Below are 72,089 nucleotides of genomic sequence, written 5' to 3'. Positions count from 1 at the left end.
ACCACAAGCTCATATTGCTCAACCAATGCCCGTAGACCAAGTACAAGATGATGATCAAGTTCCTCTTCATGGTAATCATCAAGAACAAGATCATCCTCAAGGGCAAGAACAAGAAAGTGCAATCATTGACGATGAACCTCAACAAATGGAAGATGAAGAACAAGATCTTCCACCACACATTAATGATCCATATGTTGAGGACGTGGATGATGGACATGAAGTTGAACCTCGTGAAACTCTTACCTCCATCATGCCTCGAGTGGCCGGTCGTGTTGATATTGACAAAAATCTCACCGGCATATCGGAAGGTAGAGTCACTCGTAAACATTTGACAAACTTTTGTGCTCACTTCTCATTTGTGTCTAGTGTTGAGCCTCTCAAGGTACAAGATGCATTGATGGACAACGATTGGCTCGTTGCTATGCAAGAAGAGTTGAACAGTTTTGAACGCAACCAAGTGTGGTCATTAGTCAAGAGGCCAACTACCGAGCACAACGTCGTCATTGGAACAAAATGGATTTTCAAAAACAAGCAAGATGAGAATGGTGTAATCATCCGTAACAAGGCAAGGTTAGTGGCACAAGGGTACTCACAAGTTGAAGGTTTGGACTTTGGTGAGACCTTTGCCCCCGTTGCCCATCTTGAATCCATTCGCATCTTACTTGCTTATGCTGCTTTCAATGGTTTTACATTATATCAAATGGATGTGAAGAGTGCTCTCCTTAACGGTCCTCTATAAGAAGAAGTATATGTATCACAACCACCTGGGTTCGTTGATCCCGATCACAAAGACTATGTGCATAAACTTCATAAGGCTTTGTATGGCCTCAAACAAGCACCCCGTGCTTGGTATGATCATCTTAAGAAGTTTTTACTCGATGATGGTTTTGTGAGAGGGTGATCGATCCCACTATTTTTACTAAGAGGGACAAGGGTTGTTTATCTTATGCCAAATCTATGTAGATGATATCATTTTTTGTTCTCCTAACATTCATTTGTGCAAGAAGTTTGCGGCTTCCATGACCAAGAATTTTGAAATGTCACTCAATGCGGATTTGAAGTTCTTCCTCGGATTTCAAATTCAACAATTTCAAGAAGGAATTTTCTTGTCTCAAGAAAAATACCTCAAGGATATCCTAGATAAGTTTGGCATGTCTGATGCTAGTCCATGTAAGACACCCATGCCAACCAAAATGGTACTCACTGAAGACACAAATGGTATTCCTTTCGACCCATCTATTTACCGCTCTATGATTGGTTCATTGCTTTATCTTTGTGCATCTAGACCAGACATCATGTTTAGTGTATGCATGTGTGCTAGATTTCAAGCTTCCCCTAGGGAAAGTCATCATAAGGCGGTTAAGCATATTCTTAGATACCTTGTTCACACCCCAAAGTTGGGTCTATGGTACCCCAAGGATGCTAAGTTTAATCTCATTGGGTGCACGGATGCGGATTGGGCTGGAGACAAAGTGGATCGTAAGTCCACCTCCGGCGCATGTCAGTTTCTTGGACGCTCCTTGGTAAGTTGGTCCTCGAAGAAACAAAATTGTGTTGCCCTCTCTACCGCAGAAGCTGAATACATTGCAACCGCCAGTTGTGCAACTCAATTACTATGGATGAGGCAAACTTTGAAGGATTACGGTACCACCTATAGGCATGTGCCTCTTCTATGTGATAATCGAAGTGCCATCAATATTGCTGAGAACCCGAAAGATCATACCCGCACCAAGCACATTGATATTAGGTATCACTTCTTGAGAGATCATGTGGAGAAGGGTGATATTGGCATTGCTCATGTTGGCACAGATATGCAACTTGCAGATATTTTCACTAAGCCATTAGATGAGGCAAGGTTTTGTCAACTTAGGCATGAACTTGGTATCTTGGAGCTTGACAATATTATGTGAAATCTAGTCCCCATTCATGCATGAACTTAATGTCTTGTCTTGATGTAGGCATATATTTAGGGGGAGACATTCAATTCATGAGTATTCTCACCCTACATAATGCATAAATAGAAAAAACACTCTCAAAGTTATCATGGTTCTCGAAATATGGTGCTTTAACATGATGGAGTCGTGACTATGTGCCCAAAGTCTACATCTTTGCGGTAATATGTTCCATATGCTCAAACATGGTGACCTCGGTCACCGCTTGTAAATTTCTTATATGGACCTTTCTTTACTCAACATTGTTGGGTTGTTATTAGATCTTAGTATGGCCTTAGATTACTCAGGTTTTCACCCCTATAAATCTCTGAAAACTCCTTGGCGGAGTCTATATCAAATTATATTTGTTGGCCCCTTACCAATCTTCCCCCTTGACTGGTCTTTATGTCCAGTGGCCGGACATCCGGCTCCTCAGCCGGACATCCGGGCCCTGGGGCAAATTCTTCTGCTGCTCAAAACATCCATCAAACACTCCAGTGGCCGGACATCCGGGCCCTAAACCTGTTGCTCCCTGATTTCCACACGCCGGATATCCGGGCTTGTCCCTGGATGTCCGGCCCGTTGGCCCTGGTTTTTACTGCTCTCTAACCTTCGCACGCTGGATATCCGGGCCAGGACCCCGGATGTCCGGCCCGTCGCCCGTAGCCACACATAACAGGGGAGGGGCTCGGGATTTGGGGGCAGTTCCCCATTCTCTCCCGTTGCTCTCCCCATCTCTTCAAGCCGCCACGGCCCTCTCCTCCGTCCTTCGGCCCCGATCTCCTGCCCACGGTGTCTTCTCGTCCCGATCTATGTTTCCATCCAATCCTTTCATTGGGTGGTGGTGTGAATCACTCGGAAGGGACTGGTGTATTGTGGGATTCACCGCCGGAGTTCCTCATGGCGCGTACCAAGAACTGTGGCCCCGAGCTCCCCGAGCCTTCTTCCCGGGGTATGGATGCTATCTCTCTAGCATTCTTCTCTTGCTGTGACCAAATCATCTTAGGGCTTCATTATCTCTCATGTATATCTTGGAGTATATCTCTCTCTAGAGTTTTGGTGTCTCTTGCCTAAGCCTAAAAATCTCTCTATGTACTCGGCTAATCAACTTAATCATGGGAGTAAAAATTTTGATCTACCACTTGGACTTGTCCTATGGTCATGATCGAAAATTTGCATCCCACTGTTTAATTTGCTTTATCCTTGTTCATACTTTTTGGCTCCTTCTCATCGGGACCTATCATTATCCGTTTCAGTCGCTCGCCGGCAAGGCTCAACCGACTCTGATGAACATGCTCGGCGTAAGAAGAAGAAGACCACCACCAAGAAGAAGAAGCGGGAACCATCCACAAGTCTGTCGGCCTCGGAGCCGGATGATGAGGACTATGTTGGGGAGGAAGAGGATGACAGTGCGCCAAGACATTCCGTTGGGTAGTCCAAGCCTGGCACTAGGAGGGCATCGGTGCCTCAAGTCCATGGTACTGCTTTGCCCGTGGTCCATGGTCGTCGCATCTCAATGGAGCCTCCCGATAGCGGGGACCGCCTCACACATGACTTCACCATCGTGGGGGCTGGTTCATACCTTGAGTTCCGATGGGATACCAACCAATATGAGATGGTGGCTGATGCCGAGGATCCTCGGTTCTGTACTCGCATGCAGCAAGATCTTTACTCGATTTTCGTCCATGGTCATGGGCTTGCCCCTCATAAATACCTGGATCTTCAGTTCATGCGTGATCATCCTGCCATGTTCCCTGACAACACCGTCAAGATCATTGATGATATGACTCTTGGTCAAGCCATGACTTTCAAGTGTCATTGGAATGAAGCTGCCATCCTTCAGTTCTATGCCACCTACTTCTTTGGGCCAGACAACACTGTCGCATGGATGACTGATGACACTGTGCTAAGCATCACCTATGACCGCTTTGTTCAGACTTTGGGCTTCTCCGGCGTTGGCCATCACATTCACAGTCTGGATCCTCGCTATAGGCCTAAAGGGATTGATGCTTGCATGGCCCTTCTTAAGCCCATCCTCACTGATGAGGAACGTGCATATCCACCCAATGAGTCATCTATTTTCTGGTCTCCCTACTACATTCTCTATCAGTGTGTGCTTCGCACTCCCTATCCGAAGAAGGGAGATCGCTCAAGGGCTCGCAACTACTGTATTGATCTGATGGTACGTATGCATGATGCACCTACTGAGCCTCTTGACACCACTCACTATATTTGGCATGAGATTCGTCTCTCCAGCTTCATTCAGACGCGTTAATTCCCACATGCTCCATTCATTCAGGCCATCATTGATCACATTGCTCCGTTTGAGGTTGCTAAGACCGTTGGGCATTCCATTTGGAAGCCTCCCGTCCACATGCGCATGGCTGCTCCTGAACCGGCTGCTGCACCTCGACCACCTAGGAAGCCTACTGGTGGGTCTTAGCCCACTGCTTCCTCCATGCCCTCTTCCTCGTATGCTCCTCATGGACGTCTTGCCTCGTTCTTAGGCAAGGCTCAGTCTGCTATCATGAAGGCAATCACTTTCAGCTGTCAACAGAATCATGATGTTCAGAAGCGCCTCATCATCTCCAAGAATCAGCTCAAGCAGCGCCTCCATGACCGTGGGAGTCCCTTGAGTGATGATGATCCTATTCCCGCGGCTCCATCCACTTCCACCTTCGGATTCCCGTCTCATGAAGAGTACCCCGAGTTCTTTGTTGATGATGATGACATCCGCCAGGAGTGACCGCGTCCGTCTAGTTCTTCGCCCCTTTTTACTTGTTGCTGTCAAAGGGGGAGAAGTAGTATCTTAGTATGGTCATGCTATGTTGTGTTGGCTATTTGTGTTAGCTACTATTCAAACTTGTTATGTTGCTACCTATGGTACTTGATCGTGTGAGACTATGTTATTATGTTGCTACCTATGGTACTTGATCCGTTTGAGACTATGATATTATCTTGTGGCTATGAAATGTTTTTAGTCTATGTGTTATGGTGGTCTCATATGTGCATGTCTCTCACATTTACATCTCTTTGAGATACATATTCTACCATACAAAGATTGTGTTGTATATCCTAACATATTCATCTCATGCACGCAATGAGGGCCGGGGGAGCTAAAAGCAAATAGAAACATAAACATATTTTGTACTTTTGCCCTCATATTTGTCAATGCTAAGATTATTTATTGCATCTATGATACTATATGTATGATTGTCATCAACAAACAAAAAGGGGGAGATTGAAAGAGCAATCATGCCCTTACATCATGTTTTGATGTTGATGACAATATACATGTAGGGGACTAACAATGGTTGTCAAGTAAATCTCAGGTGTTCGTCCCCGGTTCATCAAAGTGTGTGGATCAAGAGCATACAAAGTGATTTTACTCAAGGATGAAGTATCAAAATTGATTACATATTTGTTTTCTTGAGTATAGGATCCCGCACTATTAAGAGGGGATCGATAGGGTTAGTTAAAGGCTTGCTCTTGCCACAAACCTCTTTGCCATATATGCACATGCTCCATCTTCATGTTTTTGTCTCTGGGCTGTCGGATGTCCGGGCTTCAAGCCGTATGTCCGGGCCTCACACCGGATATCCGGCCTGCTCGCCGGATATCCGGGTCTAGCTATCCAGAGACCAACTTGTGATGTGATGCTTGCCGGATGTTCGTCCCTCTATGCCGGATGTCCGGGCTCCCAGTGCACCCCGGATTTCCGGGCTTCCTTGCCGGACGTCCGGCCTGTGCTATCCAGAGGCCGTTTTGATTTGGTAAACTTGCCGGATGTCCGACCATGTGCAGGATGTCCGGGGCTTCCTGACATGCCGGATGTCCGGGCTTGGCCCCCGGATGTCCGGCCCCTCTGCTTTCTGCTTTGCTTCCGTCTTGTTCCTCGAGTGGCTTGCCAGGTCGGATGTCCGGCCTGCCCGTTCACTTACACTACAACGGGCATATTTGTGCTCACACTATATATAGCCCTTCTCCCCGACGGGAGAGGGTTGACCATTCACTTTGAACAAACCCTAGAACACATTTCACTCTCTCTCTCTCACTTCTCACACCAAATCTTAGATACCCAAGGGATTTGAGAGCATTTGAAGAAGTTGTCCGATCAAGTGATAGATCCACTCCTTCCCCTTCTTTGCACCAAAGGAATTCATGATTGAGCAAGTCTTGAGCTCTTCCCCATCGTTCTTGTTACTCTTGGTGGTTGGAGACTCCTAGGCGGTAGGAGTCTTTCGGAGAGGAATCGACCATTGTGATTACCCCCTGAAAAGTTTATGAGGGTTTGGAGACCACCCCATGGTCTACCACTAGTGGTTAAGAAATGCCTCCGTGGTGTTGTCTCAAAGGGAGCATAGGGTGAGCCTTCGTGGCGTTGGTGTGCCTTCGTGGTAACATCCACCTCTCTAACGGTGATGTAGCTTCCCTCCAAGGAAGTGAACATCGGCATACATCCTCGTCTCCCGGAGATGCGATTATCCCTAACCCTAACTCTCTACTTGTGGTTACTTGTCTCTTAGCACTTACTTATATCATATTGTGCTTGCTTACTTACATACTTGTGTTACTTGTTTATCTTGCTTAGCTCTTAGCATCACACTTGCAATTGTTAGGCTCACTTTCATATTCCGCATTATTACCTAAAATTGCTAAGTAATAATTAAAATTTGTAATTGTACCTATTCACCCCCCCCTCTAGGTCCATCTTGATCCTTTCACTAACCCAAACCGACGTTGTTTTCAGCAGAACTACTATGGTGTTGTTTTTGTGCAGAAATAAAAGTTCTTGGAATGGAACAAAACTTTTTGGAGGATATTTATACAATAAAAGAAAAATACTGGAGCCAAGAACCATCGGAGGGGGGGCTGGGTGAGCACAACCCACCAGGGCATCCCCCTCCAGGCGCGCCCAGGTGGGTTGTGCCCACCTGGTGGCCCCGCAACCCTATCTCGGATGCTATAAAATCCTATTTTCAGAGAAAAATCAAGGAGAAAGAATTATCGTGTTTCACGAGACGAAGTCACCGCCGCTTCCTGTTCTTCATAGGGAGGCCAGATCTGGAGCCCGTTTGGGGCTCCGGAGAGGGAAATCTTCGGTCTTCATCATCACCAACCCTTCTCCATCGCCAATTCCATGATGCTCCCCACCGGGAGTGAGTAATTCCTTCGTAGGCTCGCTGGTCGGTGAGGAGTTGGATGAGATTCATCATGTAATCGAGTTAGTTTTGACAGGGCTTGATCCCTAGTATCCACTATGTTCTGCGATTGATGTTGTTATGACTTTGCCATGCTTAATGCTTGTCACTTCGGACCCGGGTGCCATGATTTCAGATCTGAACCATTTGTGTTTTCACCATTATATCTATGTTCTAGATCGGATCTTGCAAGTCATATTCACCTATTACGTGTTATGATCCTTAAACCCCCGTGTGACAGTAATTGGGATACTTTCTGGTGATGACCGTAGTTTGAGGAGTTCATGTATTCACTATGTGCTAATGCTTTGTTCAGGTTCTCTATTAAAAGGAGACCTTAATATCCCTTAGTTTACTTATGGACCCCGCTGCCACGGGAGGGTAGGACAAAACATGACATGCAAGTTCTTTCCATAAGCACGTATGACTATTTACGGAATACATGCCTACATTATATTTATGAACTAGAGCTAGTTTTGCATCGCCCTAGGTTATGACTGTTATATGATGAATATCATCCAATGAATTCACCAATCCAATGCCTACAAATTTTCCATATATTGTTCTTGCTAAGTTACTACTGTTGTTGCTATTGTTACACTTGCTACAAAATCATTGCTATCACTATTACCGTTACTGCTACTGTTACCACTACTATCAAAACTATCATATTACTGTGCTACTGATCACCTTGCTGCAGATAATTAATCTCCAGGTGTGGTTGAATTGACAACTAAGCTGCTAATACCTACAAATATTCTTTGGCTCCCCTTATGTCGAATCTATAAATTTGGGTTGAATATTCTACCCTCGACAACTGTTTCGATCCCTTATACTTGTGGGTTATCAATGATGAAAGCCTATGACAGGGTGGAGTGGCAATATCTCCAAGCTATCATGTTGAATCTGGGATTTTCTGGAAGATGGGCAAGTATTGTTATGAATCTGGTAACAACAATAAAATTTTCAGTTTAGTTCAATGGAAAGAAGCTTCAGGAGTTTACACCTTCGAGAGGGATCAGACAAAGGGACCCGATATCTCCAGACTTGTTCTTGCTAGCAGTAGAGGGCCTATCATGCCTGTTAAAATCTAGAAATGAGTCATCCAACGTGAGTGGTCTACATGTGGCACCTCTAGCGCCGCCGGTTAATCACTTATTATTTGCTGATGACAGCCTATAGTTTTTGAAGGCAAATAGTATGAGTGCTACCGAGGTGAACTTGGTACTAAATTCATATTGTCAAGCATCGGGACAGAGGATCAATAACAGTAAGTCCTTAGTTTTCTTCAGTAAGGGTGTTCCTGTAAGCACACACATAGAGATCAAAACCCTTCTTCAAGTTCCCAATGAAACCCTAAACGAAAAATATTTAGGAATGTCGTATGATATTTGTAGCTCAAAAAATGGTACCTTCAAGTATCTTAAGGACCGTTTATGGAGTAAGGTGCAGGGTTAGATAGAGAATACCATGTCGTCGGAAGGAAAGGAGATCCTTGTAAAGGCAGTGGCACAAGCAGTCCCAGTTTTCTCTATGTCCTGCTTTAAATTACCTCGCGGTTTATGTGAACATCTTAATAAGCTTATCAGGAAATTTTGGTGGGGAAGCAAGGAGGGTAAGCGCAAACCACATTGGGTCTCCTGGAAGGAGATGACGCAACCGAAAGGTATGGGAGGTTTGGGTTTCAAAGATTTCGAGTTGTTTAATATGACAATGCTAGCCAAGCAGACCTGGCAATTATTACAGGCTCCGGACTCACTAAGTGCTCGCATCTTTAAGAGTATATATTATCCCAACATCTCCATCTTGGAAGCAACTCTAGGCAGATATCCCAGTAAGGTTTGGAGATCTATTATTGAAGGTCGGGACACACTGAAACTGGGCCTCATAAAACGGATCGGTAATGGATCTTCTACAAGAATCTGGGATGAAAACTCGATACCGCATGAGGAGATGATGAGACCATACAGATGCATTGCTCAAAACTCTCCAGAACTTGTTTCCGAACTGATTCAGGCTCCGATGGCACAACAGGATACACATAAAGTTGCTTTGGTTTTCATGCCCATGGATGCTCAAGTTATTCTAGGCATTCTTTTATGCACAAGGAATCTACAGGCTTTTGGAGTTCGCATTACAAGCGGAATGGCATTTTCTCGGTCAAATCTGCCTACAGAATGTTGGTGGCAATGAGGGCAAGAAGAGAGGCATGGCTCAATAATAGAGCGGGCACGTCTAGTTCTGCAGCAGAGGAGATCTCCTGGAATAAGTTATGGAAGACTCAAGTTCCAGGGAAGGTGAGAACGTTTTTATGGCGCCTATCATAACCGTCAATCCTGACGAACGACGTTCAAGCTCATAGACATATGACAGACTCTAGTGAGTGTGACATGTGCGGGTCGCCTGATTCATGGAGACACTCGTTGTTGGAGTGCACAATGTCGGGGTGTACCTGGTCTCTAGTTATGAAGATCTTGTGCAATCTCTGGTGGCTACAAACGAACCAAAAGCGAAGCAATGGCTTTTTTCGTTGATGGAGTTATTATCACATGAACAATTTGTCAAGTTGTCAGTCACGCTTTGTGTTGGAAATTTTCCCTAGAGGCAGTTATTATATTTCCATTATTCATAATTAAGATTTTATATTTCATGCTATAACTGCTATGATCCTGGAATATGCGATTCAGTGGAAAACTCATATGCACGTGTGAAATGATAAAATGTAAGCAATAGGTTCCTGGTCTCGCCTCTAAGACCGGCTCAAGTGTTGTTGGTGATCACTTTTTCCAGATCTTAGGATATCGTTAAGTGTAACGATATTCCTAGAACAATATTGAGGGTATGACATTAGAAGAACGATCATATTGAATCGACCCAATACTTGTCCGTTATACTATGTGGTCATATCGTCTGAAATCATCTGTTATAACACGGAGTGTTAGCATGTGTTTTAGTTCCTCAGACCATGAGAGTGTCTCGGTCACTTCCTACTGGACGGTGGGCTTTGGGGTTGCTCAAACTTCATCTGTAACAAGGTGATCGTAACGACAACTTTCAAGCTCACTAGAGAGTTTGACAAGTGACCAAATAGCTCGAGAGTGGGATTTTCTCCTCCGGTGATGGAGAGATATTCTTAGGGCCCTCTCAGTGTGACGGCATCCATCATCTTCTGTCCAAACACTGGTGAGTACGTCACGGGGATGCCGGAACACATCAACAAGAAAGAAGAACAAAGCCGGTAACGGGAGCAACGGTATAGTGAGCATGGTGATGGCTTTCTAGGATACTAATGCACACGGGTTTTTTTAAAGTATCGTGAAGCAAAGGGAACATCACATGATAACCAAAGGTCCACTCGAATATCATTCGTGTAATCATAGGGACCGATATGGATGTCTACGGTTCCGCTATAGGTCATTCAACGAAGAGGATTCGTTCATGTCTATGATTTACCAAACCTACGGGGTCACAAGCTTAAGGTAATCACGATCTACTGAGTGTTAGTAGGACGGGATGGATGAGAATATATTTGTGGAATTGTTTCATTAATATCCAGAATAGTTCCGAGAGGTTCCGGAAGCGTTTCGGGGTCACCGGAAGGGTTTTGGCGAATATCTGGTAATACCGGGTATTACCGATTAATATATATATATATATATATATGTGAAAAATGTTTTCAGGAATGTTAAACTATATAATATAATGCTCTAAAAATATTTAGAACACATATATATTTAATTTAATATCAATGGGCCTGAAAAGGCCCAGAGGTGGAAGGCAACTTGGGCCACAAGGGCCCAAGTGGGAAGGCGCCCCCCTTTCCTTGTGGGGGGGGGGGGGCGAATTGGACAAGGGGAGGAGTCCTACTCCTCCTCCCCTTGGTTGGACGCCCCAAGAGGGTTTCCCTCCTTGGTGGCAGCCCTCCTTCTCCCATGTAACCTATATATAGTGGAGGTTTGGTGCCCAATAGTTAACACAAGTTTTGGAGCCTCCTCTAGTTGATCTAGTGTACACTCTAGTTGGTCCTAGTTGACTAATTAGAGCGAGCCCTAGCCACCTCTAATCCTCATAATTAGAAGCTCTATGTGGTTCTAATCTCCTCCCTATGATTCTCCAGCGAGGATTAGCTCTGGACGGTGAAGCGCTGCCGGATCGTGAAGACCGTATGCTTGCAACCAAATAGGGAGGCCGTGCTTTCGGTCTTCCGTTCGAGGGATCGTTCCTGGTTGTTTCGCGGGATCATCATCGATGTTTGAGGGACTCCAAGTATGATCTACACTGACTCATCTACTTCCGGTGCACTCCCGGAGTCGGTAACGATCGTTGATCACAACCCGTTATGCATCTTCATATAGTTCCTGGGTGATCATTGGGCGAAAGATTTTTGTTTTCTACTATGTTTCCCAACAGTGGCATCATGATCAGTTCTATGAGTAGATGGAGGTTGCGAACTAGATCATGTGGATGTGAGAGTGATGTTCTTTCTATGCTTCCCTTGAGTGTTGCTTCGGTTTAGTTCATTGACGGCATGGTGTCGCTTTCTACAAGGTTCTCACAATCGCTCGGCTCTAGCTGTCGACTATCTCCTAACAGTTCCTTGGGTTTCCCCATAGTCAAGAATAGTGAACTGTCGCGTAGACAAGTGGGCGATGAAGATGGATGATCTTCTAGGGGGTCACGCGTATGAGACAAAGTTTAGTGTGGGGGAACGATATTTTTAATTAAGTCTCTTCTTCCACACACACCCCTAAAGTTAATCTAGCAACAAGGATTATCACTTTATGGTGTGCATGTAGGTAGCTAGGTTTATCTGGAAACCCTAGAATCCACGTAATTAAAAATTGCCAAACTGATTAGAGGATGTCTAACTTGGTTTTACAGGGTTTGCATATGGTGCGGTATAGCCTTCGTCATGATAATGAGTTTACATATGAGATGTCTATATGTTGTAATGTTAAGTGGCCTGCGCATCATGGCATGATGGCTGGAGCCACGAGATTGCCACCTTAATGTAAATATCATAGAGATAGGTTACTGGTGACGGTGGCAAGACGTACATAGAGGACTCCGGCGAGGAGAAGGTGTACCAAGGCGCGGGACGAGGAGCTATAATTTCGTGCCATGGCGGAATTTCAGATTTTGGTGCCACGACAACATTTTTTCAAACGGCCGCCACGGCAACATTTTCTGAGATTGCCTCCACGACAACATTTTTGAAATGGTTGCCACGGCAATAAAATATTGGCTGTCACGTTGCTTCAACTGGAGGTTGAAGACGATCATGGAGAACTCCCGACGCCCAGGGCAGTACCATCTCATGCTATTATGAATTGCCTGAGATGTTTATCCCTTTGTTATTTGCACCCTTTGATTGCGTAGTAATCAATTATTAAGGTGATCTCTCATCGTAAATATCGAGTTAGAAGGTGATCTTCCTAGTGTTGCAACCGTCTATAACACGTAGCATTTTGGAGTGCATTGATACGTCTCCAACGTATCTATAATTTTTGATTTTTTTCATGCTATTATATTATCATTCTTGGATGTTTTATAATCATTTTATAGTCATTTTGTATCATTTTTTGGGACTAACCTATTGACATAGTGCCAAGTGCCAGTTGCTGTTTATTGCATGTTTTTTACATCGCATGAAATCAATATCAAACGGAGTCCAAACACCGTGAAACTTTTTGGGGATTTTTTATGGACCAGAAGACCACCAATGGGCCAGAGCAGCACCTGGGGGTGCCCCAAGGGGGGCACAACCCACCAGGGCGCGCATGGGGGCCCAGGCGCGCCTAGGTGGGTTGTGCCCACCTTGGTGGCCTCCCGCACCCCTTCTTTGCTCTATAAATTCACAAATATTCCAAAACCCTTCGTGGTTACCCTAGATGAGAAGTTCCGCCGCTACAGGCCTCTGTAGCCACCGAAAACCAATCTAGACCCTTTCCGGCACCCTGCCGGAGGGGGGAATCATCTCCAGTGGCCATCTTCATCATCCTGTCGGCCACCACGATGAGGAGGGAGTAGTCCACCCTCGGGGCTGAGGGTTTGTACCAATAGCTATGTGTTTAACCTCTCTCTCTCTCTTGTGATCTTGAGATGTTATGATCTTGATATATCATGGGCTTTGTTAACATAGATGGATCATATGATGTTTCTCCCCTCTCTACTCTTATTGTGATGAATTGAATCTTTACCCTTTGAAGTTTTGTCTTGTCGGATTGAATGTTCAGATCTGAGAACACATGATGTATGTCTTGCGGTATGAATACTCGAGGTGAAAATGGGGTATCATATTGATTCACTTGATGTATGTTATGGCACTCAACTTGCGGATTCCTGAGGTGACATTGGGGTAATCTATGCATAGGGGTTGATGAACGTTTTTATTATCTTTTCTCCGATAGAAACTTTGGGGTCTCCTTGTAGTTCTTTGAGTGGACTGAATATTATGATCATGAAGTTGTTTGATGCATATCGTATAATTAACTCACGGATACTTGTGTCGTGGTGACATTGGAGTATCTAGGTGACATTAGAGTTGGTTGATGTGTGTCATATGGTGTTATTTTAGTACGAACTCTTGATTAGATCGATCGGAAAGAATAGCTTGTGTTATTTTAGTACGAACTCTAGGATAGATCGAACGGAAAGAATAGCTTTGAGGTGGTTTCGTACCCTACAAACAATTTCTATCTTTTGTTCTCCACTAATAGGAACTCGGGAGTGATTCTTTATTGCACTTTGAGGGATAATCATATGATCCAACTATGTTAGCATTGTTGAGAGATTGCACTAGTGAAAGTATGGACCCTAGGCCTTATTTTCAAGCATTGCAATACCATTTTTGTGCCTGTTTACTATTTGCTACCTTGCTGTTTTTATTTATTCAGATTATAAAAATATATTTCTACCATCCATATTACACTTTTATCACCATCAGCGAACTAGTGCACCTATACTTGCCATTGTATTAGGTGTGTTGGGGACACAAGAGATTTCTTGTATTTGGTTGCAGGGTCGTTTGAGAGAGACTATCTTCATCCTACGCCCCCCATGGATTGATAAACCTTAGGTCATCCACTTGAGGGAAAATTGCTACTATCCTACAAAACTCTGCGCTTGGAGGCCCAACACGTGTCTACAAGAATAAAGTTGCGTAGTAGACACAAGCTCTTTTCTGGCGCCATTGCCGGGGAGGTGAGTGCATGAAGGTATATCTTTAGATCTTGCAACTGAATCTTTTAGTTTCTTGTTTTATCACTAGTTCGGTTTATAAAAGAAAACTAAATAAAAAATGGAATTGAGGTTGCATCATATTATTGATCATGTTTATAATATCTTTCTTGAAAATGATGGATCAGAAAATTGTGCTCAACTGATAGAAGAAGAATTCATTAGAATGTTTGGTATAAATGATGAGCATGATTGCAACGTTGTTAGTATGAATTCTTTGAATATCCATGATGCCAATGATATGCAAGGACATAAGCTTGGGGATGCTATGTTTGATGAAGATGGTATTTTAGTCCCCCAAGATTTGATGTGCAAATTTGTTATAATGATTGCATGCCTCCTATTTATGATGATTATAATGATGAAAGTGGATTCGGAGAGGTCATGACTTTATTTAATGATGAATCCACCATTTTGGATGAGGCTTCAATTGACTATGAGAATAAGGTTGCTATCTATGATGATTATGGTGATGACATGTACGCTATATTGAATAATGATAACCATGAAACTTGTCATCATGATTTTAATTTTCAATCACATGATAGTTATTTTGTTGAGGTTGCTCCCACCATCATTGATGAGAATAAATTTGCTTACGTGGAGAGCAATAAAATTTCTCTGCTTGTGGGTCATGAAAAGAATGCTTTATGTGATGGTTATATTGTTGAATTTCTTCATGATGCTACTGAAAATTATTATGAGGGCGGAACTTATGCTTGTAGGAATAGCAATAATATCAAGTTTCCTCTCTATGTGTTGAAAACCTTGAAGTTGCACTTGTCTTGCCTTCCTATGCTAGTTGATTCTTGCTCCCAAAAGTTATTTGCTCACAAAATCCCTATGCATAGGAAGTGGGTTAGACTTAAATGTGCAAGTCATATGCTTCATGATGCTCTCTTCATGTTTCAATTCTTATCCTTTATGCGAGCATCATTGAACTCACCATGCCTAGCTAAAAGGCATTAAAGAAAAGCGCTTGTTAGGAGACAACCCAACACTTTTACCTACTGTTTTTGTGTGTTCACATGATTAAGCTACTGTAGTAATCATGTTTTATTGCTTTTGTTTCAATAAAATGCCAAGTAAAGCCTTTAGGATCATGTTGGGTGATAGTTGCTTTGATCTTGCTATAAACAAAAACTTCTGCGCTCACGAAAAAGCGGCTAGCGGCTGTGCCAGATGGTCCACGACACCGGCCTGCGGCATGGCACCGTGGATCATCTCCAGATGGTGTTGGCGACTAGCTGGTGGATGGTCGTTGGCGACGCCAGCTACGACTCTCAGTTGGACCAAATGATCGTTCGCACCACCGACAGGTTCACCGTCGTCAAGAAGCTCGCGGACGACATCGCCGTACTCCTCCAGCCCGCGCGCCTGGGCTCCTCATTGCCTGACACCCTAATCGGCCTCCATGGTCGGAACCTCTTTCAAGCACTGGTGGCCCTGCGACTGCCCGCCGACGCCACGAAGAATGTCCACCTGGAGGTCGCGCTCTCCGCGAGGCACCTCGCCCTGCAAGAATCTGTCGACCTACACATCCATGTGTATGAGCAAATCGTGTACATAGGTATCTACAAGGCCAGTGAGGACGCTATGATGTTGGCTTTCTTCAGCCGGCTAGAAGCCTTGGATGCCTTTGCTGAGAAGCACCTTGACCTCGCGACAAAATCCGCCGCTCCTTAGCCGCCGGTCAGTGACCTGCCGCACTGAGTTGAGGAGGAGAAGGTCGTACGTTGATGGATGCATCTTTCTTCTTGCCTCCTGTAACCACCACTGTGATTGCATCATCGTGGCCTTAATGATATTGCATTCTCGTTCCAGTCAATACACACATGTGCGATCCCTTTGCTTCATTATATGCATCACCGTAACTAGTACTCCATCCGTCAATTTATAAGTTGTGCTGCCAGTGTCTATCTCGTTACTTTTTAATAATTTTTGTTTCTTGAACACATGTTGATTGGCTTGAATGAAGGTCTATCCCGCCGTTAGGTGCCGCAGCACAATGTGCTCGCCATTAGGCGCCGCGGTGCGCCCTGCTCATGTTCGTTGGCGCGCTCTGCTATATGGTTCCTCTCCGTTAAGGCGACCGCGGAGCGCTCCGCTCGCGTCCCTCCGCGCGCGCTCTGCCAGCGATTGGGCGTGCGCACGATCACGTCAAGGGCCCCATATGCATGCGGTTGCGCCGCGCGCGTTGCCACGCGATGTAGTTACGTGCGGCACGATGGAGTTACGCGCTGCAAATTAGAACTGCCATCAGGGCCCGCCGATATTCTTGGTCGTCCGGCTTCCCCCTTAATTCCCGCGGCCATTATAACCTTAGTATCTTGAACCTTTCAATCGCGCCCCACAACACAACAAGCACACCCACGACGACACATAGAGAGGGGATGTCTAGCGACGCTCCAATGGAGTTTGGCGAGCATAGAGTGGAGACCCGCGCGAGGGAGACGGGTCTCTTGGTGGTGTACACCATCGACCCGGCCATGGTGGACGACTACATCAACAGCATTGAGCAGTTGCTTGCTCGAGACAAGTACAAGGTGGTCGGCATCGACCTCCAGTACACCATCGGTCGTCCCGGCATAGATCAGAAGGTTGTCGTCGCCCAGTTGTGCGTGCGACATCATGTCCTCATCTACCACTACTGCATGGCCACAGAGCCTTGCGACCATTTCAACAGGTTTGTCAACAAAACTGACTACAAGTTCGCCACGGTGGAAACCACCGACGATGTAAAAGCGCTCAGTGTTACGGGCTTGGCCTGCAAGAACCTTGTCGAAATCCGTGACCACTACAGGGTCTGGGGCAGCACGAAGAAGGACTCCTTGGTCGAACTTGCCTCGGCCATCATCGACCCCTACTACGAAAAGATGAAGCAGGATACCCAGAGAACAAGTCCCCTATCCTGGCACAGGGCCTGGAAGCGGCAACTGGATGAACCTCACCTCAGTTTCGCGGCCAAGAGCGTGTACACATGCTACGAGATGCACAGGCGGATCGTTGACATGAGGAAGTGCCTCGTTACCCAAATCGACGAGCCCGGATCGAGCCACAAGCAGAGCAAGCGTCACAAGAAGTAGATGATGATCAGATGATCGTTTATGCTAGTTAATCATGCATGTAATATATAGTTTACTTTATTGGTGTGTGGAAATGTCATGTGTGTAGTAGCCACCTATGTAATTATGCATGTAATAGTTTACTTTGGTGTGTGCAAATCCCATGGTTGTAGAAGCCACCTATGTAAGTGGATGTTTAATTTGGTTATGCAATCATGTCCTTATAAGTGTGTATATATATGTTGTTGTTTTGTATGCAATCCCATCGCACAACACACACATCTTATTAGCAGCAACCATCTGTGTTATTATCGGTCTTCGCACACATTTCTGATTACAGACCTGTTTGCCGCGTATCACACACATCTTGTTATATTGAACCGTTTTTGTTCTCTTGTCTCAACACAAACAGTTCATCCGAGTGAACCTCATGCCATATATCGCACACACCTTGATCTGGCTGACCATTTCTTTTGTGTTGCCTAATCACAAACAGTTCATCCGAGTGAACCGTATGTTGTATATCGCACACACCTCCATCAGGCTGCCCGTTTCTTTTGTTCCTCCTCATTGCAAATAGTTAATTGAACTGAACCGTATGCCCTGCATCGCACACGCAACTAAAATCTGAACCGTGTTTGATGCATCCTCCATCGCAAATGTTTTGCACCTTTTTTGACGGGTTTTTTACACCACTGTTTGCGATTATTGCATCACACACAGTTTCGTCGAAGGGTCTCTGATCATAGTGTCGCGTTAGCAGCATCCTGCAGTAGTACATCATCTTGTAGACCCGGAGATTATCGAAGGTCTCTTTCAAATCATCTATCAATGTCTCCTTTCTGGATTTCACAACAATATCATCCACATAAGCATGAACGTTGCATCCAATCTAGTCATGGAGGCAATTCTGAACAAACCGCTGATAAGTCGCCTGGGCACTCTTGAGCCTAAAAGGCATAGACACATAACAGAAGGTTCCAAAGGGAGTGATGAAAGATGTCTTCTCCTGGTCCTTAACTGCCATCTTGATCTGATGATAACCAGAGTAAGCATCCAAAAAACTCAAACGTTCACAACCCGCTGTAGCATCGATGATCTGATCAATACGGGGGAGAGCAAAAGGATCAGCCGGACAGGCCTTGTTAAGGTCCGTGTAATCCACACACATACGCCAAGTGCCATTCTTCTTAAGTACCAGCACCGGGTTAGCCAACCACTCAGGATGAAAAACTTCCACGATAAACCCAGCCGCCAAGAGCCGGGCCACTTCTTCACCAATGGCCTTACGCCTCCCTGCATTAAAACGACGAAGGAATTGCTTGACCGGTTTAAACTATGGCTCAACATTGAGAGTGTGCTCAGCGAGTTCCCTCGGTACACCTGGCATGTCTGAAGGTTTCCATGCAAAGATGTCCCAGTTCTCACGGATGAACTCGATGAGCGCGCTTTCCTATTTTGGATCCATAGTAGCACTGATACTGAACTGCTTGGATGGGTCGCCAGGAACAAAGTCAACCAGCTTAGTGTCATCTGCTGACTTAAACTTCAATAGAGGGTCATGCTCTGTGGTTGGCTTCTTCAAAGGTGTCATATCTGCCGGGTCAACATTATCTTTGTAAAACTTCAACTCCTCTGTTGCACAAACAGACTCAGCATAAGCAGCATCGCCCTCTTCAGACTCCTAGGCTATCTTCCTCTTCCCATGCACTATGATGGTACCCTTACGACCCGGCATCTTAAGCTGCAGATAAACATAACAAGGTCTTGCCATAATCTTAGCACAAGCCGGACACCCAAACAAGGCGTGATAAGGGCTCTTGATCTTGACCACCTCAAAAGTCAATGTCTCAGCTCTATAATCATGATCATCACCGAAAGCCACTTCCAAAGCTATCTTGCCCACTGGGTACGCCGACTTACCAGGCACCACGGCATGAAAAATAGTAGAAGACAGCTTAAGATCTTTGTCAGTCAAATTCATACGACGGAAAGTATCATAGTAAAGGATATTGATGCTGCTGCCTCCATCCATGAGCACCTTAGTAAACTTGTACCCTCCAACCTGGGGTGCGACCACCAAAGCCAACTGACCCGGATTGTCAACCCGGGTCGGGTGATCCTTATGGCTCTAGACAATAGGATGTTCAGACCATCGCAAGTAACAAGGGATCGCCGGCTCAACTGCGTTCACTGCCCTTTTATGAACCTTCTGGTCTCGCTTGCATAAAATTGTGGTGAACGCATGATACTGCCCACTATTCAGCTGCTTTGGATTACCCCGATAACCAGACTGCTATTGTTGATTCCCTTGACCAGATTGTTGATTAAAACCACCTTGACTGCCTTGGCCTTGAAAACCAGAGCTTGAACTGCCGCCTCCAAAGCCAGGTCCGTGAGAGCCGGATCCTGAGCCGCCATTCGGGCCATGATTATTCTGGAAGAAACTGGAATTTTACTCCCTCATGATGAAGCAATCCTTCCACAGATGGCTGGCCGGCTTATCTTGCGTACTGTGCTTCGGACAAGGCTGATTCATCATCGCCTCAAGGTTGAACTTTGGCCCGCCAAACCGGGGCGTTGGCGTTTTCCCCTTACCATGTTGAATTACTATCGGCCTTGCGCTTACCATTGTTACCATGACCCGCCGTATTGTGCTGCCCCTTGGCATTGCCGTTCTTCTTCCCCTTGCCAGCCTTCTCCTCATCAGACTCAGGGTCCTTTGTACTATCAGAGTCGGGATATTTGACAAGAGCCTCCATGAGCTCCCCCATATCATTGCAGTGGCGCTCTTAAGTCGCCCTAGCTTCTGCTTAAGGGGAAGGAACCGACAATTCTTCTCCAACATCAGGACTGCTGACCCGGCGTTGATACTGTCCGATGAGTGGATAATGGCTGAAATCCGGCGCACCCAATTGGTTGTTGACTCGCCCTCACCTTGGACGCAAGAGTCTAAATCCAGAATCAACATAGGCCGCTTGCACGTGTCTTTAAAATTTTGGATAAACCGCGTCTTCAACTCTGCCCATGACCTAACGGAGTTAGCGGGCAATCCTTTCAACCAAGTACGAGCCGGCCCATCTAACATCATGGTGAAGTACTTAGCACACGCAGCATCACTAACATCCAACATCTCCATGGCCATCTCATAGCTCTCAATCCAGGCCTCTGGGGGTTGATCCGCCGTGTAATTGGGCACCTTACGGGGGCCTTTAAAATCCAGCACCAAACATGGCACACCAAGGGTTCTAGAGGTCACTCCTACCTCCACAGACACCGATGGGTAAACCGGAGATTGCTGCTGAGCCGCCAACTCTGCCTCTCAACGTGTCGTGCCCTGATCCACCAAAGCCTGGGCATTATTATCCGTACGAGGCGGGTCATGCCTACGGGGCTGGTTACGTTGCCGCTCACTGCTTGAAACTGCTGGCGAATCAATATGCCTGCTATAACTCCGGCTTGGACGCGGGGTCGAATGAATCCGTTCATGACTGCACGAGTAAGCCGCCTGCTGCGCCACCGCTGTCTGAAGAAGCTCTTCGTATCTCCATCGCGGACGGTGACTCGCCTTCCATAGGGAGAGCTGCCAATCGTGTAGCCGCGGCGATCATATTGTCCAAAGGGTTAGAATAATGACCCGGCGGTGTCGGAACATGCTGAGGCGGAGTCAAATTCAAGCGAGGCGGGTCCGCAGCGCGTGGCTGAATCGGCGCTCCGATCACCGGTGTCTCAACAACCCAATTTATGACGGTGGGTCACTGGTCCCTACCCCAGGTGTATTGAAAAGGTTCCTAGCCTCAAACTTTGTGGGTAGACGGGTCTGGTGCCTCCTCCTCATAATGGCGTTTGAAGAGTTTTGATCCAAGGTAAGCCGGAAAGACTCTGCCTAAATCCATTGTGCCTGAGCGTCTAGAGCAGCTCGTTTTGTTGCCATCCTAGCATTCTCAGCATTAAATTCCTCCTTGGCTTGAGCTACCTCGTCTCGCAATTTTGCCACATCCACTTTATGTTGTGCTTGATTCTCTTGCGTTACCTCTGCAGCCAATAAGGTTGCCAAAGGCTCCAAGAGCTCGGATAACACCTGAGTCAGCGGGCGCACAGAGCCGCTAGCACCAGCCGTCACTGCAGCCGTTGAACTAGAGGTCATAGCCACAGCGGTTGTCGAACTGAGCACCGGTTGAGTGCCGGCCATGAAGATTGCAACCCGGCTCGGCGGCTCATAGGCGTCTGGAATACTGTCGCCATCGGAACAGCCCCCAAGCCAGCCTTCTTGCAATTGATACATGATGACCCACAAGTATAGGGGATCTATCGTAGTCCTTTCGATAAGTAAGAGTGTCGAACCCAACGAGGAGCAGAAGGAAATGATAAGCGGTTTTCAGCAAGGTATTCTCTGCAAGCACTGAAATTATAGGTAACAGATAGTTTTGTGATAGGATAATTTGTAACGAGCAACAAGTAACAAAAGTAAGTAAGGTGCAGCAAGGTGGCCCAATCCTTTTTCTAGCAAAGGACAAGCCTGGACAAACTCTTATATAGAGAAAAGCACTCCCGAGGACACATGGGAATTATTGTCAAGCTAGTTTTCATCACGTTCATATGATTCGCGTTCGGTACTTTGATAATTTGATATGTGGGTGGACTGGTGCTTGGGTGCTGTCCTTACTTGGACAAGCATCCCACTTATGATTAACTCCTATTGCAAGCATCCGCAACTACAAAAGAAGTATTAAGGTAAACCTAACCATAGCATGAAACATGTGGATCCAAATCAGCTCCTTACGAAGCAACGCATAAACTAGGGTTTAAGCTTTTGTCACTCTAGCAACCCATCATCTACTTATTACTTCCCAATGCCTTCCTCTAGGCCCAAATAATGGTGAAGTGCCATGTAGTCGACGTTCACATAACACCACTAGAGGAGAGACAACATACATCTCATCAAAATATCGAACGAATACCAAATTCACATGACTACTAATAGCAAGACTTCTCCCATGTCCTCAGGAACAAACATAACTACTCACAAAGCATATTCATGTTCATAGTCAGAGGGGTATTAATATGCATAAAGGATCTGAACATATGATCTTCCACCAAATAAACCAACTAGCATCAACTACAAGGAGTCATCAACACTACTAGCAACCTACAGGTACCAATCCCAGACTTGGAGACAAGAATTGGATACAAGAGATGAACTAGGGTTTGAGAGGAGATGGTGCTGGTGAAGATGTTGATGGAGATTGGCCCCCTCCCGATGAGAGGAGTGATGACGATGGCCATGATTTCCCCCTCCCGGAGGGAAGTGTCCCCGGCAGAACAGCTCTGCCGGAGCACTAGATTGGTTCCGCCAAGGTTCCGCCTCGTGGCGGCGGAGTCTCGTCCCGAAAGCTTGCTTATGATTTTTCTTCGGGCGAAAGACTTCATATAGTAGAAGATGGGCACCGGAGGTCCAACAGGGGGCCCACGAGGCAGGGGGGCACGCCCAGGGGGTAGGGCGCGCCCCCCACCCTCGTGGCCAGGGTGTGGGCCCCCTCTGGTATTTTTTCCGCTCAGTATTTTTTATTATTTCCAAAAACAACTTTCGTGGAGTTTCAGGACTTTTGGAGTTGTGCAGAATAGGTCTCTAACATTTGCTCCTTTTCCAGCCCAGAATTCCAGCTGCCGGCATTCTCCCTCCTTATGTAAACCTTGTAAAATAAGAGACAATAGGCATAAGTATTGTGACATAATGTGTAATAACAGCCTATAATGCAATAAATATCGATATAAAAGCATGATGCACAATGGACGTATCAACTCCCCCAAGCTTAGACCTCGCTTGTCCTCAAGCGGAAGCCGATAACGATAAATATATCCACATGTTTCAAGGTAGAGGTGTCGATAAAATAAAATACGGACATGAGGGCATCATGATCATTCTTATAACAGCAACATATATGGATAATGTCATATGATCTCTTATGATCAAGTAATAATCTATTCACAATGCAAAGTATGAATCAGAAACTTTATTGAGAACTAACAAACTTTAATCTGAGTCATTGAAGCAATTGCAATTTATCATAACATCGGAAAGAGTTGATGTCAGAGCTTTTTAGCAAGTTCACATACTCAACTATCATTTAGTCTTTCACAATTGCTAACACTCACGCAATACTTGTGGTTACGGAGTTTTAATCGGACACAGAGAAAGATAGGGGCCTATAGTTTCGCCTCCCAACCTTTTACCTCAAGGGTAATGTCGACAATAATAGCTCATGCTAACTTACATCCAATTAGAGATATATATATATATATATATATATATATATATATATATATATATATATATATATATATATATATCAGGATCTTTCCAACACACTGTGCTTGCCAAAGGATAAAATGTAAAAAGGAAAGGTGAAGATCACCATGACTCTTGCAAAAGGTAGAAGATAATAATAAAAGATAGGCCCTTCGCAGAGGGAAGCAGAGGTTGCCATGCGCTTTTATGGTTGGATACACAAAATCTTAATGCGAAAGAACGTCACTTTATATTGCCACTTGTGATATGGACCTTTCCTATGCAGTCCATCGCTTTTATTTCTTCCACATCACAAGATAGTATAAAGCTTATTTCCTCCACACCAATCAATCATACATATTTAGAGAGCAATTTTTATTGCTTGCACCGATGACAACTTACTTGAAGGATCTTACTCAATCCATAGGTAGATATGGTGGACTCTCATGGCAAAACTGGGTTTAAGGGTATTTGGAAGCACAAGTAGTATCTCTACTTGGTGCAAAGAATTTGGCTAGCATGAGGGGGAAAGGCAAGCTCAACATGTTGGATGATCCATGACAATATACTTTATCTCAGATATAAGAAAACATAACCCATTACGTTGTCTTCCTTGTCCAACATCAACTTTTTAGCATGTCATATTTTAATGAGTGCTCCCAATCATAAAAGATGTCCAAGATAGTATATTTATATGTGAAACCTCACTTTCTTTATTACTTCCTATTAATTGCAACGATGACCAAAGCTATGTTTGTCAACTCTCAACAATTTTTAATCATCATACTCTTTCTATGTGAAGTCATTACTCTCCATAAGATCAATATGATCTCTTTTTATTTCTTTTTACTCTTTTCTTTACTTTTATTCACTCAAGATCATAGCAAGATAATCAAGCCCTTGACTCAACACTAATATTTATTATATAGCTCACGGACTCGATTACATAAAGGGATCATAAAGCAAAACTCAAAACTAGATTATACTAAAGCTTTATTCTACTAGATCAAGATATTACTGAAAGGATTGAACTAAGAAAAACGATAAAGATAGGAGTGTGATGGTGATACGATACCGGGGCACCTCCCCCAAGCTTGGCATTTGCCAAGGGGAGTGCCCATACCCATATGATTATATCTCCTTTTTTGGGGATGGTGATGTGATATTCTTGGCGATGATGCCCCTCAGGATACGATTCTCCTCCTCGAGCTTATTGACTTGCTGCTTGAGGTCCATTATTTCCTTCCAAAGCTTTCCTGTAACGGCTAAAGCTCCTTGCACCCAAGGGTGTTGCATAGCTGCGGGAGAACAAGTGACACTCTTCTTCATATTTTCATAAGAAAGAAATCTAACATTGGAAGGGATAACCGAGTTTGGAATAGTCGAGCTCTGTAGTTCCCCCATCGTGAATCCAGCTCGGAAGTGAGTGACTTCTTGATCCTCCTCCATGGCATCTATCCTCTTCAAATCAGCCTCCATCTCTTCCTCCGTTGCTGGCCCAAGTGGTCAGCATCGCTGTTTGTCCTTGATCTCGATGCCGGATGAGACACCCGGCTCTCCCCGACTGACTCTTGAGAGGACATCTTGCTCTAGTCTGCAGCAGCAACAGCTTGAAACACAAACAAAGGATAATTGCGTGATACAGGGGTCAAAACCTTCGGGAGATTATATAATTAATTTTTACCGACCAAAATACGTAACGTGCAAGAAAACGGAGTCCAGAGAGCACACGAGGTGCCCACGAGGCGGGGGCGCGACCAGGGGGTAGGGCGCGCCCTCCACCCTCGTGGAGGCCTCGTGTCCTTCCCGGACTGCTTCTTATTTTTCTATTTTTATAAATATTCCAAAACGAAGAAAATTTGCCATTAGAACTGTTTTGGAGTCGGTTTACTTACCGTACCACATACCTATTCATTTTCGGAGTCTGAAACGTTCCGGAAAGTGTCCCTTATGTATTCCTCTGGGGTTACGGTTTCAATAACATTGGTTTCAACATTTATAGGATTACCTGAGATATACTGTTTGATTCTTTGACCGTTCACCGCCTTCGGATTTTTGCCTTCGAAGCTGTTGATTTTTATGGCACCGGAACGATAGACCTCCTCGATAACGTAAGGACCTTCCCATTTAGAGAGAAGTTTTCCTGCAAAAAATCTTAAACGAGAGTTGTATAATAATACATAATCACCTACATTAAACTCACGCTTTTGTATCCTTTTTTCATGCCATCTTTTAACTTTTTCTTTAAAAAACTTGGCATTCTCATAGGCTTGGGTTCTCCATTCATCAAGTGAGCTAATGTCAAATAACCCCTTCTCACCGGCAAGTTTGAAATCATGGTTGAGCTCTTTAATAGCCCAATATGCCTTATGTTCTAGTTCGAGAGGTAAGTGACATGCTTTTCCATAAACCATTTTATACGGAGACATACCCATAGGATTTTTATATGCAGTTCTATAGGCGCATAATGCATCATCAAGTTTCTTGGACCAATTCTTCCTAGATCTATTAACAGTCTTTTGCAAAATTAATTTGAGCTCTCTATTGCTTAATTCTACTTGACCACTAGACTGTGGGTGATAAGGAGATGCAATTCTATGATTAACATCATACTTAGCAAGCATTTTACGGAAAGCACCATGAATAAAATGTGAACCACCATCAGTCATTAAATATCTAGGGACTCCAAACCTCGGAAAAATAACTTCTTTAAGCATCTTAATAGAGGTGTTATGATCAGCACTACTAGTTGGAATAGCTTCTACCCACTTAGTAACGTAATCAACAGCAACTAAAATATGTGTATATCCATTAGAGGCAGGAAAAGGTCCAATATAATCAAAGCCCCAAACATCAAATGGTTCAATAACAAGTGAATAATTCATAGGCATTTCTTGACGTCTACTAATATTACCAATTCTTTGACATTCATCACAAGATAAGACAAACTTACGGGCATCCTTGAAGAGAGTAGGCCAATAAAAACCGGATTGCAATACCTTATGTGCAGTTCTATCTCCAGCATGGTGTCCTCCATAAGCCTCGGAGTGACACTTGCATAGGATCTGTTCCTGTTCATGCTCAGGTACACAACGTCTAATAACACCATCTGCTCCTTCTTTATAAAGATGTGGGTCATCCCAGAAGTAATGTCTCAAATAATAGAAAAACTTTTTATTTTGCTGGTATGTGAAACTAGGTGGTATAAATTTAGCAACAATGTAATTAGCATAATCAGCATACCATGGAGCAGTACGAGAGGCATTTATGAAATTTAATTGTTCATCAGGAAAGTTATCATCAATAGGTAGTGGGTCATCAAGAACATTTTCTAACCTAAACAAGTTGTCTGCAATGGGGTTCTCAGCTCCCTTTCTATCAATAATATGCAAATCAAATTCTTGTAGCAAGAGAACCCATCTAATAAGTCTAGGTTTAGCATCTTTCTTTTCCATAAGATATTTAATAGCAGCATGATCAGTGTGAATAGTTACTTTAGAATCAACAATATAAGGTCTGAACTTATCACAAGCAAACACAACTGCTAAAAATTATTTTTCAGTAGTAGCATAATTTCTCTGGGCATTGTCTAGAGTTTTACTAGCATATTGAATAACATTTAATTTCTTATCAACTCTTTGCCCTAGAACGGCACCTACAGCATAATCACTAGCATCACACATGATTTCAAAGGGTAAATTCCAATCAGGTGGCTGCACAATAGGTGCAGAAATCAATGCTTTCTTAAGTATTTCAAATGCTTCTACACAATCATCATCAAAAACGAAAGGTATATCTTTTTGTAATAAATTAGTCAGAGGCTGAGAAATTTTTGAGAAGTCCTTAATGAACCTCCTATAAAAGCCGGCATGGCCAAGGAAACTTCTTATACCTTGGATGTCCTTGGGACACGACATCTTTTCAATAGCATCAACTTTAGCTTTATCAACTTCAATGCCCCTTTCAGAAACTTTATGCCCCAAGACAATACCTTCATTAACCATAAAGTGGCACTTCTCCCAATTCAAGACAAGGTTAGTTTCTTCACATCTCTGCAAAACTCGATCAAGGTTGCTCAAGCAATCATCAAAAGAGGATCCATAAACGGAGAAATCGTCCATGAAAACCTCACAAATCTTTTCACAAAAATCAGAGAATATAGCCATCATGCATCTTTGAAAGGTAGCAGGTGCATTACATAAACCAAAAGCATACGTCTATAAGCAAAAGTACCGAAAGGGCAAGTAAAAGTGGTCTTAGCTTGATCATCAGCTGACACAGGTATTTGAGAGAAACCAGAATAACCATCTAGAAAGCAAAAATGTGTGTGTTTGGATAATCTTTCTAGCATTTGATCAATAAATGGCAAGGGGTAATGATCTTTTTAGTAGCTTTATTTAATTTGCGGAAATCAATTACCATCCTATAACCTGTAATAATTCTTTGCGGAATCAATTCATCTTTATCATTAGGAACGACAGTAATACATCCCTTCTTAGGGACACAATGGACAGGACTTACCCACTGACTATCAGCAACGGGATAGATTATACCTGCTTCAAGGAGCTTTAATATTTCCTTTCTTACCACTTCTTTTATCTTAGGATTCAGCCGTCGTTGATGACCAATAACTAGTTTGGCATCTTTTTCCAAGTTTATTTTGTGTTGGCATAGAGTGGGACTAATGCCCTTAAGATCATCAAGAGTATATCCAATAGCAACACGGTGCTTCTTCAGAGTTTTCAATAATTTTTCTTCCTCCTTCTCTGAAAGGTTAGCACTAATAATAACAGGATATATCTTCTTTTCATCAAGATAAGCATATTTAAGAGTATCAGGCAATGGTTTAAGCTCAAACACGGGATCACCCTTGGGTGGAGGAGGATCCCCTAAGATTTCAACAGGCAAGTTGTGTTTCAGAATAGGTCCCTGTTTAAAGAACACTTCATCTATTTCCCTTCTTTCATTCATAAACATATCATTTTCATGGTCTAGCAAATATTGTTCTAAAGGATCACTAGGAGGTACGTCAATAGAAGCAAGACCAATAATTTCATCTTTACTAGGCAATTCCTCTTCACGGTGTTGTCTACGAAATTTAGAGAAATTAAACTCATGGGACATATCACCCAAACAAATAGTGACAACATCCTTTTTGCAGTCTATCCTAGCATTAACAGTGTTCAAGAAGGGTCTACCAAATATAATGGGACAAAAGCTATCTTGTGGGGCACCAAGAACAAGAAAATCAGCAGGATATTTAGTTTTCCCACACAAGACTTCAACATCTCTAACAATTCCCATGGGTGAAATAGTATCTCTATTGGCAAGTTTAATTGTGACATCAATATCTTCCAGCTCAGCAGGTGCAATATCATGGATAATTTCTTTGTATAAGTCAATAGGTATTGCACTAGCACTAGCACCCATATCACATAAGCCATGATAACAATGATCTCCTATTTTAACAGAAATAACAGGCATGCCTATCACAGGTCTATGTTTATCTTTAGCACAAGGTTTAAAAATTCTAGCAGTTTCATCACAGAAGTAAATAACATGCCCATCAATATTATCAGCCAAGAGATCTTTAACAATAGCAATATTAGGTTCAACTTTAACTTGCTCAGGAGGTGTATAAGTTCTAATATTGCTTTTACGAACCACAGTTGAAGCCTTAGCATGATCCTTTATTCTAACAGGGAAAGGTGGTTTTTCAACATAAGCAGTAGGAACAATAGGATCATTATAAGTGATAGTCTTTTCCTCAACTTTAATAGGTGCAGCTACTTTTACTTCTATGGGAGGATGATATTTAAACCACTTTTCCTTAGGGAGATCAACATGAGTAGCAAAAGATTCACAGAAAGAAGCCACTATCTCAGAGTCAAGTCCATATTTAGTGCTAAATTTACGGAAAACATCGGTATCCATAAAAGATTTAACACAATCAAACTTAGGTCATACCTGACTCCTTACCTTCGTCGAGGTCCCAATCTTCAGAGTTGCATTTAATTCTTTCCAATAAATCCCATTTGAATTCAATAGTCTTCATCATAAAAGAGCCAGCACAAGAAGTGTCGAGCATGGTGCGATTGTTATCAGAAAGCCGAGCATAAAACTTCTGAATAATTATTTCTCTTGAAAGCTCATGATTGGGGCATGAATATAACATTGATTTAAGCCTCCCCCAAGCTTGAGCGATGCTTTCTCCTTCACGGGGCCAGAAATTATATATATAATTGCGATCACGATGAACAAGATGCATAGGATAAAACTTCTGATGAAATTCCAATTTCAATCGTTTGTAGTTCCATGATCCCATATCATCACAAAGCCTATACCATCTCAATTCATCTCCCTTCAAAGATAAAGGGAAGACCTTCTTCTTGATAACATCATCGGGCATACCTGCAAGCTTAAATAATCCACAAACTTCATCCACATATATTAGGTGTTCATCAGGATGTAATGTTCCATCTCCTGTAAAAGGATTAGCTAGCAGTTTTTCTACCATACCTGAAGGAATTTCAAAGTAGACATTTTCATTTTCAATAGGTTCAGCAGGTTGAGGAGCAACTCTTTGCTCTACTGGTCGGGGTGAAGATACCCCGAACAAGCCCCTCAGAGGATTACTTTCCATAGTAACGAATGATAGTAAATTTCAGCACACTATATAAATTTTTCCTTACCAAACTCCACCTACCAAAGGCGCTTCACTCCCCGGCAACGGCGCCAGAAAAGAGTCTTGATGACCCACAAGTATAGGGGATCTATCGTAGTCCTTTTGATAAGTAAGAGTATCGAACCCAACGAGGAGCAGAAGGAAATGATAAGCGGTTTTCAGCAAGGTATTCTCTGCAAGCACGGAAATTATAGGTAACAGATAGTTTTGTGCTAGGATAATTTGTAACGAGCAACAAGTAACAAAAGTAAGTAAGGTGCAGCAAGGTGGCCCAATCCTTTTTGTAGCAAAGGACAAGCCTGGACAAACTCTTATATAGAGAAAAGCGCTCCAGAGGACACATGGGAATTACCGTCAAGCTAGCTTTCATCACATTCATATGATTCGCGTTCGATACTTTGATAATTTGATATGTGGGTGGACCGGTGCTTGGGTGCTGTCCTTACTTGGACAAGCATCCCACTTATGATTAACTCCTATTGCAAGCATCTGCAACTACAAAAGAAGTATTAAGGTAAACCTAACCATAGCATGAAACATGTGGATCCAAATCAGCCCCTTACGAAGCAACGCATAAACTAGGGTTTAAGCTTCTGTCACTCTAGCAACCCATCATCTACTTATTACTTGCAAATGCCTTCCTCTAGGACCAAATAATGGTGAAGTGTCATGTAGTCGACGTTCACATAACACCACTAGAGGAGAGACAACATACATCTCATCAAAATATCGAACGAATACCAAATTCACATGACTACTAATAGCAAGACTTCTCCCATGTCCTCAGGAAAAAACGTAACTACTCACAAAGCATATTCATGTTCATAATCAGAGGGGTATTAATATGCATAAAGGATCTGAACATATGATCTTCCACCAAATAAACCAACTAGCATCAACTACAAGGAGTAATCAACACTACTAGCAACCTACAGGTACCAATCCCAGACTTGGAGACAAGAATTGGATACAAGAGATGAACTAGGGTTTGAGAGAAGATGGTGCTGGTGAAGATGTTGATGGAGATTGGCCCCCTCCCGATGAGAGGAGTGTTCGTGATGACGATGGCGATGATTTCCCCCTCCCGGAGGGAAGTGTCCCCGGCAGAACAGCTCTGCCGGAGCCCTAGATTGGTTCCGCCAAGGTTCTGCCTCGTGGCGGCGGAGTCTCGTCCCGAAAGCTTGCTTATGATTTTTCTTCGGGTGAAAGACTTCATATAGCAGAAGATGGGCACCGGAGGGCCAACAGGGGGCCCACAAGGCAGGGGGCGCGCCCAGGGGGTAGGGCGTGCCCCCCACCCTCGTGGCCAGGGTGTGGGCCCCCTCTGGTATTTCTTCCGCTCAGTATTTTTTATTATTTCCAAAAACAACTTTTGTGGAGTTTCAGGACTTTTGGAGTTGTGCAAAATAGGTCTCTAATATTTGCTCCTTTTCCAGCCCAGAATTCCAGCTGTCGGCATTCTCCCTCCTTATGTAAACCTTGTAAAATAAGAGAGAATAGGCATAAGTATTGTGACATAATGTGTAATAACATCCCATAATGCAATAAATATCGATATAAAAGCATGATGCAAAATGGACGTATCAATACATAGAATTGGTCTCACCGGTTGATGACTCACCGTCAGAGTAGATGGTCGTCTCTCCACCGGGCACAGATCCTTCCTCAAGATCCGCCCCATGGATTACACCAACAAAGGTGTGCTTCACGGCGGCTTGAACCTTGGCAGGTCACGCACGCTGAGCCGCCTCGACGATGTCGGTGCAGGTGTCCGGCTCAGGCCCCGATTCGCCAATCTTGCCGATGAAGACATGGATTCCGCCGAAGGGGACCCGGTACCCATACTCAATTGAGCCAGCCTCGGGGCCCTAGCCAGCGTCGTCGATGTAGAGCTTGCCGTGACGACTCTTAGTCATCCGGCCCATGGCGTATCCCTTGATCCCTGTGAAGTTGCCCTTCAAGAACTCGAAACCACCATGCGCTGGCCCCACGGTCATGGACAACCATAGGGGGGCGAAAAGACAAGGACCAACAACCCTCATGTAACAATATATATACCAATATATATATTCTACCAATGTAGTGTTGTTACATGTCTAATTTTCCTAACATATATAAACACAACATTAGTATAATTTGTCTAAGATTTATAAACATGTAACATAAAATTGTGACATGATACAAGTTTACATTCTAACACATTGTTAAACTGTCTCTTCAGATTTAGGTTTGCATTTACCTGTAACATTGTACTTGAGTAAATAATGTCCTAAAATCTTAATTTATCTTCACTTTAAACTAGAAAAGTACAGCAAAACAAAAGCAAATGATACATTAGATCTATTTCTTTCAACTGTCTACATAAAATTAGCATGTCTACATAAAATTAGCAAGTAGTATTACCGAGTTATTACTTATTAGACACTACTTGCATCAACGAAAGTAGATTAGCTATAAACATATACCTTGAAAAAAGATCCGGGAGAGTTCACTGAACAATTATAGGCGCGCAGAAAACCGTCGATAAGAAGAAGAGGCGGCCATTGCAGCATCATTGTGTCTCCAAATTGAAATGATTATATGTACTCGCTGGACACCAGTCTCCAGTATGAAGTATCCTAGCGCCTGGCCGTGTGCTTGTTCTGTTGTTGTGGGTCTCGTCATGGCGGCAGGCGGCGGCGGCGGCAAGCGCCCTAGACAGCGAGACCTTTTTAGACCTAGTAGCGAGACGCAGGTATACGCCGAAGGATCTGATTGATTTTTTTAGGCAAATCTGTACGTGTGCACAGCCGGCAAAACAACCACACATGTGCGAGGCCGCAATGGCTTATGGGTAACATGGGCTGGGCTTCCTTATTTTTATGCGTTCATAAAGCAAGCATTGGGCTAATTAAGTTAATTACTTCCGGCCATTAGCACATCTGCAGTAATACAACCCGCTGCAAATCCATGGGGGTGGCGAGCCATTGGGGGGTCTAGCCCCTGCTCGCCCCTGTCTCCGCCCCTGACGGTGGGCGCCAATTATCGTGGACTTAACACGACAGATGCCCTAGCGAAAGGACTTAGGTGTGGAGCCATCGCAGCTAGGCTAGCTTGATGGGGTTAATCAGGACAAAGGACACAGAGAGTTTATAATAGTTCGGCCCCTCTCAACAAGGTAAAGGCTTACTCCAGTTTGGGATTGTATTGCTTGGGTTTTATCGATTACCAGGGAGCGAATACGCTTGACCTAGTTCTCGATCTCTTGTTTCTTGTCTTAACCCGCCGCCCGGTCACCCCTTTATATACACAGGTTGATGCCCGACGGCTTACAAAGTCCCGGCCGGCTCATACACAACGTGTCCGGCTCAGTGACCAACTAAGCTTGCCTTACAATACAAGTTACACATATGGCAGTTCATCCTCTTGGGCCTCAAGTCGCCTCTGGGTCTTGGGCCTTCAATAGGCTTGCTTCATAACCCGCCATCTTCATCTTTAAGTCGCCAGCGGTATGACTCGGCCCCTCCTGGGCGGGTCATACACAATAGTTATATCCCCAACAGTACGCCTAGTTTATTAGGAAATATCGCACAGGTAACTGACTTATGGATCATAACGCAAAAAAACGCAGACAGGTACGACATAGAAACCATGTGGTTTGTGATCTTCTAATGGTTAACGCAAAAACACGCATACAGGCACACATGCTAATCAACGCTCAAAGCCCTCAAAGGATGCTCTTACCGACATTGTACGTTAATACTACAAACTTAAAGTACTACTGGTAATTTGCTCTAATACTACAAACTTAAACTACTTCTCACATGCTGCCATTGGGCCATGCTAGCCAAACGCCGGCGTTCTCCTTCCCGGCCTTGTAGGCGGCAGCCCACCGTGCTTCGATCTCCGCCAAGCTCTCCTCACCACGGCGTGCGGCCTCTTCTTTCTTGCAGCGGCGAGACTCTCTTTTCTTGACTGCTTCCTGCTTTTTCCGCTCCTTCTGTGCGGCTTTGGCCGCCTCTAGATCCACCGCCCATTCGGCCATGGCAGCCTCAAAGTCCGCCCACGTAACTGTGTGGCCGGCGGCGGCGATGAACTCAGCGCGGCGAGATGCCATCGCTTCCTTACCATGTGTGCGGTCGCGGGCGGCAAGGAACGCGGCGCAGCGGGATGCCATCGCTTCCTTACCAGTTACTATGCGCCGCGGTGCCATGGACGACGCTTGGAGAGAGCTCTGGGACGGAGGGGCCGGGCAGCCGTACAGTGCGATGGTATTCAAGAGCTCAACGACAAACGACAATAGAAATTTGGCTTCCCTTACAATTTTGCTCGTTCATTATCACACACGGTTCATCTCTGTCGCTTTCGGAAACAGTGTGCGCTGAGCCTATTGTGTGTTGCGTTATGATTGGACAGAACCCCAGCCACGCGGATCGCGCGTGTGCACCGTAGGATGCACCGCAATCGAACGGCAATCCATGTCCCTCACATCACACCCGTGCAGCTGTAGCTGGATTGGATTTATATGCGCTAAATGCCTAGAAAATGCACATAATCCCCTAAATATGGTAAATGAACCCGGGAAAATGCCAAATTTGAACACGGTGATTTGCAGGGTGTATGTTCGTCATAGAAAAAAAACTCCAGGGCAAAGAACGAAGAAAATTTGGATTCCCCTTCAATCTTGGTGATTACCCTCTCGAAAGCATGGAACTTCCTCGGTGATGGTTCGATTTATGAAGGCCGTGCATAACGACATAAGCCAAACCTTCTCAAATTTTTACCAGGGCATGGTGAGGTCATACCATGGCACCACGCCAGGCGTCATGTTTTTCAAGCATTTATTTCATTTTTTCTATAGTTGAAAACCCTATAAACAAACGTTTGTGGTTGACTATTCCCACACATTTCATCAAATATCGGTCCATTCCTTGTAAAAGGCATGAGAATTTACTAAATGGCGCGAGCATGGTTTTCTAGGCCGTTCTTGTTCACCCTTTCATCCACCGATTGTTTGAACTTGAATTATGTGCATTAACGCCTAGGAAATGCACATAATCCCCTAAATATGGTAAATGAACCCGGAAAAGTGCCAAATTTGAACACGGTGATTTGCAGGGTGTATGTTCATCATAGAAAAAACTCATGGACAAAGGACAAAGGAAATTTGGACCCCCTTCCATCTTGGTGATTTCCCCCTCGAAACCATGAAACTTCCTCGGTGATGGTTCAATTTATGAAAGGCGTGCATCACGACATAAGGAAAACATTCTTCAATTTTTACCATGGCAGGTGAGGCCATACCATGGCACCACGCCAGGCATCATGTTTTCCAACCATGTATTTCATTTTTTGTATAGTTGTTAACCCAGTAAACAACGCGTTTATGGTTGACTATTACCACACATTTCCTTGAAATATCTGCACATTCCTTGTAAAAGGCATGAGAATGTACTAAATAGCACGAGCATGGTTTTCCAGACCGTTCTTGTGCACCTTTTCATGCACAGATTGTTCAAATTTTAATTATGTGCATTAATGCCTAGAAAATGCACACAATCCCATAAATATGGTAAATGAGCCCGGAAAATTGTCAAATTTGAACACGTTGCATTTGGGGCGGTATGTTGATCGTTGGAAAAAACGGAATGACAAACTAGGACAGAAATTTGGATTCCCCTTCAATCTTGGTGATTTCCCTCTCGAAAGCATGGAACTATTGGAAATATGCCCTAGAGGCAATAATAAATTGGTTATTATTATTATATTTCCCTGTTCATTATAATCGTTTATTATCCATGCTAAAATTGTATTGATAGGAAACTCAGATACATGTGTGGATACATAGACAACACCATGTTCCTAGTAAGCCTCTAGTTGACTAGCTCGTTGATCAATAGATGGTTACGGTTTCCTGACCATGGACATTGGATGTCGTTGATAACGGGATCACATCATTAGGAGAATGATGTGATGGACAAGACCCAATCCTAAGCCTAGCACAAGATCGTGTAGTTCGTTTGCTAAGAGCTTGTCTAATGTCAAGTATCATTTCCTTAGACCATGAGATTGTGCAACTCCCGGATACCGTAGGAATGCTTTGGGTGTACCAAATGTCACAACGTAACTGGGTGGCTATAAAGGTGCACTACAGATATCTCCGAAAGTGTCTGTTGGGTTGGCACGAATCGAGACTGGGATTTGTCACTCCGTGTAAACGGAGAGGTATCTCTGGGCCCACTCGGTAGGACAGCATCATAATGTGCACAATGTGACCAAGGAGTTGATCACGGGATGATGTGTTACGGAACGAGTAAAGAGACTTGCCGGTAACGAGATTGAACAAGGTATCGGGATACCGACGATCGAATCTCGGGCAAGTAACATACCGATTGACAAAGGGAATTGTATACGGGATTGATTGAATCCCCGACATCGTGGTTCATCCGATGAGATCATCGTGGAACATGTGGGAGCCAACATGGGTATCCAGATCCCGCTGTTGGTTATTGACCGGAGAACGTCTCGGTCATGTCTGCATGGTTCCCGAACCCGTAGGGTCTACACACTTAAGGTTCGATGACGCTAGGGTTATAGGGAATAGATATACGTGGTTACCGAATGTTGTTCGGAGTCCCGGATGAGATCCCGAACGTCACGAGGAGTTCCGGAATGGTCCGGAGGTAAAGATTTATATATGGGAAGTCCTGTTTTGGTCACCGGAAAAGTTTCGGGTGCTATCAGTAACGTACCGGGACCACCGGGAGGGTCCCGGGGGTCCACCAGGTGGGGCCACCGGCCCCAGAGGGCTGTGTGGGCCAAGTGTGGGAAGGGACCAGCCCCTAGGTGGGCTGGTGCGCCTCCCACAAAGGGGCCCAAGGCGCAGGGAAGGGGGAAGGGGGAAACCCTAGGCTCAGATGGGCCTAAGGCCCACCTAGTGGTGCGCCCCCCTCTCTCCCCCCTTGGCCGCCCCTCCAAGTCCCATCTAGGGCTGGCCGCACCCCTTGGGGGGGAACCCTAGATGGGGGCGCAGCCCCTCCCCTCCCCTATATATAGTGGGGGTTTTGGGGCTGCCATAGACATGAGTCTTCCTCTCTCTTGGCGCAGCCCTACCCCTCTCCCTCCTCGTCTCTCGCAGTGCTTGGCGAAGCCCTGCTGGAGTGCCATACTCCTCCACCACCACCACGCCGTCGTGCTGCTGCATGGACGGAGTCTTCCCCAACCTCTCCCTCTCTCCTTGCTGGATCAAGGTGTGGGAGACGTCACCGGGCTGCACGTGTGTTGAACGCGGAGGCGCCGTGGTTCGGCGCTTAGATCAGAATCAACCGCGATCTGAATCGCTACGAGTACGACTCCTTCATCCGCGTTCTTGCAACGCTTCCGCTTAGCGATCTACAATGGTATGTAGATGCACTCCCCTTCCCCTCGGTGCTAGATTACTCCATAGATTGATCTTAGTGATGCGTAGAAAATTTTTGAATTTCTGCTATGTTCCCCAACAGTGGCATCATGAGCTAGGTCTATGCGTAGTTTCTATGCACGAGTAGAACACAAAGTAGTTGTGGGCGTCGATTTTGTCAATTTACTTGCCGTTACTAGTCTTATCTTGATTCGGCGGCATCGTGGGATGAAGCGGCCCGGACCGACCTTACACGTACACTTACGTGAGACAGGTTCCACCGACTGACATGCACTAGTTGCATAAGGTGGCTAGCGGGTGTCTGTCTCTCCCACTTTAGTCGGATCGGATTCGATGAAAAGGGTCCTTATGAAGGGTAAATAGAAATTGGCATATCACGTTGTGGCCTTTGCGTAGGTAAGAAACGTTCTTGCTAGAAACCCATAGCAGCCACGTAAAACATGCAACAACAATTAGAGGACGTCTAACTTGTTTTTGCAGGGTATGCTATGTGATGTGATATGGCCAAAAGGATGTGATGAATTATATATGTGATGTATGAGATTGATCATGTTCTTGTAATAGGAATCACGACTTGCATGTCGATGAGTATGACAACCGGCAGGAGCCATAGGAGTTGTCTTAATTTATTGTATGACCTGCGTGTCAATGAAAAACGCCATGTAATTACTTCACTTTATTGCTAACCGTTAGCCATAGTAGTAGAAGTAATAGTTGGCGAGACAACTTCATGAAGACACGATGATGGAGATCATGGTGTCATGCTGGTGACGAAGGTGATCATGCCGCGCCTCGAAGATGGAGATCAAAAGGCGCAAGATGATATTGGCCATATCATGTCACTTTATGATTTGCATGTGATGTTTGTCATGTTTACATCTTATTTGCTTAGAACGGCGGTAGCATAAATAAGATGATCCCTCACTAAAATTTCAAGAGACGTGTTCCCCCTAACTGTGCACCGTTGCGAAGGTTCGTTGTTTCGAAGCACCACGTGATGATCGGGTGTGATAGATTCTAACGTTCGCATACAACGGGTGTTGACGAGCCTAGCATGTACAGACATGGCCTCGGAACACAAGCAAAACACTTAGGTTGACTTGACGAGCCTAGCATGTACAGACATGGCCTCGGAACACAAGAGACCGAAAGGTCGAACATGAGTCGTATAGTAGATACGATCAACATGGAGATGTTCACCGTTGATGACTAGTCCGTCTCACGTGATGATCAGACACGGCCTAGTTTGACTTGGATCATGTATCACTTAGATCACTAGAGGGATGTCTATCTGAGTGGGAGTTCATTAAATAATCAGATGAACTTAATTATCATGAACATAGTCAAAAGGTCTTTGCAAATTATGTCATAGCTTACGGTTTAGTTCTACTGTTTAAGATATGTTCCTAGAGAAAATTTAGTTGAAAGTTGATAGTAGCAATTATGCGGACTGGGTCTGTAAACTGAGGATGTCCTCATTGCTGCACAGAAGGCTTATGTCCTTAATGCACCGCTCGGTGTGCTGAACCTCGAGCGTCGTCTGTAGATGTCACAAAACATCTGACATACACGTTTTGATGACTACGTGATAGTTCAGTGTGTGATGCTAACGGTTTAAAATTGTGGCGACAAGACGGTTTTGAAACGTCGCAGAACATATGAGATGTTCCAAAGACTGAAATTGGGATTTCAGACTAATGCCCACGTCAAGAGGTATGAGACCTCTAACAAGTTTCTTAAGCCTGCAAACTAAGGGAGAAAAGCTCAATCATTGAGTATGTGCTCAGATTGTCTGAGTACTACAATCACTTGAATCGAGTGGGAGTTAATCTTCCAGATGAGATAGTGATGGTTCTCCATAGTCACTACCACCAAGCTATTAGAGCTTCGTGATGAACTATAACATATCAGGGATAGACATGATGATCCTTGAGCAACTCGCGATGTTTGACACCGCGAAAGTAGAAATCAAGAAGAAGCATCAATTGTTGATGGTTAGTAAGACCACTAGTTTCTAGAAGGGCAAGGGCAAAAGGGATACTTCATGAAACAACAAATCATTTGCTGCTCTAGTGAAGAATCCCAAGGTTGAACCCAAACCCGAGACTAAGTGCTTCTGTAATGAGGGGAATGGTCACTGAAGCAGAACTACCCTAGATACTTGGTAGATGAGAAGGCAAGCAAGGTCGACAGAAGTATATTGGATATACATTATATGAATGTGTACTTTACTAGTACTCCTAGCAGCACCAGGGTATTAGATACCGGTTCGGTTGCTAAGTGTTAGTAACTCGAAATAAAAGCTGCGGAATAAACGGAGACTAGCTAAAGGTGAGATGACGATATGTGTTGGAAGTGTTTCCAAGGTTGATGTGATCAAGCATCGCGTGCTCCCTCTACCATCGAGATTGGTGTTAAACCTAAATAATTGTTATTTGGTGTTTGCGTTGAGCATAAACATGATTGGATTATGTTTATCGCAATACGGTTATTCATTTAAGGAGAATAATGGTTACTCTGTTTATTTGAATAATACCTTCAATGGTCTTGCACCTAAAATGAACCTCGATCGTAGTGATACACATGTTCATGCCAAAAGATATAAGATAGTAATGATAGTACCACATACTTGTGGCACTGCTATTTGAGTCATATTGGGATAAAACGCATGAAGAAGCTCCATGTTGATGGATCTTTGGACTCACTCGTTTTTTAAAAGATTGAGACATGCGAACCATGTCTATTGGTATATATGCATGAAGAAACTCCATGCAGATGGATCGTTTGGACTCACTTGATTTTGAATCACTTGAGACATGCAAATCATACCACATGGGCAAGATGACTGAAAGGCCTCATTTTCAGTAAGATGGAACAAGAGAGCAACTTGTTGGAAGTAATACATTTGATGTGTGCAATCCAATGAGTGCTGAGGAACGCAGTGAATATCGTTATGCTCTTACTTCACAGACGATTTGAGTAGATTCTGAGTATATTTACTTGATGAAACACCAGTCTGAATTATTGAAAGGTTCAAGTAATTTCAGAGTGAAGTTGAAGATCATCGTGACAAGAGGATAAAATGTTTGTGATATGATCATAGAGATGAGTATCTGAGTTACGAGTTTGGCACACAATTAAGAAATTGTGGAAATTGTTTCATGACTAATACCGCTTGGAGCACCATAGTGTGATGGTGTGTCCGAACATCATAACTGCGCCCTATTGGATATGGTGCATACCATGATGTCTCTTATCGAATTACCACTATCGTTTATGGGTTAGGCATTAGAGACAACCGCATTCACTTTAAATAGGGCACCACGCAATTCCGTTGAGACGACACCGTTTAGAGAAACCTAAGTTGTCGTTTCTTAAAAGTTTGGGGCTGCGATGCTTATGTGAAAAAGTTTCAGGCTGATAAACTCGAACCCAAAGCGGATAAATGCATCTTCATAGAATACCCAAAATAGTTGGGTATACCTCTTGTTTTAGATCTGGAAGTAAACGGGTCCTTTCTCGAGAAAAAGTTTCTCTCGAAAGAATTGAGTGGGAGGATGGTGGAGACTTGATGAGGTTATTGAACCGTCACTTCAACTAGTGTGTAGCAGGGCACAAGAAGTTGTTCCTGTGGCACCTACACCAATTGAAGTGGAAGCTTATGATAGTGATCATGAAACTTTGGATCAAGTCACTACCAAACCTCGTAGGACGACGAGGATGCGTACTACTTCAGAGTGGTACGTAATCCTGTCTAGGAAGTCATGTTGCTAGACAACAATGAACCTACGAGCTATGGGGAAGCGATGGTGGGCCCGAATTCCGACGAATGGCTCGAGGCCATAAAATCCGAGAGAGGATCCATGTATAAAACAAGGTATAGACTTTGGAAGAACTACTTGATGGTCGTAAGGCTGTTGGGTGCAGATGGATTTTAAAAGGAAGACAGACAATGATGGTAAGTGTCACCATTAAGAAAGCTCGGCTTGTCGTTAAGATGTTTTCCGACAAGTTCAAGGAGTTGACTACGATGAGACTTTCTCACTCGTAGCGATGCTAAGAGTCTGTTGGAATTGTGTTAGCAGTTACTGCATTATTTATGAAATCTTGCAGATAGGATGTCAAAACATTGTTTCCTCGACGATTTTCTTGAGGAAAGGCTGTATGTGATACAACCAGAAGGTTTTGTCAATCCTGAAAGATGCTAACAAGTATGCAATGCTCCAGCAATCCTTCTAAGGACTGGAGTAAGCATCTCGGAGTTGGAATGTACGCTTTGATGAGATGATCAAAGATTTTGGATTTATACAGAGTTTATGAGAAACTTGTATTTCCAAAGAAGTGAGTGGGAGCACTATAGAATTTCTGATGAGTATATAGCTCCAAGTAGCGCGTGGTAGCTGCATCTATAAGATGACATAGATATTCGTAAAGCTCACACGGATCTGAAAGGTTCAGACCCGTTGACTAAAACCTCTCTCACAAGCAAAACATGATCAAACCCTAGTAAACTCTTGGGTGTAGTCACATGGCGATGTGCACTATGAGTGTTAATCACATGGCGATGTGAACTAGATTATTGACTCTACTGCAAGTGGGAGACTGTTGGAAATATGCCCTAGAGGCAATAATAAATTGGTTATTATTATTTTATTTCCCTGTTCATTATAATCGTTTATTATCCATGCTAAAATTGTATTGATAGGAAACTCAGATACATGTGTGGATACATAGACAACACCATGTCCCTAGTAAGCCTCTAGTTGACTAGCTCGTTGATCAATAGATGGTTACGGTTTCCTGACCATGGACATTGGATGTCGTTGATAACGGGATCACATCATTAGGAGAATGATGTGATGGACAAGACCCAATCCTAAGCCTAGCACAAGATCGTGTAGTTCGTTTGCTAAGAGCTTTTCTAATGTCAAGTATCATTTCCTTAGACCATGAGATTGTGCAACTCCCGGATACCGTAGGAATACTTTGGGTGTACCAAACGTCACAACGTAACTGGGTGGCTATAAAGGTGCACTACAGGTATCTCCGAAAGTGTCTGTTGGGTTGGCACGAATCGAGACTGGGATTTGTCACTCCGTGTAAACGGAGAGGTATCTCTGGGCCCACTCGGTAGGACATCATCATAATGTGCACAATGTGACCAAGGAGTTGATCACGGGATGATGTGTTACGGAACGAGTAAAGAGACTTGCCGGTAACGAGATTGAACAAGGTATCGGGATACCGACGATCGAATCTCGGGCAAGTAACATACCGATTGACAAAGGGAATTGTATACGGGATTGATTGAATCCCCGACATCGTGGTTCATCCGATGAGATCATCGTGGAACATGTGGGAGCCAACATGGGTATCCAGATCCCGCTGTTGGTTATTGACCGGAGAACGTCTCGGTCATGTCTGCATGGTTCCCGAACCCGTAGGGTCTACACACTTAAGGTTCGATGACGCTAGGGTTATAGGGAATAGATATACGTGGTTACCGAATGTTGTTTGGAGTCCCGGATGAGATCCCGGACGTCACGAGGAGTTCCGGAATGGTCTGGAGGTAAAGATTTATATATGGGAAGTCCTGTTTTGGTCACCGGAAAAGTTTCGGGTGCTATCGGTAACGTACCGGGACCACCGGGAGGGTCCCGGGGGTCCACCAGGTGGGGCCACCGGCCCCAGAGGGCTGTGTGGGCCAAGTGTTTGAAGGGACCAGCCCCTAGGTGGGCTGGTGCACCTCCCACAAAGGGGCCCAAGGCGCGGGGAAGGGGGAAGGGGGAAACCCTAGGCTCAGATGGGCCTAAGGCCCACCTAGTGGTGCGCCCCCCTCTCTCCCCCTTGGCCGCCCCTCCAAGTCCCATCTAGGGCTGGCCGCACCCCTTGGGGGGGAACCCTAGATGGGGGCGCAGCCCCTCCCCTCCCCTATATATAGTGGGGGTTTTGGGGCTGCCATAGACATGAGTCTTCCTCTCTCTTGGCGCAGCCCTACCCCTCTCCCTCCTCGTCTCTCGCAGTGCTTGGCGAAGCCCTGCTGGAGTGCCACACTCCTCCACCACCACCACGCCGTCGTGCTGCTGCATGGACGGAGTCTTCCCCAACCTCTCCCTCTCTCCTTGCTGGATCAAGGCGTGGGAGACGTCACCGGGCTACACGTGTGTTGAACGCGGAGGCGCCGTGGTTCGGCGCTTAGATCGGAATCAACCGCGATCTGAATCGCTACGAGTACAACCCCTTCATCCGCGTTCTTGCAACGCTTCCGCTTAGCAATCTACGATGGTATGTAGATGCACTCCCCTTCCCCTCGGTGCTAGATTACTCCATAGATTGATCTTGGTGATGCGTAGAAATTTTTTGAATTTCTGCTACGTTCCCCAACAGGAACTTCCTCGGTGATGGTTCGATTTATGAAGGGCATGCATGACGACATAAGCCAAACCTTCTCAATTTTTACCAGGGCATGGTGAGGTCATACCATGGCACCATGCCAGGCATCATGTTTTTCAAGCATTTATTTCATTTTTCTATAGTTTAAAACCCAATAAACAAATGTTTGTGGTTGACTATTGCCACACATTTCATCGAAATATCTGCCCATTCCTTGCAAAAGGCATGTGAATTTACTAAATGGCACGAGCATGGTTTTCCAGGCCGTTCTTGTGCACCCTTTCATGCATCGATTGTTTGAACTTGAACTATATGCATTAATGCCTAGGAAATGCACATAATCCCCTAAATATGGTAAATGAACCCGGAAAATTGCCAAATTTGAACACGGTGATTTGCAGGGTGTATGTTCATCATAGAAAAAAACTCATGGACAAAGGACAAAGGAAATTCGGACCCCTTCAATCTTGGTGATTTCCCCCTCGAAACCATGAAACTTCCTCGGGGATGGTTCGATTAATGAAAGACGTGCATGACGACATAAGGAAAACATTCTCAAATTTTTACCAGGGCATGGTGAGGCCATATCATGGCACCACACCAGGCGTCATGTTTTCCAACCATGTATTTCATTTTTGTATAGTTGTTGACCCAGTAAACGACACATTTATGGTTGACTATTGCCACACATTTCCTTGAAATATCTGCCCATTCCTTGTAAAAGGCATGAGAATGTACTAAATAGCATGAGCATGGTTTTCCAGACCGTTCTTGTGCACATTTTCATGCACTGATTGTTCGAATTTGAATTATGTGCATAATTAATGCCTAGAAAATGCACATAATCCCCTAAATATGGTAAATGAGCCCGGAAAAATATCAAATTCGAACACGTTGCATTTGAGGCAGTATGTTGATCGTTGGAGAAAAACTGAATGATAAACTAGGACGGAAATTTGGATTCCCCTTCAATCTTGGTGATTTCCCTCTCGAAAGTATGGAACTTCCTCGGTGATGGTTCGATTTATGAAGGGCGTGCATGACAACATAAATCAAATCTTCTCAGCTTTTAACGAGGGCACGGTAAGGCCATACCATGGCACCATGCCAGGCGTGATGTTTTTCAAGCACGTATTTCATTGTTCTATAGTTCATAACCCAGTAAATGACGCATTTGTGGTTGACTATTGCCACGCATTCCCTTGAAATCTCTGCCCATTCCTTGTAAAAGGCTTGAGAATTTACTAAATACCACGAGTATGGTTTTCTAAACCGTTCTTGTGCACCTTTTCAAGCACCAATTGTTTTAATTTGAATTATGTGCATTAATGCCTACAAAATGCCCATAATCCCCTAAATATTGTAAATGAACCCGGAAAAGTGCCAAATTTGAACATGGTGATTAGCAGGGTTTATGTTCATCATAGAAAAAAACTCAGGATGAAGGACAAAGGAAATTTGGATTCCCATTCAATCTCGGTAATTTACTATCGCACACGATTCATCTCCGTCGCCTCTGTGAACCGTGTGTGTTCACTCACACATGCAAAAGGAAAAGAAAACCCTCGCCCACTTCATCCCCGCCCACTCGCCGCGGACTCCTCCGCAACTCTGCACCTCATCAACTTCTATTGCGGCGGCCACCCTAAGCTCGACGGCTGTTGTCGGCGGGCGTAGGTCGCGCTCCAAACGGCACGGGATTTCGCCCCTACCGCTTTTCGCCGCCTATCTGCACTGACATTCTAGACTCTGGTCGACTGGGGTTTTCTGCGGGATTGGGCCGGGGATTTTTCTCATGGAGAAAGTACTCAACTTAGCAAAATATTCACTCATCTCTTATCGCAGTCCATCCGTCGCTATTAATGAACCGGTGGAAATCGCCGTGGAATCATTTTTGTTCTAGCTGATTCGTGAGTGTTCATTCACGTGTCCACAGTGCGAGCACAAATCAGGCAAGTGTGGTCGCGGCCAGTCAGAAACGAAGTTCTATCTCACCATCCTGATGACTTCAGGGAGCGCTCGGTATGTTCAATCTCAACCTACCACGGTTTCCATGGCCTAAATTTGTGAACATATACCGTCTGTTGCTACATTATCTATTTTTAATTCTATATTTTTGTACTTTGCTTTCATCTATATATTGATCTGTTCTATCAGTTACTCCCATATTTGCATCTTGCTCGGTTATTTCAATATATCTAATTTACTATCTTAATTTTCATTTCAAGCAGTACATCCCTTGCTTTGCAAGAACAGGAGTAGAAGGAAATCTTGGGCTTTACTTTGTTGATGACTCCCAGGATGTCATATTGACAACGCGACATGGATTTATAATGACGGTTAGTGTAAAACTTGATAAAGATGGTCACTCCTATTTTAATGCGGACCTTTGGACAAAAATGTCAAGTGTTATGAACTGAAAACTGGCAATAAAATTATAGTTCGTGCACCACAGCCTGGTCTAATTAACATGGATGTTTACTTCCTCAAAGTCATCAGCCGATCAAAGTCTGATCGAGGTTAGTGTCCTTTCAACTTTCTCCATGTTGTCATATTACTTAGCAAAATCGGGGCATTTGTTCTGACTAATTGATCACTATTTAAGCAACCAATTGTGATTTCATTTTCTGACTCCGTTCCTAGGCAGTAACAAATTCAATTTACCAATTTATGCGCACTATATATTCTTCAGCCATGCTCTGAATAAATAATACCTTTCCACCTTTTAAGTAGGATATGTTGGATGCATAGTGAACGATCTGTATGTTACTAAGCGTACCAAATTTCACTGCAAGGACTTGAAGCATGTCATAAACTTTGTTGATAATCTGACAGAGATAGCACATCGTATGAACACTGGATTTTGGATGCGATTAATTAGACCTATGGTGCACACATTGAACAAGACCAATTCTGTGCACAAACGCTGGTAAAAAGTCTTATTTTAATGTTGATGCTCATAAACTATATATATCTTCAACGATATGTTACAATTGATTTTTATTTTACATTTCAACAGAAATTGCCCGCTGTAGCAGTTACTGGATCGATTTTTTGGCGTGATCGAATTACACTTGTGCCTGCTAATAACGCCAAAGTGATTGCAAGGTACTGCATTTCCCGCAGAAATGGAACCATTCAAATTAACAAGTTCTCGCTTGTCATGGCAATGCATCCATATTGGAAAATTGGAGACATTGTTCTACTCATGCTCTACCAAGGCACGGGAGGGCTCTTCCTTTTCATTGACGAGATGTCGAGTCGCCATGATCAAGCTGCTTCCAGCGGATAGTTGTGGTTGTTGGCCCTCAGCCTCTTAAAATGTGCTAGCTGTTACTATGTTAAGTATGTAGATATGGACCATATGGTTGTTGGCCCTTAGCCTCTTAAAATGTGATAGTTATTACTATGTTAAGTATGTAGATATGGACCAAATGGTTGTCAAAACCGTGTTACGAAGATCCTCCTTTTGTCGAATAGTGTAACCACTATATATATGTTACTCAAATGTTGTTACCCAAGTTCTTAAATTTTCATGGAAAGTATTAGTATCGTGCACAGTTCATTGAGTTTAAGCGTGTGCCCGATGTCCAGAAGGAATTTGCATATTAACTATCCATATTGCAAATTCACACACATGTTAACATAAGGAAATGTATGTGTAAGTTACTAATCATCGCACACGAGTACTCGCAGACGCAACGTTTGTGATACTCCTAGCCACCGCAAGCAACTAGTTTGCATTTTTCAAAGTTTTTTGTACACACAGAATCGCACATGAATTAACTGTATTAACTGTTTGTGTTGTAATTTCTCATCGCAAACAGTTCATCCGAGTCGGTTGTTTGCCATGTATCACACACATCTTGTTTACACGACTCATTTGTGTTCTTTTGGCTCATCGCAAACAGTTCATCCATGTGAACTGTATGCCGCATATCACACATATCTTGTTAAGTTGAACCGTTTCTGTTGCACTCCCTAATAGAAAACAGTTGTTCGGAGCAAACTGTATGCCGTATATCGCACACACATTGATATGGCTGCCCGGTTCTGTTGGTCTCCTCATCGCAAATAGTTCGAATGGATTAACCGTGTGCCTTGCATCGCACACGCAACTAAAATATGAACCGTGTTTGATGGCTCCTCCATCGCAAACGTTTTGCACCTTTTTATGGTTTTTTACACCACCGTTTGCGATTAATGCATCGCACACAGTTTCGTCAAAGGGTCTCTGATTGTAGTGCCGCATTAGCAGTATCCTGCAGTAGTGGCATGTGGTGACTAAAGTCGCGTCATCTCGTAGATTATCCGCGAGTGATTCACGAATGTGGGGGCTGAAGGGACATGTGGTTCCATCCAGGTAGTGGTGGAGCTGGGTTCCCGACGCCCCCCCCCCCTGAGTGATACCTTGTGGCGGAGCGATAGGGCAGGTTGAGACCACCCAGGAGAGAGGTGGGCCTGGTCCCTGGTCGTTGTCCGCGGTTGTTTCAAAATAACACGCTTAACGAGATTTGGATATTTGATCTGAGTTGGTCTTTTGGCCTATACGCACTAACCGCCACGTGGGACAAGATATGGGCAACCAGCGTCGTAGTATCAGCCGAAGCTTTCTAGACATCAGCGACTGAGCGGCGTGCGCTGGATTGGACCTCGTAAAGCACCTGCCTTTGTAATGGAGGTTGTCAGGTCTGCTCACCGGCCGCGCACGCAACGTGCAGGAGTGCAACGGGTGATGGGCCCAAGATCCCTGCGCGCTTAGGATTTAGACCGGCGGGCTGACCACTCTATTGGGCCTAGGTAGGTTTGCGATGTGTTGATCTTCCGAGGCCGGACATGACCCAGAAAAGTGTGCCCGGCCAGAGGGATCGAGCGTGTCAGGTAATGTGGTGCACCCCTGCAGGGAAGTTGATCTATTCGAATAGCCGTGTCCACGGTAACAGGATGACTTGGAGTTGTATTCCGACCTCTGACAACTAGAACCGGATACTTAATAAAACACACCCCTTACAAGTTCCAGATACAACCCAGTGTTCGCTCTTCCACAGGGCGACAAGGAGAGTATCGTCGGGTAGGATGTTCTATACAATGAAACTTGATACTATACTTGCTACTCTCTTCTATATGCTTCAAGATGGAGGCTTCCAGAAGCGTAGTCTTTGATAGGACTAGCTCCCCCTCTTATTCTGGCATTCTGCAGTTTAGTCCACAGATACTACCCCTTTCATTGATACCAATGCATATGTAGTTTAGATCTGATGTTAGTCTTGCGAATACTTTGGATGAGTACTCACGGTTGTTTTGCTACTTCTTTTTCCCCTATTCCCGGTTATTGCGATCCTATGATGAAGTCCAGTAGCCAGAGGATCTCGAGGATGATTCTACGTGGAGTTCGACTTCGAGGAGTAGTTAGGAGGTCCCAGGCAGGAGGTCTTGCCTTTTCAATCGTTGCTACTTTTATGTTAGCCATCTTATGGCAGCTTGTTTTAACTTTATGTATGTACTCGGATATTGTTGCTTCCGCTGACTCGTTTGTGTCGAGCTTATGTATTCGAGCCCTCGAGGCTCCTGGCTTGTAATATGAAGCTTGTATGACTTTTATTGTGTTTAGAGTTGTGTTGTGATATCTTCTTGGGAGCCCCTGATCTTGATCGTACACGTTTGCGTGTATAATTAGTGTACGATTGAATTGGGGGCGTCACAGCTAGTCACACAATTAATTTCAAAGTAATTGTGATTTCATGAATATTTGATGATGTAACTATTAAACGCGTATTATTATTATGGTAAAGAACAATGAAATGTTGTTTTTTTACATCAATACAGACACAAGCTCATATATACGCGCATACACCCACCTCTATGAACGCACACACACACCCTATCCCTATGAGCACCTCCGAGAAACTGAGCCGACATATCATCTTGAGATTTTACGAAGTCGCCGTAGGCGCCTCGTAGTCAACGGGAACGTCTCCCACCACTGAACGCGTATCGCCAGAAATCCTGAAATAAATCCAGGATAAATGCGAGCACCAGGACTTGAACCCTGCTGGGCTGGGGATACCACTGTCCACCTAACCGTCCAATCGCATGTTGGTTCGCGAAGAATGAAATGTTGTTGTCAAATAAAATTTGTTCCGTGAAACAACGTGTGGTTGGATGGTTAGGAGAACGATAGTATCCCCTGTCCACCAGAATTCAAGTCCCAGACTTGACAGTGGTGCTTGCATTTTCATGGATTTATTCCAGACCTTTCGGTCATGTGCGTTTGGTGGGAGGTGACATTCCCGAAAGCGTCTGGCAACTTTATCAATCTCAAGATAATGTGTCGGCTGAGTCTCTCGGAGGTGCTCATAGGAGTAAGATGTGCATACGTGCTTTCATAAGGATGAGTGTATATGCATATGTTGCGTCTACTATGTTGAAAAAACAAAATTACATAAGCAAACACTCATATATATGCGCATACACTCACGCGTATGAACGCACACTCTATCCCTATGAGCACCTGCGAGAGACTGAGCCGACATATCATATTCAAATTTTACGAAGTCACCGTAGACGCCTCGTAGTCGTCGGGAACATCTTCTTTCACCAAACGCGCATCACCGAAAATTCTGAAATAGATCCAGAAATTAATGCGAGCACCAGGATTTGATCCCCGATGAGCTAGAGGTACCGCTGTCCTCCTGACATGCAAGTACATGTTGGTTCGCACACCAGTAAATGTTGTTTGAGCGATTAAAACCCGTCGTCGTCAGTTTCCAGAAATGGCAAACAGTCAAAGTTCTTTCCATCTCTTCCCAAAAACCCCAGTTCCCTCGCCCTCGGCGCCTCCTCCCTCCTCTCTGCCACCCGTGAGCGCCCCGCTGATCAGAAAAGCAAAAGCCAGAGCGCAGCAGAGACCACGACGCGCAGCGCAACAACGAGAGGAGGCGGGGCGCGGAATCGGGCTCATCGCCGTCAAACCCCGGCGGCTCCGTCGGCAGCGCCCCCGGCCCCTGGGAGGCAGGTCGAGGTGCTGCGCGGCGCAGCGGCCGCCTGCTGCGAACCCCTCCTTGTTCTCGCGCCGGAGGGGACAAAAATGGTAAGCAATTGAAATCCCTCGCCATGCTCTGTTCTGGAATGAAGCCGGCGAGAGCGAGCGAAATAGGTGGTGGGCTGTGACCCGTGGTGCTGTTCGGGGCTTTCTGCCCAGGAAGAATCCCCCTTTCTCCGTTTTAGGTTTTGCCTGCTTTTGGGAGTTGGGTAGCGTAATGTTGGATTTTGAAAGGCGTTTGAGCCGATTCGAAGGAATTGCTAAAACTTTGAGGGGAGGCACTATGATTTTGTCGGATTTTAGTATCGGGAAAAAAAGTCACTTTCACGCCACTAGTTTCAGAGGGGGTATTGTTACTGGCTTTGTAAGATCATCGTGCAGTCTTATGCTTATACCACATCACTGATCTTTGAAAAAGTAAATATTAGTCCAATTGTCCTGTGGGATAGTACCCAAATAGTTAACCTTTTACTTGCACCGAACTATTTCGTATGGTTCATTCGAATCCTTCAGGATTGTAAGCATCGAATTTTAGACTGTTTGTGAGGAACACCTGTCTAATCTAGTTACAGTTACATGTTTCTGGAGTGTACCATGGCGAAAATGGCCAATTGTTGACTGCCCTGTTAGAGTTGCGGTGAATTCATTGCATTAGTGCCCAGAGATTTGTTGCCATGAACTTGTAATTTGTGAACAAGCTCATGCCTTCAGTCTGTTGGTAAATATATATGAGCCATTGACTACACCTCTATGTGCTCAAACTGTTCTTTATATCGGAAAAAAATGCAGAACAAACTGTTTCATCCAGTAACACTATGTTTAAACTTCTAAGGTACAGTGTTTAGTTGGATCATAGTCTTCTCTGTTCACATGTGGTAAATTCATCAATAGCAGTACATCATGTGCTGTCATTAAGAGGAAGCAGATGAAATCTAATCATTGGTGAAATGTTGCACTCATGTTTTGGAAATTTGACATTTTAATTTTTGCATTACTGAAGTATCTCTCATTGCTTTTCTTCAGGTTTTTTCCGCACAAGATCCTCAGACAAGTAATTGTGGAAAAGAAAGGCATGGCAAAACCATTGATGAGGAAGGCAAAAAAGTGAGCTGCAATTACTGCGGTAAGGTGGTTTGTACTTACAACCGTCTAGAGCAACATGTAGCAGGCATCAGGGGCAATGTTCGTCCATGCAACCAAGTACCGGACAGTGTCAGGACAAGCTTAATGAGTTCACTTGTGGATCGCAAGAAAGATCGGATGCTCGGAAAAACGAAAAGACTGAAGCATGAACATGATGAGGTTCCTCACACAAGCCCAGCCCTTCCATCTGCTCAACTCCAGCAACCACAGCTACAACAAACTGTATCCAATAACCGCTGTTTTCTTCATTATCCACCGGATCTGACGCAGCCCAAGGAAATCACATATAGTTCTTGTCAACTGAAACCCAAGGTTGAGAAAAGTGATTACTTCGATTCTGCGTCAGCAAAATCAGTAGGCAAGTTCTTCTCCGAAGCTGGACCTGAGCCTGGTGTTCTCCATTCATCATCTTTGAGGGAGATGGTTGTGTTTCCCCATGCGCCTGGGGCTGTAATGCCAACGTACGAAGCTGTTCTGCAGGAGCAACTAAGAGAAACTGAGAACCGCGCAAAGGAACTCAAGCAAGAGTGGCAAACAAGTGGTTGCACTGTAATTGTGGATAGTTGGAAGAGCAAGTGTGACAAAAGCTTCGTAAGTGTCCTGGTGCACTGCAGCAAAGGTACGCAGTTTCTCAGATCCATTGACGTCTCTGAAATCACTGAGGACTTGGATGAGCTAGAATCAATGCTTTCTCGCGTGGTTGATGATGTTGGTGCCCATAACATTGTTCAGATTGTCATGAATGACGTGTCACCCCATATGCAGATGGCACGGCAGTATGTGCTAAATAAATATGACAGCTTTTTCTTCGTGCTATGTGCTGACCACTGCATCAACCTTCTGCTTGAGAAAATAGCAGCACTCGAGCATGTCAGTGAAGTCCTAATGAAGGCAAGGGAAATTACAAGGTTTTTATATGGCCATGCACTGCCAATGAAACTGAAAGGAAGATATGTTCAGGAGGAGATTTTGAGCACTTCTTATCTGAGATTTGTGGCAGTGTTCATCACATTAGAGAGGTTAGTTTCTGCAAGAGTAGGTCTGGTGCAGATGTTCAGCTCGCCTGAATGGGTTCCCTCTGGTTGGACTTGTCTTGATTTGTTCGAGCGTATCCAGAGCATAGTAAAGGCAGATGATGCATTTTGGCATGCTGCTGCAGAAGTCGTGAAGGTTACAAACCCACTTGTCAGTGTGTTGTATAAACTAGAATCTGATATCTGTCCGATGGGTATCTTGTATGAAGCCATGGATAGAGCAAAAGAAGAGATATCTCTCAATATCGGAGATGAAAGCGACTCTTATTGGTGTATGATTGACAGGATATGGGATGGTTACTTGCATAGTCCTCTCCATGCTGCTGGTCAGATGCTAAACCCAAGGATCTTTTACACAGCTGGATTCCAGCCTGATGCTGAGATCAGCAGCGGCATCGCGGCCTGCACAATCCAACTGGGCAAGGCTCATTACAATGCCAGAAAAGCGTCTGCACAATTGGAAGTGTATGAAAAGAAGTTGGGCTATTTCGACACAGATCCAGCAATGCAGCAAATCATGGAGTTACCACAAGGTAAGCTACACCCTAACCTCTTGCAAAATGACCACTCCCTAACAAGCCACTGACGGTAGTGCCTTTATGTGTCATATGCACTTGATATTTTCCAATCTTTAGAGTGAGCTGGAATAGTGTCTGAGGTCCTCCACAAAATCTGATATGTGCATTTGTGCACCGTAACATACAGTGCGCCAACATATTTAGTTAGCATGTGAACATGGCACAAATATATCATGTCATAAGTGCAGTTCTATTCAAAGTTCAACTCCTCTGCATTAGCCTAACTTGTCGACATGGTTGTTTAAATAAATACTCCCGCCGTCCCATAATGTAAGATGTGCTTGCAAAAACGTCTTACATTATGGGACGGAGGGAGTAGTAGAGAAGTCAAAAGGTTTACAGATGAACGTGTAGAACGATCAATTTCTCTGCATCAGCCTAAGCTTGTCAACATAGTTGCTTAGTTAGTTGCAAGTTGCAAACTGGGGTATATGTTCTGCTTAAACTGTACAGGAGCCTCCTCTTCTTCCATTTTCACTTCAACTTTCAAACCCAAACATTTACACCCACTGAGATGATCACCATTTCATTCATCCGTTCATATCATACTACATGAATTACGCACCTTCTTACCGCGCTTCACTCGACATTCGCAGTTGAATGGTGGTCGACGCACGGGGCTCGTGTGCCCGACCTGCAGACCCTTGCGAGGCGGGTCCTGAGCCAGACGTGCTTCGGCGCCACCAGGTACAACATCGACCGGAGCCTGTCGGAGAAGCTGCACGCCGAGTGGGAGGAGATGACGCCGCCCGAGCAGGAGAGGTTCCGGCAGAAGGAGTACGTCCACTACAACCGCGTCCTCGCCCGCGCCGCCCCGCTCCTGCACGGATCCTCCGTGAAGCAGCACGACAGGGTGACCATGGTGCTGCACGACTGGATCAGGCCGCAGAAACATGCCGCTGGTTGCCACTGAGTGACGGCCTTCAGTTGATGCTTTCGCCTCTCCTCCGTCCTGTTATGTGTATGTGTGTGTATGCTGCTGTAATGGTGTGCAGCAGTAATCTGTCGGATGCTCACTAGTGGCACTCCCTTAGTACTGTCGTGGTCTGTTATGTTGTTGAAACCCTGCTGAATTTCCAAGTTTGTTATGTTGTTGAAACCCTGCTGAATTTCTTGAACTCCTGTTGGATTACCAAGTTTGTTATGTTGTTGAAACCCTGCTGAATTTCCAAGTTATTATTGGTGTGTGTCTGACATAAACGGTAGTATATTCTACTGTGAATAGTTTTATCTTCAGACAGCATGCCGTGGATTAGCCTTTTCTTCAGGGTATTCTGGCTTTGCTAGAGCTTTCATGCTCGATTTTTCTTGTTCACTGGGTACAGCAATCATCTCTTCTTTTGTGAAAAGGTGCAGCAATCATCTGAACATACAAACATGACGGCAAGGAGTTCTTGTAATCTCCTACTCCCTCCGTCCTATAATGCAAGACGTTTTTGCAAGCTATGTTAGTTTGCAAAAACGTCCTACATTACAGGACAGAGGGAGTACTAATTAGCAACCAATCACAATTTTCAATATGGAACACATAGCTGCACCAAATCTGTCCCCTCTCGCTTAGAACTTAGAAGCAAGCTTCCAGCAGACAGCAGCAACAAAGGGCGGCCAAGCTGTCAAAACATAGAGAGAGAGAGAGAGAGAGAGAGAGAGAGAGAGAGTGCATGTCAGCAAGCTGGTGTCGCTATACTCGTATTTCTGCAAGTTCCATACACTCCCTCCGTTTCTAAATGTAAGTCTTTTTAGAGATTCCACTATGAACTATATACGGATGTATATAGACATATTTTAGAGTGTAGATTTACTCATTTTACTTCGTATGTAGTCTGTAGTGAAATATCTAAAAAGACTTATATTTAGAAACGGAGGTAGTAGTAGATAAATCAGTGTACATTGTATGCTCCGAACAAGAGAAAAATGGAATACGACACTTCCAGGCATGCTCCTCTGAATACTGTGGTAACTAAGTTTTGGATAAATTGTACTGGAAATATGAAAAGGTCTCAGAAAACGTTGACCTTCAGCTGGTGTCATTTCAATAAACGTCTAACAACCTATTTTTATTTATCATTTACGAATCACAAATATCTTTCCGCACCAGAAGGCCTAGCGTGACGGAGAGCGGTGGTTGGCTCCACTCCTACTGACAGACACGTAAGAAAGGCAGCAACGACGAGTTGCGAGGCGAGGGTTGCGGGGCCGACGTCACCCACCAACGAACCCAACCCACTCCCTCCCTCCCGGCCACACAAAACACTGGCCCCTCCAACGTCCACTCCGACGCCGACGACCCACCGGAAACGGCGAGCTTAATCTGGCTTCAGTTCAGAGATCTAACGTGATACTAGAACCGAGACGAAGGACGACTTGGGAAACTGAGAAGAGGATGGAGGTGGGCTCAATCTTACTATCCCTCCATGAAGGAGGGGGCGCTTTTAACAATAATAATTTCTTTTTTTCCTTTGGTACTTCTTTTGCTGATTTTGGAAATGAAGAAGATCAAGAAGATCTTGAAGATTTATAATAGGATAGAAAATAGATAGATTTACTATAGTTCATTCTTTTTGTAAGAATTTGTAATGGCATTTTTAAATAAAGTTTCCTTTATTTTTTTGTAACATAACTTTGTATTATTTCCCAATTATCAATAAAGTTTGATTTTCCCTTATCAGTTGTTTATTATTTATAAATGAATTTCCAATTCACATTGAATTGTACTATTAATTTCTAAGTCCTTCATACTATTTCTGGTTTGAGAATGAACCAAAACTCTAAATAAGAGCAAAGGTCATGTCAAATTTTATAGCAAATTGACTCAGTGATTTGAATGAAAGTTTAAATTCACCACAAATTTATTAGCATGAATGTGAAGTTTAATCGAAAAAATTCCCCTCTCTCATATACTAGGAAAAGCAATTTATTCACTAGGTGCATGAAAGCGGTTTTTTATACCATTTTTTCTAGGGATTATATTAGAATTAAATGCATGTTTCCCAGACTTCTTTTCAAAATCTCATTGTTCAAGTGCAGTAAGAGCGTTAAGATATTCAACTAGGATTCTGCCAAGTTGGCCTTTGGAATTGTGTGTCTATGCTGATGAAGTTGTATGGAGTAGCTAATCAAGGGCAAATGTATCCAACACAAAAACCACCTCACTCGAGATTTAAATTTGTTTTCAACCTATATATTTTTTCTCTTCCAATGTCTCTCTAGTACACATCCACCCCCATCGGATTTTCTTTCGAACCATCCTCGGTTCATCGAGAATTGACCCGATAATCCACCAAAGTTTCTATTGGATGTTCTAATGATGATGTAACCGTGATTTCATGAATAATTGTTGATCTAGCTATTAAAAATGTATCATTGCAGAAAAGGAAATTGTCAGATTCAGGGCTCCGCAGACCCAAGAAAGGTTCGAACTCTGGGGCGTGTGCGAAGAACTCGACCTCTTTAGCCAGCCAGCTCGTCGTCCGCACGGCCTAACTCGGTGAAGAAGGAAGAAGATGGACACATCAGTTACCCAGGTTCGGGCCACCTTGCGGTGTAAGACCCTACTCCTACTTTCAGGTGGATTAGCCTCACGAGGGGTTGAGGATGAACTAGTATAAGGGATGAACAACCTCGCGAGGTCTGCTCTGGTGAGGGTGGAAAGGGATCGGCCTTCCCCTATGGTGGTGGCTAACCTATATTTATAGTGGCCTCGGTCCTCTTCCCCCAAAATGTAGGCGGGAAGGGATCCCACGCCTACGCTTGCCTCCTTAGCACCAAAGAGGAAACCTGCTCCTCTGCGCCCGCCTGGCCTTGGTCGTCATGGCTTGCGTCACCTCAACCTCACGAGGTGGGCACCTACATAGAAATCTCCACTCCTCGGGAGGCAGCTGATACGTCTCCAACGTATCTATAATTTATGAAGTATTCATATTGATATATTATCATTCTTGGATGTTTTACAATCATTTTATAGCAACTTTATATCACTTTTTGGGACTAACTTATTGACCCAGTGTCCAGTGCCAGTTGCAGTTTTTTGCTTGTTTCTTACATCGCAGGAAATCAATATCAAACGAAGTCCAAACGCCGTGAAACTTTTTGGAGATTTTTTATGGAGCAGGACACCTAGGATGGGCCAGAGCAGCACCTAGGGGGTGCCCCGAGGGGGGCATAGGCGCGCCCAGGTGGGTTGTGCCCACCTCGGTGGCCTCCCGCACCCTCTCTTTACACTATAAATTTCCAAAAATTCCAGAAACCCTCGGGGTTAACCTAGATCAGAAGTTCCGCCGCCGCAAGGCTCTGTAGCCACCGAAAATGAATCTAGACCCTTTTCAGCACCCTGCCGGAGGGGGGAAATCATCACCGGTGGCCATCTTCATCATCCCAGCGGCCACCATGATGAGGAGGGAGTAGTCCACCATCGGGGCTGAGGGTTTGTACCAATAGCTATGTGTTTAATCTCTCTCTCTCTCTCTCTCTCTCTCTCTCTCTCGTGTTCTTGAGATGTCACGATCTTGATGTATCGCGGGCTTTGTTAATATAGTTGAATCATATGGTGTTTTCCCCTCTCTATCTTGTTGTGATGAATTGAGTTTTTCCCTTTGTGATTTCGTTGTTATAGGATTGAATACTTTTATGGATTTGAGAACACTTTATATATGTCTTGCAATTGAATACTCGTGGTGACAATGGGGTATCGTATTGATTCACTTGATATATGTTTTGGCACTCAACTCGCGGATTCCCGAGGTGACATTGGGGTAATCTATGCATAGGGGTTTATGCATGTTCTTGTCTTTGTTTCTCCGGTAGAAATCTTGGGGCACTCTTTGAAGTTCTTTGTGTCGGATTGAGTATTATGAATCTGAATTTGCTTTAGTGTTATTTTAGTACGAACTCTTGGTTAGATCGATCAGAAAGAATAGCTTGTTGTTATTTTAGTACGAACTCTAGATCGGAAAGAATAGCTTTGAGGTGGTTTCGTACCCTACAAACAATTTATTCTTATGTTCTTCGCTAGATAGGAACTTTGGAGTGATTCTTCCTCGCACGTTGAGGGATGGTTATATGATCCAATTATATTAGCATTGTTGGGAGATTGCACTAGTGAAAGTACGGACCCTAGGCCTCACTTTTTAAGTATTGCAATACCGTTTGTGCTCACTTTTATCAATTGCTACCTTGCTATTTTTATTTATTCAGATTATAAAAATATATTTCTACCATCAATATTACATTTTTATCACCATCTCTTCGCCCAACTAGTGCACCTATACAAATTACCATTGTATTGGGTGTGTTGGGGACACAAGAGATTTTTTGTATTTGGTTGCAGGGTCCTTTGAGAGAGACTATATATCTTTATCCTACGCCTCCTACGGATTGATAAACCTTAGGTCATCCACTTGAGTAAAAATTGCTACTGTCCTACAAAACTCTGCGCTTGGAGGCCCAACATGTGTCTACAAGAATAAAGTTGCGTAGTAGACATCAGCAGCCAACGTAGCATGCAATTTCAAAAAATTCCTACGATCACGCAAGATCTATATAGGAGATGCATAGCAATGAGAGGGGGAGAGTGTGTCCACGTACCCTCGTGGGCCGAAAGCGGAAGTGTTTGTTTACGCGGTTGATGTAGTCGAACTTTTTCTCGTTCCGATCGATCAAGCACCGAACGTACGGCACCTCCGAGTTCTGCACACGTTCATCTCGATGACGTCCCTCGAACTCTTGATCCAACAAAGTGTCGAGGGAGAGTTCCATCAGCACGACGGCGTGGTGACGGTGATGGTGAAGTAATCCGCGCAGGGCTTCGCCTATGCACTATGTGAATATGACCGGAGGCATAAACTGTGGAGGGGGGCGCCGTACATGGCTAACAATTGTTGGTGTGTGTTCTAGGCGCCCATCCCCATGTATATATAGGTGGGAGAGGGAGGGGAGCAGCCTTGGGGCGCCCCAAGTAGGAGGAATCCTACTTGGGGCCTCCTCCAATTCAGCCTCCCCCTTTCCTTATCTCCGGAGGGGGGAAGGAAAGAGGGGAGAGGGGAAAGGTAGGGGGAATCATATTCCCTCTATTTCCTTTCCTCTTCCCCTTTTCCTTTCTCCACTTAGATCGGCCCATATGAGGGTAGATATACCCATATCTTCTCAAATCATCTGTGAAGGTCGGAAAATAACGATACACGTCGCGAGCCTCAACACTCATCGGACCGCATACATCGGTATGCATTATTTCCAATAAGTCAGTGGCTCGCTCCATTGTTCCGAAGAACGGAGTCTTAGTCATCTTGCCCATGAGGCATGGTTCGCAAGCATCAAGTGATTCCAAAAGTCCATCTGCATGGAGTTTCTTCATGCGCTTTACACCAATATGACCTAAACGGCAGTGCCACAAATAAGTTGCACTATCATTATTAACTTTGCTTCTTTTGGCATCAATATTATGAATATGTGTATCACTACGATCGAGATTCAACAAAAATAGACCACTCATCAAGGGTGCATGACCATAAAAGATATTACTCATATAAATAGAACAACCATTATTCTCTTATTTAAATGAATAACCGTCTCGCATCAAACAAGATCTAGATATAAAGTTCATGCTCAATGCTAGCGCCAAATAACAATTATTCAGGTCTAAAACTAATCCCGAAGGTAGATGTAGACGTAGCGTGCCGACGACAATCACATCGACCTTGGAACCATTTCCGACGCGCATCGTCACCTCGTCCTTAGCCAATCTTCGTTTAATCCGTAGCCCTTGTTTCGAGTTGCAAATATGAGAAACAGAACCAGTATCAAATACCCAGGCGCTACTACGAGCATTAGTAATGTACACATCAATAACATGTATATCAAATATACATTTGTTCACTTTGCCATCCTTCTTATCCGCCAAATACTTGGGGCAGTTCCGCTTCCAGTGACCAGTCCCTTTGCAGTAGAAGCACTCAGTTTCAGGCTTAGGTCCAGACTTTGGCTTCTTCCCGGGAGCAGCAACGTGTTTGCTATTCTTTTGAAGTTCCCCTTCTTCCCTTTGCCCTTTTTCTTGAAACTAGTGGTCTTGTTAACCAGCAACACTTGATGCTCCTACTTGATTTCTACCTCCGCAGCCTTAAGCATTGCGAAGAGCTCGGGAATCGTCTTATTCATCCCTTGCATATTATAGTTCATCACGAAGCCTTTATAGCTTGGTGGCAGTGATTGAAGAACTCTGTCAATGACACTATCATCAGGAAGATTAACTCCCAGCTGAGTCAAGTGGTTATGGTACTGCTACCTCTTGAGCATGCGTTGGTTTTCCCTTGAAGAGGAAAGGGTGATGCGGCAAAGTAGCGTAAGTATTTCCCTCAGTTTTTGAGAACCAAGGTATCAATCTAGTAGGAGGCCACACGCAAGTCCCTAGTACCTACACAAACAAATAAGAACCTTGCAACCAACGCAATAAAGGGGTTGTCAATCCCTTCACGGCCACTTGCACAAGGGAGATCTGATAGAGATAATAAGATAATATTTTTGGTATTTTATGATAAAGATTAAAAGTAAAGATTGCAAAATAAACGGTGACAGAAATAGCTAGTTGACGGGAGATTAATATGATGGAAAATAGACCCGGGGGCCATAGGTTTCACTAGTGGCTTCTCTCAAGATAGCATAAGTATTACGGTGGGTGAACAAATTACTGTCGAGCAATTGATAGAAAAGTGCATAATTATGAGAATATCTAGGCATGATCATGTATATAGGCATCACGTCCGCGACAAGTAGACCGAAACGATTCTGCATCTACTACTATTACTCCATACATCGACCGCTATCCGGCATGCATCTAGAGTATTAAGTTCATAAGAACAGAGTAACGCATTAGGCAAGATAACATGATGTAGAGGGATAAACTCAAGCAATATGATATAAACCCCATCTTTTTACCCTCGACGGCAACAATACAATATGTGTCGTTTCCCCTACTGTCACTGGGATCGAGCAACGCAAGATTGAACCCAAAGCTAAGCACTTCTCCCATTGCAAGAAAGATCAATCTAGTAGGCCAAACCAAACTGATAATTCGAAGAGACTTGCAAAGATAACAAATCATACATAAAAGAATTCAGAGGAGATTCAAATATTGTTCATAGATAATCTTGATCATAAACCCACAATTCATCGGATCTCGACAAACACACCACAAAAAGAGTTACATCGAATAGATCTCCAAGAAGATCGAGGAGAACTTTGTATTAAGATCCAAAGAGAGAGAAGAAGCCATCTAGCTAATAACTATGGACCCGAAGGTCTGTGGTAAACTACTCACACATCATCGGAGAGGCTATGGTGTTGATGTAGAAGCCCTCCGTGATCAATTCCCCCTCCGGCGGAGCGTTGGAAAGGCCCCAAGATGGGATCTCACGGGTACAGAAGGTTGCGGCGGTGGAAATAGGGTTTCGTGGTGCTTCTGGATGGTTTCAGGGTATATGGGTATATATAGGAGGAAGAAGTAGGTCGGTGGAGCTGCGAGGGGCCCATGAGGGTTGGGGCGCGCCCAGGGGGGCAGGCGCGCCTCCCTGCCTCATGGCCTCCTCGCTTCTTTCTTGACGTCCACTCCAAGTCCTCTGGATCACGTTAATAACTCTCCCGAAGGTTTCATTCCGTTTGGACTCCGTTTGATATTCCTTTTCTGCAAAACACTGAAATAGGCAAAAAAAACAGCAATTTGCACTAGGCCTTGGGTTAGTAGGTTAGTCCCAAAAATAATAATAAAGTGATTAGTAAAGCCCATTAAACATCCAAAACAGATAATATAATAGCATGGAACAATCAAAAATTATAGATACGTTGGAGACGTATCAAGCATCCCCAAGCTTAATTCCTACTCGTCCTCGAGTAGGTAAATGATAAAAACAGAATTTTTGATGTGGAATGCTACCTAGCATATTTCTCAATGTAATTTTCTTTATTGTGGCATGAATATTCAGATCCGAGAGATTCAAGATAAAAGTTTAATATTGACATAAAAATAATAATATTTCAAGCATACTAACAAAGCAATCTTGTCTTCTCAAAATAACATGGCCAAAGAAAGTTATCCCTACAAAATCATATAGTCTGGCTATGCTCTATCTTCATCACACAAAGTATTTAATCATGCACAACCCCGATGACAAGCCAAGCAATTTTTTCATACTTTTGATGTTCTCAAACTTTTTCAATCTTCACGCAATACATGAGCGTGAGCCATGGACATAGCACTATATGTGGAATAGAATGGTGGTTGTGGAGAAGACAAAAAAGGAGAAAATAGTCTCACATCAACTAGGCTTATCAACGGTCTATGGAGATGCCCATTAATAGATATCAATGTGAGTGAGTAGGGATTGCCATGCAACGGATGCACTAGAGCTATAAGTGTATGAAAGCTCAACAAAAAAACTAAGTGGGTGTGCATCCAACTCGCTTGCTCACGAAGACCTAGGGCATTTTGAGGAAGCCCATCACTGGAATATACAAGCCAAGTTCTATAATGTAAAATTCCCACTAGTATATGAAAGTGACAACATAGGAGACTCTCTATCATGAAGATCATGGTGCTACTTTGAAGCACAAGTGTGGAAAAAGGATAGTAACATTGTCCCTTCTCTCTTTTTCTCTCTTTTTTTATTTTTTTTATTTGGGCCTTTCTCTTTTTTTTATGGCCTCTTTTTTTTCGTCCGAAGTCTCATCCGACTTGTGGGGGAATCATAGTCTCCATCATCCTTTCCTCACTTGGGACAATGCTCTAATAATGATGATCATCACACTTTTATTTACTTACAACTCAATACTTAGAACAAAATATGACTCTATGTGAATGCCTCCGGCGGTGTACCGGGATATGCAATTAATCAAGAGTGACATGTATGAAAGAATTATGAAGGTGGCTTTGCCACAAATACGATGTCCACTACATGATCATGCAAAGCAATATGACAATGATGAAGCGTGTCATAATAAACGGGACGGTGGTAAGTTGCATGGTAATATATCTCGGAATGGCTATGGAAATGCCATAATAGGTAGGTATGGTGGCTGTTTTGAGGAAGGTATATGGTGGGTGTATGATACCGGCGAAAGATGCGCGGTATTAGAGAGGCTAGCAATGGTGGAAGGGTGAGAGTGCGTATAATCCATGGACTCAACATTAGTCATAAAGAACTCACATACTTATTGCAAAAATCTATTAGTTATCGAAACAAAGTACTACGCGCATGCTCCTAGGGGGATAGATTGGTAGGAAAAGACCATCGCTCGTCCCCGACCGCCACTCATAAGGAAGACAATCAATAAATAAATCATGCTCCGACTTCATCACATAACGGTTCACCATACGTGCATGCTACGGGAATCACAAATTTTAGAACAAGTATTTCTCAAATTCACAACTACTCAACTAGCATGACTCTAATATCACCATATTCATATCTCAAAACAATTATCGAGTATCAAACTTCTCATAGTATTCAATGCACTCTATATGATAGTTTTTATTATACCTATCTTGGATGTTCATCATATTAGGACTAATTTTATAGCCAAAGCAAACTATCATGTTGTTCTAAAAGACTCTCAAAATAATATAAGTGAAGCATGAGAGATCAATAATTTCTATAAAATAAAACCACCACCGTGCTCTAAAAGATATAAGTGAAGCACTAGAGCAAAATTATTTAGCTCAAAAGATATAAGTGAAGCACATACAGTATTCTAATAAATTCCGATTAATGTGTGTCTCTCCCAAAAGGTGTGTACATCAAGGATGATTGTGGTGAACTAAAAAGCAAAGACTCAAATCATACAAGACGCTCCAAGCAAAACACATATCACGTGGTGAATAAAAATATAGCATCAAGTAAAGTTACCGGTGGACGAAGACGAAAAAGGGGATGCCTTCCGGGGCATCCCCAAGCTTAGGCTTTTGGTTGTCCTTGAATTTTATCTTGGGGTGCCTTGGGCATCCCCAAGCTTAGGCTCTTGCCACTCCTTGTTCCATAATCCATCAAATCTTTACCCAAAACTTGAAAACTTCACAACACAAAACTTAACAGAAAATCTCATGAGCTCTGTTAGTATAAGAAAGCAAACCATCACTTCAAGGTACTGTAATGAACTCATTCTTTATTTATATTGGTTTTAAACCTACTGTATTTCAACTTCTCTATGGTTCATAACCTCCGATACTAGCCATAGATTCATCAAAATAAACAAACAACACACGAAAAACAGAAACTGTCAAAAACAGAACAGTCTGTAGTAATCTGGATCAAACGTATACTTCTGGAACTCCAAAAATTCTAAAATAAATTTCTGGACGTGAGGAATTTATCTATTAATCATCTGCAAAAAGAATCAACTAAATAGCACTCTCCAGTAAAAAGTTGTAGCTAATCTCATGAGCGCTAAAGTTTCTGTTTTTTACAGCAAGATCAAAAAGACTTCACCCAAGTCTTCCCAAAGATTCTACTTGGCACAAACACTAATTAAAACATGAAACCACATATAAACAGAAGCTAGATGAATTATTTATTACTAAACAGAACCAAAAAGCAGGAAACAAAAATAAAATTGGGTTGCCTCCCAACAAGTGCTATCGTTTAACGCCCCTAGCTAGGCATAAAGGCAAGGATAGATCTAGGTATTATCATCTTTGGTAGGCAATTCTTCAATAGAACACTTATAACCCTTAGGAGTTTCCTTCTTTTTATTAATGATCAAACTCATAGGCAAGAAATCAAGAAATTTATTTGTAGCAAAAGGTTCATTAATGATAGCGAAAAAGTTGGGGTGAACACTTATTAATTTGAGATCCGCATTTCCCTTACTAGAAGATTCACCCTTATTTTTAGGAACATACATTAATTTGGCAACTTTAGCATTAGGAGGTTTTGGAGTATTTTTCACGGAAGAAAAGGCAGACCCTAAGTTAGTAATAATAAACTCAATTTTATCAATTCTTGTGGAATCTTGATCTATCTTTTCGTTAACTATGGGTTCCTTTTCTTAAAAAAAATAAGAGCAACTCCTACCTTAGATCCGTATTGGGTAATTTGGTTGTGGATCTTTTTATCCAAATTTTCAATCAACTCTACAGTGGCAACTTTATTTTCAATAATTTCAAGCCTTTGCATCACATGTTCCAAAGTTAAAATAGTTTCATTAACCAAAAGAGGTGGTGGACCAACCAAATCTATCATAGCATTATAAGAATCAAAAGTATGGCTACCCAAGAAATTCCCTCCGGTAATGGTATCAAGAATATATCTATTTCAAGGGGTGATGCCTACATAAAAATTGCGAAGAAGAACGAAAGTGGATTGCTTCCTAATAGATCTATTCTGAGCATTGCAAATTCTATGCCAAGCGTCTTTTAGATTTTCTCCCTTCCTTTGTTTAAAATTAAGAACTTCATGATCGGGAGTACTAACAATGATAGAAGGACTAGCCATGACAGCAAGGCAAACGATCTAACACACTGATACACAAGAAGCAAGAGGAAGGGCGAACGGAAAAAGAGGACGCACTACTAGGAAAAAGGCTACTAGCAGCGCGGGTAAAATGGCTATTAGCAACGCGGGTACCCGCGCTACTAGTATCGCGCTACAGCTAATAGTTAGTAGTAGCATGTGCCTGTAGGGTAACGCAGCAGAAAACAAAAATTTTCCGACCTACGCACCAGCCCAGGACCACTATGGAGACTGCATACATGGTTTGATCTTTTTCGTTACCGACTCGTAGCGCAGCGGGAAGTAGAGTCGATGACGATCGGCGGTGCAGATCCCCGCAGCTAGGATTTACAACCTCCCAACCGCGAGGATGTATACCCTCATCTGCTCCTCAGACAGCCCTCCGGGAGGCGGTCGAACAGCCCCCCGGACGGTGTCGCGGACAGCCCTTCGGGAGGACCTTCGAAACTCGAACGGTCACTCGGACAGCCCTTCGGGAGGACCTTCAAAACTCGGACGGTCACATGGACAGCCCTTCGGGAGGCACTCACGAACTAAGACCGAAACTACGATCTCTCTACAGAGTTGCACACATACGGTGTCATCTATCCGGCAGGGCTTCGTCGTCCAGAACTAGTTCCTGCCGGAACCCAGACAGCCTTACGGCTCTACGAAACTCTTTTCGTGGGAGGGAGAGAAGAAGCCAGATAATGCATGGCATGTGTATGAGAGCAAGGGATGAGTGTGGAGGGCTGCCCCTCCACCTCTATTTATAGGAAATCCCAAGGGGGTAGGGTAGTTTCACAAAAAACCCAAAATGCACATGAATGAAGTCCTTCCACAAGGACCTAGGAGTGAAACCAAGGAACAAGAGGGTCCCCAAGGGGGGATACCCCATGTGGCCGGCCACACCCCCATGAGGGGCCCAAAAAATGGCTCCTATCCATCCATGTCATCCCCAAAATCTTTTGGAGCAAAGCCCCAAAAGGTGGCTTTTCATAAAGTAACCATAAAGCTGATTTTCTCTATTCACGACGACATTTTTCAGCGTCTGATCGAACTGAAAATATTTATGTGGGCTAAGAACATTTCCAGTACCCACTAAAATGATTTTCAACGCGTTCCGAAACAATTCCGGTTTTAGTGATTTTCATCTGCGAAACGCATCTGAAGTGGCTCCGGCAGCTCCGGAACATTTCCGGTTTTTATCTCAGAAAATTCCAAAAAGCTTCCAGAATGATTCTGGCATCCTCCAAGAATTATCAGGCATGTGCCGAAACCAATTTGACTTAATGGTGTATCCCGAAACAACTTTTCGGTATCATCGAAACTTATCCGATGACCTCTCTCTGCGGTACGATTCCGCTGTCCGAAACTTTTTCGGTGATTTTCTCTCAGACTCCCTGTCTAGTATTCAGCAGATAGATGACCCTTAAGCGTGTGACCCTATAGGTTCGGTGAAGTATAGACATGACCCGGAACCCCTTCCGATCAATGATCAACATCGGAACCGTGGACACCCATATTGACCCCTATACCCACACGAATAAATATTCGAGTGAACCCCCAGTTGCCGTGTGCTAGTCCTGTTGCTTCGCGATATGTTACAAATACCCGAGGTGAGACATGTTGGCATTCCTGTGGATCAACAACTTGTCCACTATGCTAGCTACCTCGTTACCGGTATTGTTCTCTTTTCTCGTTATCGTGTTCCGGCATCCCCGTGATCAAATCACAAAGTGTCTGGCCAGACGATGATGGATACCGTAACACCGAGAGGGCCCAGAGATATCTCTCCATCGTCGGAGGAGCAAATCCCAATCTTGAGCTATCAAGTTACTTGACACACTTTTCCATGAACCCGTAAGCCGCCGTAATAGCCACCCATTTACGGATGACGTTTAACAAACCCCAAAGTTCATGAAGCAAGCATGAAGAAACTCGATACTCTCATGGTCTAAGGAATCATGCAAACGTTAACCATCTCTGTGTTATGTACCAATAAACTTGTGACGAATGAATCTCATAGCATAACATCATGCCGGGTCGATTCAACACAAATGTTCTCTTAACATTGTGCCCTCAAGGTTGCTGACATAGACATGCCCATGATCAGGAAAACATAACCATCATGCAACACTTGAGCTAGTCTTAGAGGCCAAACTAGGGATACATTTTACCGTTTATTATTCCACACGTGCATATGAGTCTTCCTCCGAGCCTCGTGGTTATTGCAGACTCGAGAACCATAGCAGTTATAGCATGGAACATAAACATAATTATGAACTCGGAGATAAATAATATCATTTATTATTGCCTCTAGGGCATATCTCCTACAGTGCCACCCACGCTACTGCTATTTCGTACCTGCGCCACTACTAACAAAATAGTAGTAGCATGTCCATACTACCAACGCTACTAGTATCCTAAATAGCGCGCAGTTTTTTCCCACGCCACTACTAACTAATTTATAATTAAAAAAATAAAATCCACCAATTCCATTTTATGCATACAGTTCCCAGTAAACACAATAGTGAGCACTGCTGGGCTCCTATTTCATGGTTAACCGAAAACCGAAGGAAATAAATCAGCCAAAAAACCTCATTATGCATTGCTACTCACAAATAACCACTTCAAAGAACATGCAAGTATCTATGTCATTAACAATTGCAAACATAAGTTTCTTTTTACTACAGTTGTTGTATGTACTATCACACAGTTCCTCATTCTGTTCTCACTCAATAATAAGAAAAATGAAAAGAAAAGATAGAGATAATCTGCCACAATTGCACTTCGGTGTCATGGATTTAGTCTACCGCTTCAACATCTCATTATCCTGCAGCACTCTGTCGCTATCTTCTACCTATGAATAAAAAGACCTTATTTGTCAGAGAAGCAAATGTGAAACCTTATTACAACATGTATGCTAAGTCGCTAACCCATAGAGACAGCTAGAACAAATGTGAAAACTTTCCATGTTGCCGAGTAAGTATATGAGCACCCCTCAAAACATCAATTAGCAAGTACTTGACACATACAAACTTGTACAGAAAAAATAACACTTCCGAATTTAATTGGCTTCAAAGATTGCAAGGAAGGCATACTGATGAGCTGCAATGCAATCTTCAATGTTTAGTACTTGTACACGCTATGCTCCTGCGGTGCAACCCCTAGCTCATGTGGCTTCACAAAGTCTACATTGTATAGGACATTTTTTAGCAGAGGGTGAAACTGCATACATATACATCTCAAATCATATGTAGTATGTGTCTAGTCATCCTACGATTGCCCGAGCTCAGAACTGCATTTCTTATAAAAACTTTAGACATGTTCAGGAAACACATGTAGTTAATGACAAGTGTACATATCACCCATTTTATAGGTTCAAAGACAGATAACAAAAATTAACTAGACAAAGTTAGATGACAGTGAAGCTTAAAGCTGCAGCAAGAAATATTAGATATACACATTTTGAAAATCAACCTCGGTGGAACAACATAAGATTGCATTTAGATTTCCGAATTAAACATAGGCATATCTCATAGTTTAAAATAAAGGCACTCAACAAGAAAGTGCATAAAAGATTTGTATGACGAAAGTTAGGAGAACTCCAAATTACAGAACTCCAATGCAGTGTTCAAAGTTAGGAGAACTCCAAATTACAGAACTCCTAATAAATTCCTAAAACAAAATATGGAAATAGCTAGTCCGAAGGCACATATAAGAACAAACAAATTTGTATGACGAAATGATGCAGTGGATCAATCTCATAATACATCTCTAAAAGTGACACTTGAATTCTCTCATCTCCTTGTGAGCAACCTACTATACTTACATTTTCTAGAATGCCATGGTTTTGTGGCAACAGGGTGATAACTAAACGACCCAGAAAAACATGGAGTGATGAATCAATTCAATATCTTCAGAAGTGGATACTCTAGTAGACCTGCAAGAGCAGATATGGTAGTAACTAAAATCATATAAAGATTCGAGGTTAAAGATTATAAATCCAATTTGTCATTAGCATAAAAATATTAGTTCCATGAAGAAGTTTGTCGACAGATATTTTCTAGTGTTTCTAAGACAGTGACTGAAACATCATGAAAGAAAACACGTTTCTGCATTTTAATTAGGGGGGAGATTTAGTTCTAAAATACTGGAACTGTGACTGAAAGATCATATATACTATTAGAAAAACAGACCAAAATCCCCGCAGAAAAAAAACAGACCAAAAAAATTAACTTCCTACTTACAGTGGCAAGAAAATCTTATATGAATGTGTTATAATAAATAATGCTAACCATGAAGTCTTCTTCCATATAACAAAGGAGTGACGAAAACAAAAAACCTGTAATTCAAGTACGACATGCAGTTAGTTAATTATTTGCATGTCAACAGTTCTAACGTCTAGCTACAGATCTTCAAAGTAAAGATTGTGAACTCTATTAGACATGATTATATCAATTAGACCAAATAGAAATTAATTCAATATGTTGTATATCCGTTAAACGAAGTTCAATCTATCTTCTGATTATTAGTGTTTCAATTAGGTGATTAGTCCTTCTACGGCCGCCGGTTAATAGGTGAGCCATGACTTTTTACAGTAAAAAATGCAAAGGAAATAACAGGTTACTCCATTGATCTAACTAGTAGTGAATGAGCTAGTGTAGGTTACTCCATTGAATGAACCCAGCTGGTGTATATATATGGACGCAGCCACCACCAGTGGATACAGGTTCTAGTCAAATCAGACTCACCTATTAACCGACTTGGACTACAAATTCCTAATCCTGGTATTATACTCCTACCAACGCAGCTAGATAGCTAGGACAAGTCCTAGTCGGACTCAAGTTAGTATTTTTCCTAATCTAATTATACGGCCACGTTGATCACACCTTACTAATTCTGGCCAGACACTAGTAACACAAGAAAAGCAAATCGACTCAAGCTAGTTTTCCTAGACTACTACACCGATGTAGACTTGTAGACTAATAAGTTTGGATTAAGCTAACAATGTTTACTGCTACTGTACGCAGCCAGGGTAATGACCAGACTAGCATGTGCACGCAGGGAGGGAGGGGCCGGGGTTACCTGCAGCTGCAGGAAGATGGGTGGGAGGGCGCAGCATTCAAGGAAAGGGAGGTCCGTCCATGGCTTGCTTCCTCCTCAGGTGGTTGTCGGACGAATCCTCGGGTCGGTCTAGGGTTTTCTTCTCCTGCACTGCAGCAAAGAAAAGGAAGGGCCACCCTCACATCATCACCAACACAAGAGAAGAGAGCAACCAACAACATGAGCAGAAGCAACCCAAAATCGAAACGAATCCGAGCACCTTGACGATGGTGCTCCATGGCTTGGGCACCCCGACAAGGTTTTCTTCTCCTACCGCAGAGAAAAGCAAGGAAGCAGTGGCAGGGCGACTGGGGAGACGCAGGCGACCTCCGTCGCTTCGCGTGTGTCCTGGCCGCCGGCTCACCCGCGGGTTGATCTGGGACTGGGAGGGAAGGTGCGGGCGACGGATGCAGGGGAGAAGGAGAGGGAGAGGCTGGGGATCGCCCGTGGGGAGGTCGCCGGGGTGGTGAGCGGCGGAGGCGGCGGCGGCAGCGTGGGATGGGAGGGAGAC

The 72,089-nt window shown here is 43.8% G+C and overlaps 1 protein-coding gene across 1 annotated transcript; it reads left to right on the top strand.

Moving 5' to 3' along the window:
* The first annotated feature begins 20,715 nt into the window (after positions 1 to 20,715).
* Positions 20,716 to 55,242, top strand: LOC123171239 (uncharacterized). The gene is made up of 4 exons (XM_044588827.1): positions 20,716 to 21,059; positions 50,974 to 51,292; positions 52,268 to 53,954; positions 54,596 to 55,242. Exons 1-4 carry the CDS (start codon positions 20,716 to 20,718, stop codon positions 54,910 to 54,912), a joined length of 2,667 nt encoding a protein of 888 aa, XP_044444762.1. The 3' UTR covers positions 54,913 to 55,242.
* The last annotated feature ends 16,847 nt before the right edge of the window (positions 55,243 to 72,089 follow it).

Source organism: Triticum aestivum, chromosome 7D (assembly GCF_018294505.1).
Source record: "Triticum aestivum cultivar Chinese Spring chromosome 7D, IWGSC CS RefSeq v2.1, whole genome shotgun sequence".
Classification (NCBI taxonomy): Eukaryota; Viridiplantae; Streptophyta; class Magnoliopsida; order Poales; family Poaceae; genus Triticum; species Triticum aestivum.
The sequence above is the reverse complement of the archived record's forward strand: the minus strand, read 5'-3'. Positions and strand labels throughout refer to the sequence as shown.

What these genes read in the sequence shown, in the direction of transcription:
- LOC123171239 (XM_044588827.1), top strand. Translation starts at nt 20,716, where the DNA reads ATGGGTAAACCGGAGATTGCTGCTGAGCCGCCAACTCTGCCTCTCAAC. An exon ending in GCGATCATATTGTCCAAAGG is followed by an intron (nt 21,060 to 50,973) that starts GTTAGAATAATG and finishes GTCAGTTTCCAG; the next exon opens with AAATGGCAAACAGTCAAAGT. An exon ending in CGCCGGAGGGGACAAAAATG is followed by an intron (nt 51,293 to 52,267) that starts GTAAGCAATTGA and finishes GCTTTTCTTCAG; the next exon opens with GTTTTTTCCGCACAAGATCC.